This window comes from Stegostoma tigrinum, chromosome 35, assembly GCF_030684315.1.
Source record: "Stegostoma tigrinum isolate sSteTig4 chromosome 35, sSteTig4.hap1, whole genome shotgun sequence".
Taxonomy (NCBI): domain Eukaryota; kingdom Metazoa; phylum Chordata; class Chondrichthyes; order Orectolobiformes; family Stegostomatidae; genus Stegostoma; species Stegostoma tigrinum.
In genome coordinates this window covers 8,854,255-8,926,343 of record NC_081388.1, presented here as the reverse complement: position 1 = coordinate 8,926,343, position 72,089 = coordinate 8,854,255, and the positions used below count along the sequence as shown (strand labels likewise).

At 46.5% G+C, this 72,089-nt stretch overlaps 1 long non-coding RNA gene across 2 annotated transcripts; it reads right to left on the bottom strand.

Annotated features, from left to right (window-relative positions):
* Positions 1-12,534: 12,534 nt before the first annotated feature.
* LOC125447619 (uncharacterized) lies at positions 12,535-68,578 on the bottom strand. 2 transcript variants are annotated; one of them, XR_007246577.1, is made up of 3 exons: positions 68,465-68,578; positions 62,420-62,542; positions 12,535-13,092 (listed from the first exon to the last, which is right to left on the bottom strand). It is a non-coding gene; the product is annotated as an uncharacterized LOC125447619 (long non-coding RNA). The 2 variants fall into 2 exon arrangements; XR_009442981.1 differs by having other exon boundaries at positions 12,535-12,829.
* Between the last annotated feature and the right edge of the window lie 3,511 nt (positions 68,579-72,089).

The following is a 72,089-nucleotide window of genomic DNA, read 5'->3' as shown; positions in this document are numbered from 1 at the left end:
TCAAGCTTTATTAAGGGCCATGGGAACAGCCCTGCTTTTGTAAAGAAGATCAGACCTTGCCAAGGACACTGATGTTTGCCCCATGGTGCAGAAGAAACCGAGACTGCCAATATCTCCGTATGTCTATAACCCAATCCCGCTACCTTACTACAGAGTACTCACCATTTACAAGCCAATGTTGTACACCAGCTGCCTCCTCTATACTGACTCCCACTGCACTCTCTATCTCTTGCACCTACTCAGTCCAGGGGAGATATATTGGCCCTCCTTCAGGTGTGAGCATTCTGCCTGGTTTCCCGACCTGATACTTACCCGACAGATGGGTCACTGGTGAAGCAGGAATCTGGCTATTCTCATGACACGCTGCGTTGGGATCTTTCTGTTTTCAAACTGGTGGCCACGATTGGCTACAGGAGGTACGAGTTCAATCACAGACGCTGCGTCTTCCACCAGCGCACTGGGATGGAAAGCTGCTGACAAAATGGTAGAGAGCTCACACTGAACTGGGCACCAGCTGAATATCAGAGGGTTGTTGCTGTAACTCGCTTAGAACGACTCGGGATACCAAACCCCCTCATCTAGACCCCCCCGTTATCACTCTCACTGTCACCGTTATCATTACTGAACGTCCATCATCACCTCTCTGATACCCCATTCCTTTCTCTCACTTCTTCTCACTCCCTCCACTCCCAACTCCTCCATCATGCCACTCCCCCACTTCCTCTCTCCATCTCTCCCCTTTTCCCACTCTCCCGCCCTCCCCTTCTCCCTCATTCCCTCACTCACTCTCCCTCTCTCCCCTCACTCCTCTTTCTGATTTCCCGACCTGATACTTAGCCCACAGATGAGTGACTGGTGAAGCAGGAACCTGGTTATTCTCATGTCACGCTGCGTTGGGATCTTGCTGCTTTCAAACGGGTTGTCAGATGATTTCTGAAGAAGGGTCTGGGCCCGAAACGTCAGCCTTCCTGCTCCTCTGATAGTGCTTGGCCTGCTGTGTTCATCCAGCTCCACACTGTGTTATCTCAGATTCTCCAGCATCTGCAGTTCCTACTGTCTACGGAACAATATGTTCTTTGCGAATACCCTATGAAGAATCAGAGAAGCCAGTTCCATCTACTGTTGCCAGGTCTTTGGAGGTGGACACTCATCGCCTGAACATTTCATGCAATGACTTTCCATCTCTGTCCAAGTCTTAAAAGGTAACTGGGCTAACAAAAACACATCTGGGATCCAACTGAGGCATCGAGCCCAAAACATTCAAGTTAATTATACAGAACATTCATAGAACTCAATAAAACATCCCAGTTTCTTGTGGTGCTCCACTTAATTTGAGTCCCTCATCATTGAGATCATTCTTGCAAATCTCTTGAATTTTTGATGTTTATCCAAAAGTGTGCACACAATTCCCTAAAGGGGTCTAACCAGGAATATATAAGTTGTTTTAGCTGAATGTTCCTTTTGCACTTTGTGACTCTACATACAAGGTCAGGTCTGTCCACAAAATTGAAGGCTCTGATCCCTGTTAATCGTTTAATCCTCTGTTGGAAGTGTCAAGTTCCAATTTCCTCATTTGTTTAAATTATAATGTTTGCCACTTTGTAAATTAGAGTCAAAGAGTCATAGAGCTGTACAGCATGGAAACAGACTCTTCGGTCCAACTCACCCATGCTGACCAGATATTGTAAGTTAATCCGTCCCATTTGCCAGCATTTGGCCCATATCCCTCTAAACCCTTCCTATTCATGCACCCATCCAGATGCCTTTTAAATGTTGTAATTGTACCAGCCTCCACCGCTTCCTCTGGCAGCTCGTTCCATACACCTCTGCATGAAAAAGTTACCCCTTGGGTCCCTTTTAAATCTTTTCTCTCGCATCTTAAACTTATGCCCTCTAGTTTTGGACTCCCCTACCCTGGGAAAAAAGACCTTGACCAATCACCCTATCCATGCCCCTCATGATTTTATAAACATCTGCAAGGCCACCCCTCAGTCTCTGACACTCCAGGGAAAATAGCCTCAGCCTATTCAGTCTCTCCCTATAGCTCAAACCCTCCAACCCTGGCTACATCCTCGTAAATCTTTTCTTTCAAGTTTAACATCCTTCCCATAACAGGGAGACAAGAATTGAGCACAATATTCCGAAAGTGGCCTCACCAATGTCCTGTACAGCCACAACATGACCCTCCCAACTCCTATATTCAATGTACTGACCAAATGCCTTCCTAACTATCCTATCTAGCTGTGACTCCACTGTTATCTGCAAATCTACAGAAAAAGAGAGGGATTCAGTTGAACCTGAAATTGAGGCCTAGTGATTAGGCTTCGAGTTAGCCTACCAGGAAATTCCTGCTTTGATATTTCCACCATTAGTCATTTATTTTCGGGAGGAACTTGTGACTTATGGGCTGAAGTTTAACTGCGCAACCACTAGATTAAATTGTAGTCTCCTACTTGAACAATGCAATCTTTCTGGTAGTTAGTAATAGGAAAAGTGCTGGGGGAGAGAGAGAGAGGGAGACAGGGAATGAGGGAGAGAGAACAAGAGAGAAGGAGAGAGCAAGTGACAAAGAGAGAGAGAGAGAAAGAGAGATAGAGATAGAGAGAGAACGATAGAGAGATAGAGAGAACGAGAGAGAAAGAACAAGAGAGATGGGGGGAGAGAGAGAGAAAGAGCAAGAGAGATAGCGAGAACGAGAGAGATAGACAGAGAGAGAGACAGAGAGATAGAGAGAGAGACATAGACAGAGTAAGAAAGAGACAGCGAGAGATAGAGAGAACAAAAGCGATAGAGAGAGATAGAGAGAGAGCAAGAAAGAGAGATTAAGAGAGAGAGAGATAGAGAGAGCATGAGACAGAGAGAGCGAAAGAGTGAAAAGAGTTTGATCTGCAGAAAGAGAGATGATCCAACTCTGAACAAAGATGGACGGCCCCAGATAATCCCCTGGATTAGATCGTGAATATGGAATCATGGTTAGCTTTACAGTCTCTCCAGAGGGAAAACAAAAACAGTAAAACTTGTAAATGAGTATGTGGGACAAGGGAATCCAGTACGTTCACTTCCAAGCATCCCTCTTTTATTCCTTCCTAAGGTGACATGCCTATGGAGCACTGAAGGCATGCAGCAGTGTTAGCAGTGCTCTCTTCGAATGAAATGTGCAAACATTAAGGTGGCACAGTGGCTCAGCGGTTAGCACTGATCCCTTACCATGTGAGGGGCCTGAGTTTGAATCCACCCTGTCTTTGTGGAATTTACACATTCTCCCTGTGTCTGTGCGCGTTACCTCTGGGGGCTCAAGTTTCCTCCCACAGTCCAAAGATGTGCTGGGTAGGGTGGATTGGCCATGGGAAAGTGGCCAGCGTTACAGGATTGGAATTGGGTGGAATGTTCTTTGGAGGGTCAGTGGCCACCCAATGGGCCAAATGGCCTGCTCCCACAGTGTAGGGATTCTATGATGATTAAAGCCCAATCTGCTTATACAAGTGGACATTAACCATCCCATGCAACTAGTTTGGAAGGGGAATAGTGGAGCTCTTCGTGGTGCCTTGCAATATTTATCCCTCAATCAACATCGCAAAAATAGCTTCACTGCTCATTATCACATTGCTGGTATGACAAATAGACAAACATAATATTATGAAGTTGTTGTTTTCTGGAGCCATGTCATAGACTCATACATCATGGAAACAGACTGTTTGGTGCAATACGCCCATGTCGACCAGATATTCTAAATTAATCTATTCCCATTTGCCAGCATGTGGCCCATATCCCTTTAAACGGTTCCTATTCATCTACCCATCTAGATGCCTTTTAAACTTTGTAATTATATTTAAGTTAGTTCTTTATATTTAATTGGGTCATTGAAGGAGTCATACATTGCAGAAAGAGGCCATTCAGCCCTTTTACTCCACACTGACCCTCTGAATAACATTCCACCCAGGCACACTCCATCCCTGTAATGCTGCGTTTTCCATGGCTAATCCACCTAGCCTACCATTCTTGCGTTTTAAGCGATAGAGCGGAACTCATTCCTTCGACTTTCTACAGAACTGAAAATCCCACTTCACAGATTTACTTTACATTGTCCTGAAAGTCACTAAATCCCGACAGTGCTATGGGAGGAAACCAGACCAAACCCACGCAGGCCCGGGGAGAGCATGCAAACTAGACACACAGACGATGGCCCAAGGGTGGAGTTGAACCCAGGTCCCTAGGGCTGTGAGGCAGCATTGCTAACCACTGAGCTCACACAGCCTGTCATGGTGTCTAACTAAACATAGGCCTGGTTGTGGTGGCCGCTAAATATTAAATAGGGGCTCAAATTTCTTTCATTTGAAAGAAGGTGTACTATATTCATATTGAAGACAATAGAAACTGAGAAACATTGACATAGAAGATAGGAACAGTAGGACGCCATTCAACTTTGATACCATCTGTGTTTACTGCTGGTTTTCAAAGTCCTGGGAATGCCTTGCCAATGTGAGGTTGTAAAGTACGGCGTTTTTAATTGTTGAGTTACTTCCTAGATTAAGAAGAGTTAGGATCACAAGGATAGCCGATACATATTTCTATCTGGATATTCGGCCCGTGTGATTCACATTGTCATGGGGCGGGGCCTTGAGAGCGCAGGGGGAAGGTTTCTAAGAAAGCTCTCAACCAAAGATAGTCTGGGAGAATGTCCAAAAAGATGGGGCAGCTAAAGATTGAAAGCCCCTACTGTCAGACACTCAGGCACGCAAGGAGGAGCAGACAAGAGCCATGAGGATCTGAAACAAGATCAGAAGATTCAGCCAGCTTGTACTGGAGGGAAATTCGTTACCAAAACCCTCACTATTACCACCGGACCCGAAATGTTAGCTCTGATATTTTTCTTCACAGATGCTGCCAGACCTGCTGAGCTTTTCCAGAAACTTCTGTTCTTGTTCCTCACTATTAAAGACAGTTCTGGGGTTAACAGTTCCGGGCTTGGAAAGGAATAGAATAGACAGGAGATCTCGTAAGCTAAGAATCACTTTGGTCTTGATGCGAGGCAATTAATTGATGCACTGTAGCACAGTTGTTAGTACAACTGCCTCACAGCACCAGGGACCCGGGTTCAATTCCCCCCTCGAGTGACTGTCTGTGTGGAGTTTGCACATTTTCCCCGTGTCTGCGTGGGTTTCCTCTGGGTGCTCCGGTTTCCTCCCACAGTCCAAAGATGTGCAGGTCAGGGTGGGTTAGTCATGGGAAATGCAGGGTCACAGGGAAATGGTCAGTTAGCTTTTCAGAAGATTGGTGAAGATTTGATGGGCCAAATGGCCTCTTTGTGCATTGAAAAGATTCCATGACACAAGGGACAATGTGAAGTAAATCTGTGAAGTCGGATTTTCAGCTCTGTTGAAAGCAGAATGGGTAGTTTTTGTTCTGTTGCTTAAGGTACAAGTCTCCTGTTCAAGATTGCTTTCAGTATTCTGTTACAGTAAGTGACTTAGAACATAAAATTTTGCACTGATACCCTTCTTCATTATCAACTTGATATTAAAATTCCCTTCATTTCAACTTGTCAGTCTCCCCAAGGATCGTGATAGCTTTTTTCAGTTTGTTGTATGCAAATTGTCTGCCCCGATCCCAAGATGACGACAATCCTGCAATTTTGGAAGAGCTACACTGACTGTAAAGCAATTTGAGAAACCTGCTGGGTAACGAAATGTACTACATAAATGTCAGCTCTTAAATGTTGTTCATTTCAAACCCTGCCATTTGATAGGACAGATAAAATAGATAGAGAAACTGTTTCGCCTTATTGCGCACTTTTAAACCCAGGGACTCGAGCAAACATTGAAAATAGGAGCAGGAGTGGGCCATTCAGTCCCTCAAGCCCGTCCGATCATTCAAAGTGTTCATGGCTGATCCTTTATCTTCTCACTTTCTGCTGTTATCCCTTGATGTCTTTAACATCTAAAGAAAAATTCGGGCATGCTCACAATGACTCTTATCAATGTTTATAGATGCACCATAGAAAGCATCCTATCTGGAAACACCACAGCTTGGTCCAGCAACTGCTCTGCCCAGGACTGTAAGAAGCTGCAGAGTGTTGTGAACACATCCCAGTCCATCTCACAAACTAACCTTCCATCCATTGACTCTGTCTGGACTTCCTGCTGCCTTGGAAAGGCAGCCAATTCAATCAAAGACCCATCCCACCTCAGTTATAACCTCTTCCAACCTCTTCCATTGGGCAGAAGATACTAAAACTTAAACACAAACACTAACAGATTGAAGAACAGCTTGTTCCCCGCTATTATCCGATTCCTGAATGGACCTCCCAAATTTTAAATCTAATGTTGATCTCACTCAGTGTGCACCTACTCTGCAGCTGTAACACTGTATTCCTTGCTCTGTTCTATTACCCTAACGTGCTTTGTATGGTATAATCTGCCTGTACTGCACGCAAAACAAAACTTTTCACTGTCCCTAGGCACATGTGGCAACAATAATAAATCAAATCAAATCAAATCGACAAAAAGAAGTGCCTCATCTGTTGAAGAAAATTAGAGCCAGACCTTTCAGGAGTAAAGTAGGAAACATTCATGCAGAGGACAGCAAAAGTTGGGAATTCACTTCCACAAATGATCACTGGTGTAAGATTGATTGCTAATTTTAAATCCAAGTTGGAAGATTTTAGCAGGGCTAAAGGTTACATTGGGAGTTAGACACAAATTAGCAAGAATCGTGGAGCGAGGAGAGCGATGTTGGAGTGGCTATGGTGTTAATGAGTCAAAGAGTCATACAGTCATGGAGCATGGAAACAAACCTTCAGTCCAACCAGTCCATTCTGACCATGTTCCCAAACTAAACTAGCCCTACCTGCCCACATTTGGCTCATATCCCTCCAGAGATTTCCTCTTCATATCTTCATCTGAACATCTTTTCAATATTGTAACTGTACCTGCATTCATCATTTCCTCTGGAAGTTCATTCCACACAAAGCACTCGTTGAGTAAAAATATTGCCCCCCAAGCCTGTTGTTAAAAATTCTCCTCTCACCTTAAACGTTTGCCCCCTAGCATCGAAATCCTCCATCCTAGGGAATCTTTGTCATTCACCTTTTTCTAAGTCCCTCACGATTTTACAAACTGCAATAAGGTCACCCCTCAACCTCCCATCTTCCAGCCGCGCCCTCTCCTTACAACTCAAACCCTCCATTCCCATCAATGTCCTGGTAAATTCTTTCTGGCCCCTTTCCAATTTAATAATATCAGGGCAACTGGAACTGAACACAGTACTCCAGAAGAGGCCTCACCAACGTCCTGTAGAACTTCAACATTACATCAAGGAAAAGCTCTCCAAAGATCCCAGGCGAGGAAAATGGTTCAAATCTTACCTTAGGCAGCGAGTGCAATGTAATAAAATTGGAATACGCAGCTCATCTCGGGAATGTTTACTATGACAATGTTCCTCAATTCCTGTTCTGGTTCACTAATGCCCGAAATAGTTTGGCCTACAGACCGGCAAGGATGTGGTCAATTCTTGACTGCCCTTTGACATGGCTTTGCAGGTTGATGGAACACTGTCCTTGCCCAAGATGCCTGTATTTAACAGAACAGCTGAATAGCCTGACTTTTTTTCATTGGTCGAAGCACTGAGAGCAGCAGTTGGGATGTTATGTTGCAGCTGTATCGGACATTGGTGATAACACGATTTATTATTTATTCATTCATAGGATGAGGATGTTGCTGGTGAGGCAGCATTCATTGCCCATCTCTAATTGCCCAGAGGGCAGTTAGGAGTCAACCACATTGATGTGCGTCTGGAGTCACATGTAGGCCAGAACAGGTAAGGATGGCAGTTTCTTTCCCTAAAGGGCATTAGCCACCCAAATGGGTTTTTCAGTCATCATTAGATTCTTAATTCTAGATATTTAGGGAATTCAAATTCCACCATTCTGCCATGGCGGGATTCGAACCCGGGTCTCCAGAATATTATCTGGGTCTCTGGATTAACAGTCCAGCAATACGACATCACCTCCCCAATTTGGATTAGTGCATACAGTTATGGGCACAGTGCTGTAGGAAGGATATTATTAATCTGGAGAAGGCTCAGAAAGGATTTTGCAGGATGCTGCTGGGAACAGAGGGCTTGAATTATAAGGACAGACTGAATATTCTGGGACCTTTCTCACTGGAGCGTAGGAGACTGAGGGGTGACTTTTTGAGGTATACAGAATCGTGAGGGACATGGAGAAGGCGAATGGCAAAGGTCTTTTCCCCAGGGTAGTGGAATCAAAAACTCGAGGACATAGGCTTAAGGTGAGAGAGGAAAGATTTAAAAGGGACCTAAGGGGCAACTTTTTCACACAGAGGGCGGTGTGTGTATGGAACGAGCAGCCAGAGGAAGTGGTGGAGGCTGGTACAGTTACAACATCTCAAAGGCATCTGGATGGGTACATGAATAGGAAGGGTTTAGAGGGATATGGGCCAAATGCTGGCAAAGGGGACGAGTTAGTTTGGGAAACTCAGTTATCATTGACTAGTTGGGCTGAAGGGCTTGTTTCTGTGTGGTGTGACTTTGTGACCTCCTTCTGTTCCCAGATCCTTACGCTGCATGGTGTGAGGTTTTTGCTGGTTGAATAGGTCGCACTGTCAAGGTGCAGAATACATCCTCCTGTGGAAATGCATCCTGAGGTCTTATGACACGGTCAGATCGGAAAGGGGACTCTCTGCACAGAAAGATGATTCATATCCCACCAAAGACATGCGGAAGCTATCCACTGTTCTGCTTATAAAGGGGACTTCCCCTATGCAAATCCCCCAGGGGAAAATGTTACAAACAAATTTAGCAGGATGAATGTCAGTGCCAAAATGTAACAGACCGCACTCTGCCCCTGTGCTCCCCCCAGCTCAGTTCCACACTTTCTCTGCCCATATTTGTACCGAATTTGTTAAAAAGCTGACTGAAAACATCCTGGCTAGGAGGACCCCAGCAGACAATAAGTAACTGCAGGCTGTGCAGGTGTAAGCTGTTAACAATGTCAGCACATTCTCTGCAAAAGCCAGAACCTCAGCCATCGCTACCCTACACATTGGCAGCCATATTGTTGCGGTTCTCCTTGGTTTTGTCAGTGGGGGAAGGGTGGGGGGTTGCAGGGAGACACTCAGCGGTGGGATTGAAGCCACCTCGAGCCCATTGAGATTCGGCTGTCCTTTCAGAAAAGCCCAGCCACTGGCTCCCGCTGTCGGTGGGACACCCATCAGAGTCAGTTGGCGTACATCGAAGCAGTGCGATTCCAATCGCATGAGTTCGATTGCGGTGCCCCCTGGAGGTGACTGTGAAAATCCTGCCTTCCCAACTTGGCCTGAGGCGCGGTGCCCCTCAGGTTAACCTGACCACAGTCGTCCCTATCACTGTAAGAGAGTGGGACGGCAATGAGGCAGTAAGAACTGTCAATGCTGGAGTCTGAGATAACACGGTGTGGAGCTGGAGGAACATTGCAGGCCGGGCAGCATCAGAGGAGTAGGAAGGCTGACGTTTCAGTTCAGGACCCTTCTTCAGACTATAGTGACCTTACTTTTTCATGGTCACACAGGTGGGTCCTTACTTGGCCAGTTCATTGAGTACAGGGTTTGGGGTGTCATCTTGTGGCTATACAGGACATTGGTTAGACCATTTTTGGAACGCTGTGTGCAATTCTGGTCTCCCTGTTACAGGAAAGATGCTACAAAACTTGAAAGGGCACAGAAAAGATTTACAAGCATGTTGCCAGGGTTGGAGGGTTTGAGCTATAGGGAGAGGCTGAATAGGCTGGGGCTGTTTTCCTAGAAACTCAGAGGCTGAGGGGTGACCTTATAGAGGTTTATAAAATCATGAGGGGCACACATAAGGTAAATAGCCATTGTCTTTTTTTCCCCAGCATAGGGGAGTCCAAAGGTAGAGGGCATTGGTTTAAGGTGAGAAGGGAAAGATTTAAAAGGGACCTAAGGGCCAACATTTTCACACAGAGGGTGGTGTGTGTATGGAACGAGCTGCCAGAGGAAGTGGTGGAGGCTGGTACAATTACAACATTTAAAAGGCATCTGGATGGGCACATGAAAAGGAAGGGTTTAGAGGGATATGGGCCGAATGCTAGCAAATGGGATGAGATCAATTTGAGATATCTGGTCAGCATGGTCAAGTGGGCTGAAGGGTCTGTTTCCATGTTATACAGCTCTATGATTCTATCTTCAATCTTAGATGATGAAGCTTGGCTTTCGCTGTTAGCCCTAAACATGGGGGCACTCACGCTCCCATTCTCTCGTCCATTCACAATCTTACTCTTTGGTTCCTGCCAGGCACAGGTACAGGCCCTTGCAATTACACACTCAATGTATCAAGGTGAAAAGTCACAATGTAAGTAGCCCAGAAAGATTCAGACTAAAGATCTGGGTTCAAATCCATCTGCCACAGCTCGAGATGTTGGAAATTCAAGTCGAAATTCTAAATTCTCAATGACATTGAACATGAAAGTATCAGAGTTGTTGTGAAAACCCACCTGGTTCACATTTAGGGAAGAAAAATCTGCTCTCCTTACCCTGTCTGGGCTGCACGTGACTCCTGACTCACAGCAATGTGGTTGACTCTTAAGGGCCCTTGTCAAAGTCGTAGCACGCCACTCAGTTCCAGGGCAATTAGAGATGGGCAGCCAATGTTGGCTTAGCTAGAGGCATCCACATCCCATGAACAAATTCGTAAAAACATTTACAGAAAAGTACTGAACGGGTAAAATGTTTCAGTCATTGTGCTCCTTAATCCAGTCAAAAGATTTTTGTCCTAAAATCCAGACTGGCATTCCCAGTTGGCAGCCACTAAATCAGGGACATTTGTGTCATAGTCTCATAGAATCATAGAGATATACACCACAGAGGCAGAGCCTTTGGTCCAGCTAGCCCATGCTGACCAGATATCCTAAACTGACCTGGTCCCATTTGACAGCATTTGGCCCCTATCCCTCTAAACCCTTCCTATTCATATGCCCGTCCAGATGCCTTTTAAATGCTGCGACTGCACCAGCCTCTACCACTTCCTCTGGCAGCTCATTCCATAGACACACCACCCTCTGTGTGAAATCGTTGCCCCTTATGTCCCTTTTTAATCTTTTCCTCTCACCTTACACCTATCCCCTCTAGCTCCCCCAACCAGAGAAAAAGATTATTCACCCCTATCCATGCTCCTCATGATTTTATAAACCTCTATAAGGTCTCGCCTCATGCTCAGAGAAAATATCCCCAGCCTATTTAGCCTCTCCCTATAATTTAAATCCTCCAACCTTGGCAATATCATTTCTTTTGTGCACTCTCTCAGTTCAGTGTATAGCGAGGTCTTACAATATTTGTTGAAAGAGATTAACAGCGTTCTCTGAGGCGTTTTAGTCAATATGTAATCCCGAAACAGAAACAGATTAACCAGTTGATGTCAGAGTGCTCTCCATGGGATCATGCAGCGCGCAAATTGCCTACTAAATTATAGCACTGAACGCCCCCCTCAGAAGTACTTCAAAACTTAAAGGGGTCTGGGTCCACGTCCTTCCATGGCTATTGTACAAATGGGTCGTGGTCTAATGGTATTCTCTCTGAGCTATTCCTCCTAATGTTCTGGGGGCATGGGCTTGAACCCCCACTGTAATCTTGTCAGTAATGCTTACGTTAAATGTGTTTTTTTTAAAATAGATGCCCATTGTTTGGTTTTGAGGAATTCTTTCTCCAGCTTGGTTGAGAACACAATGTTGCATTCACAAACACACAGGCAACCAACTCCGAAAGCAATGTCCCATCAACCAGGCACCACCAGAAAGTGCTTCCATCATCATCCACATGCCTCAGGGGCTTCTCAGTAATTTACGTCCCAATGATTTCCTGGGCCCACGGAACATCAGATGGTACAGCGCAGTAACTGTCTCTTTGGCTGCGGAGCTGTAGTACATCAGCTCAAAGAGGACGAAGGGGCCGGTTTCTCATTGTCTCTTGACGGAAGAGGAAATGAATGAAAGCTTGAGGGACAGATGGCGCTGTCCGGAACGGCCTTTGGTCAATCTGTGCGCATGAGGTCAGAAGTCACACGGCACCAGGTTGTAGTCCAACAGGCTTATCTGAAATCACAAGATTTCACAGCCCTGCTCCTTCATCAGGTGAAGTGAGAGGGAAGCACACAGACACAGAATTTGTGGACAGGGAGAGATCAAGGGCAGAGAGATCAAAAGATCATACAAATGGGACGAGTGGAGTGCTGAATGATAAGTCTCTGCAGGTGATCAAAAGTGTCAGATGGTGTGAGTAAAGTGTCAACAGCTGAATAACCAGCGAAGGGATTACCTATAATCCAACTGAATGAGGCAGCGAGGTAATTACAAATAATTAAAATTAAGGTGGTGCAGGAGACAAACCAAATGGCTGGAATAACATGGTAGGTATAAGGGTCATATGTCGATGGTCTAGCTGAGGTAATAAGTAACCCAAAACAGTACAAACTAATTAATGTAGAGAGATCATAACAATTTATCTAGGTGCCAAATGAGGACGGCAAGGAAGGTTTTACAGATACAGAGCAGTATGGTGAGGTCACATGTAGCGCGACATGAACCCAAGATCATGGTTGAGGTTGTCCTTGTGGGTACGGAATTTGGCCATCACGTTCTGCATTGTTATGTATCTCAAAGGCCGTCTTAGAGGATGTTTACCCAAAGATCGGAGGCTGACCTGAAGTGTTCCCCGACTGGGAGGGAGCATTCCATCTGACAATTGTTGCGAGGTGCCCATTCATCTGTTGTCATAGCGTCTGCGTGGTCTCACCAATATACTGTGCTTCAGGGCATCCTTGCCTGCAGTGTATGAGATAGACAACATTGGCTAAGTCATATAGGTGTGTGTGCTATGTGCAGTTCCCACGCGTGATGGCAGTACCCATGTCAATGTCTGACACATCTTGCAGAAGTTGCCTTGGCAGGGTTGTGGTGTTGTGGTCGATGTTGTCCTGAAGGCTGACTAGTTTGCTGGGATGATGAAAGCCCTCTATTAAACACATGGGGTTGAATCCACTGTTCGGTAGCGTTCTCATATGTCACATAGAGGAAGGAAGTGGCTCCTGTAATAAAATTGAGTATACATTTGGGTGAGGTGGGCCCTGTGGTCTACAATAAGCGCAGTAAGAATGTGCAATAAATTCTGGCCAGCCAGTGATGTCCAAGCCCATGAGTGAAAAAAATAAACTTTCAAATCCTCCCTCATCTTCGACTCATGGTCATTGCCCATACCGCTTGAAGATGCCTGTTGGACTATAACCTGGTGTTGTGTGATTTCTGACCTTGTTCATCCCAGCCCAACTCTGGCGCCTCTGCATCATTCTCTTTGAGGAAGGTCAGAACCTGATGTTTCTGTTGTTGGATCAAAACACTCTAACCACACACACACACACACACACACACACACACACACACACACACACACACACACACACACACACACACACATACACTCAAACACACACACACACACACACACACACACACACACACACACACACACACACACACATGCAAAGGCACACACACACAGAATTGGAGCATTTCAACACTTCAGCTAAGCTGGCAGCATTCCCCTTCCTAGTGCCAGTCTCACCCACATGCTGTTGTTCCATCCAGCTCTGAGACAATGCAACTGGCAGTACATCAGGTTCGAGAAAATTAGTCTTGAGCTGCCAATGTAAACACTCAGCTAGAGCTGTATCTGTCACTTATTTTCTTTCATGTGGAACTGAACCAACACAGTGTTAGCCTCACACCCCAGCCCATCATCAACATGGTCAGGTTTATATGTCCATTATCTATCAGCAGCATAGTCACCTCTGCTCTGTCCAGGAGGCATTCACCTCCCTTCATCTGGTTTGTTCACTCTATCCAGTGTAGTGTTTATTTTTCCAGCCAGCAGGGTTTCTGGCCAGAGGATCCCCCTCGTTCTCACACACCACCCTACCAACCTCCGCATACAATGCATCATCCTCCGACACTTCCGCCATTTACAATCCGACCCCACCACCCAAGACATTTTTCCATCCCCTCCCCTGTCTGCTTTCCGGAGAGACCACTCTCTCCGTGACTCCCTTGTTCGCTCCACACTGCCCTCCAACCCCACCACACCCGGCACCTTCCCCTGCAACCGCAGGAAATGCTACACTTGTCCCCACACCTCCTCCCTCACCCCCATCCCAGGCCCCAAGATGACATTCCACATTAAGCAGAGGTTCACCTGCACATCTGCCAATGTGGTATACTGCATCCACTGTACCCGGTGCGGCTTCCTCTACATTGGGGAAACCAAGCGGAGGCTTGGGGACCGCTTTGCAGAACACCTCCGCTCAGTTCGCAACAAACAACTGCACCTCCCAGTCGCAAACCATTTCCACTCCCCCTCCCATTCTCTTGATGACATGTCCATCATGGGCCTCCTGCACTGCCACAATGATGCCACCCGAAGGTTGCAGGAACAGCAACTCATATTCCTCCTGGGAACCCTGCAGCCGTATGGTATCAATGTGGACTTCACCAGTTTCAAAATCTCCCCTTCCCCCACTGCATCCCTAAACCAGCCCAGTTCATCCCCTCTCCCTACTGCACCACACAACCAGCCCAGCTCCTCCCCCCCACCCACTGCATCCCAAAACCAGTCCAACCTGTCTCTGCCTCCCTAACCGGTTCTTGCTCTCACCCATCCCTTCCTCCCACCCCAAGCCGCACCCCCAGCTACCTACTAACCTCATCCCACCTCCTTGACCTGTCCGTCTTCCCTGGACTGACCTATCCCCTCCCTACCTCCCCACCTACACCCTCTCCACCTATCTTCTTTACTCTCCATCTTCGGTCCGCCTCCCCCTCTCTCCCTATTTATTCCAGTTCCCTCCCCCCATCCCCCTCTCTGATGAAGGGTCTAGGCCCGAAACGTCAGCTTTTGTGCTCCTGAGATGCTGCTTGGCCTGCTGTGTTCATCCAGCCTCACATTTTATTATTCTGGTCCCAGTGTTTTTGTGGCTGCAAAATCGCTTTGATCACGGGCTCAAGGAACTAAAAACTGCAAAGTCCCCGCTCAGTTCTGTGCCATTGTCCTTGCTAGGCCTCAGGCAGCTTCACACAACTTCTCGCACTTCCTCTGTCTGTACAATCCCCACCGGAATCAAATGCTTCTCATTGGGAGCATCAGCTCCAATTTGTACACTTTTTTGAGTGGTATGATTGACCTCAGTGTTAATGACAGCACTATGTTACATTTATGTAGCGCCTCTAACACAGGGAAAGATTGTTAAAAAGAGACAAGAAGCGGTTTAAATGCCTGCACTCAACAGGACTGGGGAAGCTAAGTAGATTTTGTCAGCCCATTGCACCTTTCTCAATGACAAATGGTCGATAGAAGCAGCCAATCCCTGCAGTATCTCCATGGCAATGCCCTGGCTAATCACAAACAACTTACCTGATTTGACTTTCACCAGTTAGCAACGATTGACAGTTAAATGTTCCTGCTGTATCTCCATGCCAACCATAATCAGGATAAAATGACATTGGAGAGGTCGCACCAAAGATACACCAGGATGTTGCAGGGAATGGAGGGGCTTGAGTTATAAGGAGAGGCTGGGACTTTTTTCACTGGAGTGTGGGAGGTTGTGGGATGACTTTATAAAATCATCAGGGGAGTAGATAAATAAGGTGGATACTCTGATTTCCTGAGCGTGGGGCTGTTCAAAATGAGAAGGCATGATTTCAGGGTGAGAAGGAAAAGATTTAAAAGGGATCTGAGCAGCAATGTCTTCACACAGCGGGTGTTTCGTGCGGGTAATGAACTGCCAGAGGATATAGACGTGGGCACAGCTACGACGTTTAAAAATCGTCTGAGTAAGTACATGGATAGGAAAGGTTTAGAGGGATACGGGCCAGGAGCAGGTAAATGGGGCCAGTTTAGTTTGGGAAACTTGTGTGGACAAGTTAGACTGAAAAGTCTGTTTCCGTGCTCCATGACTCAATAGTCGAATTAATCGTCACCATTTTTCAATCATTAACTTCTTGTCCTCAATTCTATAAATTGTTGTTTCTTTTGTTGGCTTGCTTGCGTGGCAATGCTGATGAGTGTAAATCAAATAACCTCAGCTTTATGTCTCCTTTTACTAGTAATTGGCTTAGGCCATAAGACACAGGAGCAGAAATTAGGCCATTCAGCCCCTAGAGTCTGCTCCACCATTCAATCATGGCCGAAACAATTACAGCAAAGTCTATCTAAAGGAGCTTCACAAAAGCATTCTCAAACAAAATTTGACACAAGGGGCACATCAAGAGACAAGATGACCAACCACAAAGTCAACAAAGAGTTGGGTTTTGAGGTCTGTCTTAAAGAATAAAAAAAAGCTTAGAGTCTTAGCTAATGGAAGTATAACCATGGCAGAGCAATTAAATTGTGATCAGAGATAATGGGAACTCCAGATGCTGGAGAATCCGAGATAACAAAGTGTGAAGCTGGATGAACACTGCAGGCCAAGCAGCATCTCAGGAGCACAAAAGCTGAGGTTTCGGGCCTAGACCCTTCATCAGAGAGGGGGATGGGGAGAGAAAGTTACCCTCCTCCCTCCGGACCAACCTCAGGGGATTTCTCTCCCACTGCAACTCTCTTGTCATACCAATACTGTCTTCTCCACCTATCTTCTCCTCTATCCATCTTTAGTCCTCCTCCCCTATTTATTCCAGAATCCTCTCCCCCATCCCCCCTTTTTTGATGAAGGGTCTAGGCCCGAAACGTCAGCTTTTGTGCTCCTGAGATGCTGCTGGGCCTGCTGTGTTCATCCAGCTCTACACTTTGTTATCTCAGAGCAATTAAATGCCTGACAGGGACAAAAATTGGAGGAGGATAGAGATGACCCAGTGTTGTGTGGATGAAGAAGATTGTAGCAATTGGGGGCAGGTGGGGGAGACGCCATCATGGGATTTGCAAACAAGGATAGGAATTGAGATCTTGTTCGACTGGGAGGCAATGTGAGTGAGTAAGAGCAGGGGATATACATAAATACAGATGGCTGCCAAATGAGTTAGAGACCACGAGTACTTTTAACTGAAGAGGAAGCGGATCAGTAGGACTTAGGATCATAGAATTCCTATGGCGTGGAAACAGGCCATTTGGCCCATCAAATCCACTCCAACCCTCCAAAGAGTATCCTAACCAGACCCACTCCCTTACTCTATACCTGTAACCCTGCATTTCCCACGGCTAACCCATCTAGCCTGCACATCCCTGGACACTATGGGGCAATTTAGCATGGTCAATCCACTTAACCTACACATCTTTGGACTGTGGGAGGAGACCGGAGCACCCAGATGAAAACCACGCAGACACGGGGAGAATGTACAAACTCCACACAGACAGTCACCTGAAGGTGGAATCAAACCTAGGTCCCTGGTGCTGTGAGGCAGCAGCGCTAACCGCCGAGCCATGGTGCAATGCACAATTCAAGTTAGATGCTGAGAGAGAGCTTTCCTCTTGGTGGAATCTCCATTTCCTGGGACACAGGTTCAGAATAAGGCATCCCCAATTTAAGACAGAGATGTGGAGGAATTTCCTTCTTTGGTGGCGGGGGGGGGGTCCTTAAACTTTGGATTTCTTTGCTCCAGCTGAGCATCAGATACATTCAAGCCTGAGCTTGATAGAATCTTGACCTGCAAGGAAGCGAAGAGATAAAGGGGAGAGTTATAAAGATAGGCTGGAATGTTTTTCACTGCAGCATAGGAGGTTGAGGGAAAACCTTTATAGAAGTTTATTAAATTCCAAGGGGTTTAGATAAAGTGAATAGCAAAGGTCTTTCCCTAGACTATAGGGCGTTCAAAACTAGGTGGCACATTTTTAAGGTGAAGAGGAGAAAGATTTTAAAAACGACCTGAGGGACAACATTTGTAACACAGTGGCTTGTTTATAGGATGAACAAAATGGTGGATGCGGGTAGAGCTACAACATTTTAAAAGACATTTGAATAAGCACATGAAAGTTTTGCGGGGATATGGGCCAGGAGCAGGCAGGTGGGACTAGTTTGGTTTGTGGTCAGCTAGGGCTGGTTGGACCAAAGGGTGTGTTTCCATACTGTATGGCTCTGACTCTAAGAAGGAGGAAAGTGAAATTAAGGGCCTTGATTAGATCAGTCACAATGTTTTCAATGGGGGAGCAGCATCAAAGGACCATCTCCCTTCCGTCCTTATAGTGGAAGGACTGGAGGCTCAAAGAAAGATTCCCAAAGGGAACAACAAATGTCTGAAGATATTTGATGACAGGCAGGGACCAGATGGGCTGAAGGGTCACTTTCTCTGCTGCCACACTGTGCTACCCCTTGGATCCACAAAACAAGGGGACTGGTGTCTATCATCAGATGGCTTTTGGATTTGATTGGATAGATTTGTATGCTCTTTAGTTCTCATTACTATTGCCTTACTATGTGTGTTCTGGTGCCAATACCTTACTACAAACTCTGAATGAGTTGTACTTTGAATGAGTACAAAAAAGGGGAAGTTATCCAAATCTTGATTTTAGTCTTTGTAGGAGGAAGTCATTTTGCTGACTTTCGCAGTAAAGGAAAATTGTGTTATCTTGGAGATGTACGACACCTCAGATGTGTCAGGAAACACAACTGCATTTGTCCTCTCTCAGCACTTTGAAAGAAGAGAATTATTCACTTTTACAATATATCCTTTGTCAGAAACTGCACAGAAACAGTCCATTGGACTGCTGGCTGCACAAGTCCCCTTGTGAACATGCACACAAGGAGTAGAAAGTTCGCTCTCTGCCCAAGTCATCAAACACTGGCTATATTGTTAGCCACAACAGGATCTTCACATTGGACTTCAGGCTGTCGGGCCATTCCTTATCAGTGCAAATACAAACTCCAGCATCTGAAAGGTTCATGCAACCGTACGGATTAGCCATCGAGTCATATGGTACAGAAGAGACCCTTCAGCCCATCGAGCTTACACCAATCTATCCACACTAGTCCCAAATTCCCGCACTTGGCCCATAGCCTTGTTCATTATGAAGTTTCAAGTTCTCATCCAAGAACTTATTAAAGGCTGTGTGACAGTGAAACTTATGAGCCTCAGGGAAACCACTTGAGTCTCTATGATTTTGGTGATTTCATGCATGGCCATGAGAAGATTTGAAACAATAAATCAGTGACAGATTTAGCTAGGTTGAAGAAAGCAAGACAGGAACTAAAGAATACCAAATGACTTTATAACTTGAAGAAGCACCAGCCCATACAGTGTGGACAGAGCATGCAATGAGCCAGCTTTCTCCGATGACAACTGCATTGCAGACAATACTAGGCAGCTGTTCTAAAGGTGCTACAACAAGATGCATTGTACCTCGGCCATGAGGGATAAACTGGGTGTTGTTGAACTGAGCCAGAAAACACATGAAACATCCAGGTGACCAGCAATGGATTGCAGCATTGAACATTTTGTTGCAAAAAATAGTGCAATTATGCAAGCTCTGTGAGAATGCTTTTTGAAAAAAAAATTAATTGACAGGCATCCCTGGCTAGCCCAGTGTTTATTGTGCATCCCTAATTGCCCAAGAGCAATAAAGAGACAACCACATTGCTGTGGGTCTGGAGTCACATGCAGAGCCAGGCCAGGTAAGCAAGGCAGCTTGAATTTCTGAAGAAGGGTCCCTGGATTCAAAACATTAATTTTGCTTTCTTGCCACAGATGCTGCCGAGATTGCAGATCCAGCAAATTCCTGTTATAGTTCATGATTTTCAGCCTCTTTCAGCTTTTGTTTAGGATGGCAACTTCTTTCCCTAAAGGATTAGTTTTTATGACAATGGACTTGTGGTCATGATTAGACCTTTAATTCCAGAATTTTTTTCATTGAATTCAAATTCCACCATCTGCTGTAGCGGGGTTCGAACCCAGGTCCCCACAACTTTACCTGGGTCCATGGATTAACAGTCCAATCATAATTGGGTCATTGCCTCCACCCGTTCTGCTAAACTGTGCCCTGATCCTCTACAACCGATCCCTGAACCAACAAAACCCCTCTTCAATCAGTTCGCTGGTTCATACACGGCCTATAGTAATCAGTGTTTCAGCTTCAAAACAGAACCAAAACAGAAAGTTTGGCAGATGCTGGAAATCAGAAACAAAAAGCAGAAATTACTGGAAAAGCTCAGCAGGTCTGGCAGTATCTGTGGAGAGAAATCAGAGCTAACATTTCAGGTCCAGTGACTCTTTGTCAGAACTGATGTTAGCTGGGAAACAGTTGGTTTACATACAGAAGGTGGAGTAGGGGGATGGCGTAAAGAGTAAACAAGAGCTGGGGATAGAGCGTCAAGGAGAAGAACAGTTAGACAGATAAAGTAGTCAATAACCATCGGGCTGGGAGAATGAATGGGGACTGTTAGTGACCAACAATGGGGTTTTGTGTAATAGTAGGCCATGTGATAACAAGGCCTGGTGTGTTTTTCATGAATTACGCAGTTCCTGGCCGGAATCTCACCATCCGGGGCTTTCGGCAGGCTATCACCATACCAACAAGACTGCCTGCATGAAAGAGAAAGAGATGGTAAAGGCTGCAAAGTTAAATAAAAGTGTAGTTTAACTAGTGGTTACAAGCAAGGAAGCCTTAGGTTCACACCAGATGACCAAGTCAGAACTCTAATCTGTTGAAAGTGAATTTGATTAGCTCGTTCGTAGCTGCCAACACTTACACAGTGAAGGTCAACACAGACTTAATAGGGCACACTTGACAACGATTAGATAAGATTACAAGAAGAGTTTCCTTTTCTGACAAACACTTATGAAGTGGGTCATCCAAACCTGAAGCTGATCACTATGAACCACAAGCTCTTAAGTCGAGGCATCATGAGTCATAGAGTTGAACAGCACGGAAACAGGCCCTTCAGGTTCATGCTGACCAGATGCCCTAAATTTAGCCAGTCCCATTTGCTGGCATTTGGCCCATATCCCTCTAAACCCTTCCTATTCATGACCCCATCCAGATCCCTTTGAGATGTTGTAACTGTACCAGCCTCCACCACTTCCTCCGGCTGCTCGTTCCATACACACACTGCCCTCTGTGTGAGAAAAGATCCCTTTTAAATCTCACCCCTCTCATCTTAAACCTTTGCCCTTCTAGTTTTGGATTCCCCTACCCTGGGAAAAAAGTTCTTGCCTACTCAGTCTATAAACGCCCCTTATGATTTTATAAATGTCTATGAGGTCACCCCTCAGCTCTGACACTCCAGAGAAAATAGCCCCAGGCTATTCAGCCTCTCCCTGTATCTCAAACTGTCCAACCCCAGCAACATCCTGCAAATCTTTTCTGCACCCTTTCAAGTTTCACAATGGCTTTCATGAGAAGCACCTGCAAATTACATACATTATTCCTCTACTTGAAGAAAATGGATACCCAGATGTGCTGATATTTATTGTTTTGGATGGTTTAATTTAAAACAAAGCCCTTTATTTCAACAAAGGGAAAAATGTGGTATTCAGTTGATCAAATATTTAGAGTCTGATCACATGCATATGTTAATTATTGTCGTTGGTCTTTGTTAAACTTGGAAGTGTTTACAAAAAAACCAGAACTTAAGTGGGAAGGTGGTGGTGTGAAGGTTACATCACTGTGTGAGTAATTCCAAACCCCATTTTAATGTTCTAGGAGCATGAGTTCACATCCTACAGTGGCAGGTTATGAAATGTGTTTTTTTTTTAAATCTGAATTTTTTTAAATAAAAAGAACTTGTCTAATGATGATAATAAAACCAGTATGAATTGTCATAAAAACCCAATTAAGGAATAAGATAATAAAATGTGAGGCTGGATGAACACAGCAGGCCAAGCAGCATCTCAGGAGCACAAAAGCTGACGTTTCGGGCCTAGACCCTTCATCAGAGAGGGGGATGGGGGGAGGGAACTGGAATAAATAGGGAGAGAGGGGGAGGCGGACCGAAGATGGAGAGTAAAGAAGATAGGTGGAGAGGGTGTAGGTGGGGAGGTAGGGAGGGGATAGGTCAGTACAGGGAAGACGGACAGGTCAAGGAGGTGGGATGAGGTTAGTAGGTAGCTGGGGGTGCGGCTTGGGGTGGGAGGAAGGGATGGGTGAGAGGAAGAACCGGTTAGGGAGGCAGAGACAGGTTGGACTGGTTTTGGGATGCAGTGGGTGGGGGGGAAGAGCTGGGCTGGTTGTGTGGTGCAGTGGGGGGAGGGGATGAACTGGGCTGGTTTAGGGATGCAGTAGGGGAAGGGGAGATTTTGAAACTGGTGAAGTCCACATTGATACCATTAGGCTGCAGGGTTCCCAGGAGGAATATGAGTTGCTGTTCCTGCAACCTACGGGTGGCATCATTGTGGCAGTGCAGGAGGCCCATGATGGACATGTCATCAAGAGAATGGGAGGGGGAGTGGAAATGGTTTGCGACTGGGAGGTGCAGTTGTTTGTTGCGAACTGAGCGGAGGTGTTCTGCAAAGCGGTCCCCAAGCCTCCGCTTGGTTTCCCCAATGTAGAGGAAGCCGCAGCGGGTACAGTGGATGCAGTATACCACATTGGCAGATGTGCAGGTGAACCTCTGCTTAATGTGGAATGTCATCTTGGGGCCTGGGATGGGGGTGAGGGAGGAGGTGTGGGGGCAAGTGTAGCATTTCCTGCGGTTGCAGGGGAAGGTGCCGGGTGTGGTGGGGTTGGAGGGCAGTGTGGAGCGAACAAGGGAGTCACGGAGAGAGTGGTCTCTCCGGAAAGCAGACAGGGGAGGGGATGGAAAAATGTCTTGGGTGGTGGGGTCGGATTGTAAATGGCGGAAGTGTCGGAGGATAATGCGTCGTATCCGGAGGTTGGTAGGGTGGTGTGTGAGAACGAGGGGGATCCTCTTGGGGCGGTTGTGGCGGGGGCGGGGTGTGAGGGATGTGTCGCGGGAAATGCGGGAGACGCGGTCAAGGGCGTTCTCAATCACCGTGGGGGGAAAGTTGCGGTCCTTAAAGAACTTGGACATCTGGGATGTGCGGGAGTGGAATGTCTTATCGTGGGAGCAGATGCGGCGGAGGCGGAGGAATTGGGAATAGGGGATGGAATTTTTGCAGGAGGGTGGGTGGGAGGAGGTGTATTCTAGGTAGCTGTGGGAGTCGGTGGGCTTGAAATGGACATCAGTTACAAGCTGGTTGCCTGAGATGGAGACTGAGAGGTCCAGGAAGGTGAGGGATGTGCTGGAGATGGCCCAGGTGAACTGAAGGTTGGGGTGGAAGGTGTTGGTGAAGTGGATGAACTGTTCGAGCTCCTCTGGGGAGCAAGAGGCGGCGCCGATACAGTCATCAATGTACCGGAGGAAGAGGTGGGGTTTGGGGCCTGTGTAGGTGCGGAAGAGGGACTGTTGAAAAATTCCATCCCCTATTCCCAATTCCTCCGCCTCCGCCGCATCTGCTCCCACGATAAGACATTCCACTCCCGCACATCCCAGATGTCCAAGTTCTTTAAGGACCGCAACTTTCCCCCCACGGTGATTGAGAACGCCCTTGACCGCGTCTCCCGCATTTCCCGCGACACATCCCTCACACCCCGCCCCCGCCACAACCGCCCCAAGAGGATCCCCCTCGTTCTCACACACCACCCTACCAACCTCCGGATACAACGCATTATCCTCCGACACTTCCGCCATTTACAATCCGACCCCACCACCCAAGACATTTTTCCATCCCCTCCCCTGTCTGCTTTCCGGAGAGACCACTCTCTCCGTGACTCCCTTGTTCGCTCCACACTGCCCTCCAACCCCACCACACACGGCACCTTCCCCTGCAACCGCAGGAAATGCTACACTTGCCCCCACACCTCCTCCCTCACCCCCATCCCAGGCCCCAAGATGACATTCCACATTAAGCAGAGGTTCACCTGCACATCTGCCAATGTGGTATACTGCATCCACTGTACCCGGTGCGGCTTTCTCTACATTGGGGAAACCAAGCGGAGGCTTGGGGACCACTTTGCAGAACACCTCCGCTCAGTTCGCAACAAACAACTGCACCTCCCAGTCGCAAACCATTTCCACTCCCCCTCCCATTCTCTTGATGACATGTCCATCATGGGCCTCCTGCACTGCCACAATGATGCCACCCGAAGGTTGCAGGAACAGCAACTCATATTCCGCCTGGGAACCCTGCAGCCTAATGGTATCAATGTGGACTTCACCAGTTTCAAAATCTCCCCTTCCCCTACTGCATCCCTAAACCAGCCCAGTTCATCCCCTCCCCCCACTGCACCACAGAACCAGCCCAGTTCTTCCCCCCCACCCACTGCATCCCAAAACCAGTCCAACCTGTCTCTGCCTCCCTAACCGGTTCTTCCTCTCACCCATCCCTTCCTCCCACCCCAAGCCGCACCCCCAGCTACCTACTAACCTCATCCCACCTCCTTGACCTGTCCGTCTTCCCTGGACTGACCTATCCCCTCCCTACCTTCCCACCTACACCCTCTCCACCTATCTTCTTTACTCTCCATCTTCGGTCCGCCTCCCCCTCTCTCCCTATTTATTCCAGTTCCCTCCCCCCATCCCCCTCTCTGATGAAGGGTCTAGGCCCGAAACGTCAGCTTTTGTGCTCCTGAGATGCTGCTTGGCCTGCTGTGTTCATCCAGCCTCACATTTTATTATCTTGGAATCTCCAGCATCTGCAGTTCCCATTATCTCTAAGGAATAAGATACGCTATTCTTCCCTGGATAAAATTAAAGGGATTGGCATACTCTTTAGTGCCATGTGTATTCAAGTACAGAAGTACAGGATTACAGTGAAAAGAGTACAATGTTGCCCCTCATTGCATCGCCCAAGTACGTAGGTACAAACTTTAGATATAAAAGCGGAATAAAAATAAAGGTTGCATTATCATACAGTGATTCACAGCATATGTTAGAGCGAAGACATAGTTAAAAGGATGGATATTACAGTCAGATATACAGATTACAGAGAAGTATTACATTACAGCAGCTGAGCGCAGGGGCTTCCACCGCCCATGCCAGACCCTAGTCAAACAATTGTCCACACTTTGCTCTGGGCTGTCGGCCCACTCAGCTCTGGCTCTCAGTCTCTCCACACCGCTCCATGCCTCCTGCCCATTCCATTCCAGCTCTTAGCCGCTCCACACCGCTCCGTGCCTCTGGCTAATTCCATTCCAGCTCTTAGCCCCTCCACACTGCTCCATGCCTCTGGCCTAATCCATTCCAGCTCTTAGCCCCTCCACATTGCTCCATGCCTCTGGCCTATTCCATTCCAGCTCTTAGCCCCTCCACACTGCTCCATGCCTCTGGCCTATTCCATTCCAGCTCTTAGCCCCTCCACATTGCTCCATGCCTCTGGCCCATTCCATTCCAGCTCTTAGCCCCTCCACACCGCTCCGTGCCTCCGGCTCATACCATTCCAGCTCTTAGCCCCTCCACACCGCTCCGTGCCTCCGGCGCATTCCATTCCAGCTCTTAGCCCCTCCACACTGCTCCATGCCTCCGGCCCATTCCATTCCAGCTCTTAGCCGTTCCACATTGCTCCATGCCTCTGGCCTATTCCATTCCAGCTCTTAGCCCCTCCACATTGCTCCATGCCTCTGGCCTATTCCATTCCAGCTCTTAGCCGCTCCACACCGCTCCATGCCTTCAGCTACTTCCATTCCAGCTCTTAGCCACGCCACATTGCTCCATGAGTCAGGCATATTCTGTTCCGACTCTTTGCCCCTCCATAGTGCTCCAAGCCTCTGACCCACTTCACGGGTAATTACAGCAATCATAACCAGATTTTTCCATCAGTTGAGGAATTGGGGGTTTTTGGAAAGGGCAGGAAAGTGGACGCGAGGAATGTTAAAACACCATGATCCAATTGAAGGGCGGAGCAGCCTCGAGGGGCCAAATGGCCTGCTGCTGTTCCTATTTCTTAAGGTCTTATGTGGTTGACTCTTAGCTGGTGAGATGGGCATTTCGGGATGGGCAATAAATGCCCAACCTACCGGCTGTGTAAATATTCTGTGAAAGAATAATTAAAAGACAGAAGAATGATCAATAACAATAAATCCTAACAAAGAAAACCTTTGTTCAGTCATCATCATACTTGGGGAGATAATGGGAACTGCAGATGCTGGAGAATCCAAGATAACAAAGTGTGAAGCTGGACGAACACAACAGGCCAAGCAGCATCTCAGGAGCACAAAAGCTGACGTTTTGGGCCTAGACCCTTCATCAGAGAGGGGGATGGGGAGAGGGTTCTGGAATAAATAGGGAGAGAGGGGGAGGCGGACCGAAGATGGAGAGAAAAGAAGATAGGTGGAGAGGAGAGTATAGGTGGGGAGGTAGGGAGGGGATAGGTCAGTCCAGGGAAGACGGACAGGTCAAGGAGGTGGGATGAGGTTAGTAGGTGGGAAATGGAGGTGCGGCTTGAGGTGGGAGGAGGGGATGGGTGAGAGGAAGAACAGGTTAGGGAGGCGGGGCCGAGCTGGGCTGGTTTTGTGATGCAGTGGGTGGAGGGGAAGAGCTGGGCTGGTTTTGGGATGCGGTGGGGGAAGGGGAGATTTTGAAGCTTGTGAAGTCCACATTGATACCATTGGGCTGCAGGGTTCCCAAGCGGAATATGAGTTGCTGTTCCTGCAACCTTCGGGTGACATCATTGTGGCACTGCAGGAGGCCCATGATGGTTAGTGAAGTCCACATTGATACCATTGGGCTGCAGGGTTCCCAAGCGGATCCCACTGCATCCCAAAACCAGCCCAGCTCGCCCCCGCCTCCCTAACCTGTTCTTCCTCTCACCTATGCCGTCCTCCCACCTCAAGCCGCACCTCCATTTCCCACCTAATAACCTCATCCCACCTCCTTGACCTGTCCGTCTTCCCTGGACTGACCTATCCCCTCCCTACCTCCCCACCTATACTCTCCTCTCCACCTATCTTCTTTACTCTCCATCTTCGGTCCGCCTCCCCCTCTCTCCCTATTTATTCCAGTTCCCTCTCCCCATCCCCCTCTCTGATGAAGGGTCTAGGCCCGAAACGTCAGCTTTTGTGCTCCTGAGATGCTGCTTGGCCTGCTGTGTTCATCCAGCTTCACACTTTGTTATCATATTTGGGGAGTGCGGGTGGGTCACTGCTGAAAATCCCTGAGGGCATAAACAAAGAAACAGTCACGACTGAAAACAATGCTAGCTGGAGATCATGGAGGCAGCTTTCATGGTTATCTTCAGTTCCGATTCCAGCATCTGCAGGAAATTGCTCCTAAAATGCTATGAACTTGGTTTGTAGTTGCTTTCTTTGTGGCAGCTAGCTGCTGCATCCTCATCTCAACACAGTGATGCCACTTGGTAAGTGGAAAGCCTTTTCTGAAGAAAGGTCTAGGTCTGAAACATCAGCCTTCCTGCTCTTCTGATGCTGCCCTGGCCTGCTCTCTTCATCCAGCTCAACTCCTTGTAATCTCAGATTCTCCAGCATCTGCAGTTCTTACTATCCTTGTAACAATTTTAACCTCACTGCGAATCCCCCATTTCTGAAGGAGGGTCTAGGCCCAAAACGTTAGCCTTCCTGCTCCTCTGCTCCTGCCTGGCCTTCTGTGGACATCCAGCTCTACACTTTGTTATCTCAGATTCTCCAGCATCTTCAGCTCTTACTATGTCTGTAACAATTTTAACCTCACTGCGAATCCCCCATTTCTGAAGAAGGGCCTCGGCGTTCCTGCTCCTATGATGCTGCCTGGCCTGCTCTCTTCATCCAGCTCTACACCTTGTTATCTCAGATTCTCCAGCATCCGCCGTCCCTACTACCACTTGGAAAGTGTTTTGTCTGGTTCTCAAGACTTCACGCAGCTGGGAAAAATGTGAGATCAATGAAAATTTATCCTCCTTCCTTTGCAATGCAGTGAGAATATTTTTGCAAGACAGAAAAGAACCTGGATGCATTTTCAGATCCGAAGGCAGTGAAATAAGATGCACCGCTCTCTTCATGGTACCACTTTAAATGAAAATTCGCCCATGGACTGTAGAAGCAAAGATTTCTCTTGTGACTTGGCAATTTCTAACTGCTTGCAACGATCAGAGATTGTCTGGAGCTCGGGTTCAAACTGGTTGGAATGTGACTGACAGTGGAACAATGGTCTGTTGTCCTGCTGACTGAGTTTCTCTCTTTTGGAATGTCTCACTGTAATTCGATATGAAAGCCACAATTAATCCTGCTCAAGGATGGGCATGAGTCCCAGGTACAAGAACGCCCACAATTTAACAATAACTGGCACCCGCGTCTGGCAGACTCAAGAAGGCCATGAGGCACTGGCATGGAAAATGTGACACTTAATTTACAGCGATCGAGGTCAAACTTCAGGGGAAATTGAGACCACAAAGTAGAGGCAGACAAATCCACATTGAATTGAGTGTTTGATGGGGACAGTGTAGAGGGAGCTTTACTCTGTTTTGAACCCTGTGCTGTCCCTGTCCTGGGACTGTGTAATGGGGACTGTGTAGAGGGAGCTTTACTCTGTATCTAACCCTGCGCTGTCCAGTCCTGGGAGAGTCTGAATATGATACCGAGTACCTCAATTGGGAACGCTTCCCAATCACAAACAGTTTTCCACCTTGTTATGCCTAAAATTCAGTAACGTAGAGAGAGGGAAAAAATCCCTGCTGGATGAGAACCAGGGGCACTCAATCTTTTGAGATTCTTTAATCTGTGTTTATTGCTAAATAACATCTTAGAACAGCTTGGTTGAAATGAACAATCCATATTCCATCTGTGGACCATTACAGTCACATCCTGACGAAAGATATCGTTTCAGACATTCACAATGAAAGCATTCTTATGGACTGAGCTAAAGACAAATTTGGATGATCACGGGACTAGCGAGAGCGCTTGTTCTGTCTGGATGCTAAACAGTGAGTTGCCTGTGTGTTGACTGCGCTTTCACCATTGGGAAGAAGTTGGAGCCTGAGCATGGATTAATCCAGAAATGAAGCACGTCTAACCCTGTGCTGTCCCCGCTGTGGGAGCATTTGATGGGGACAGTGTACAGGGAGCTTTACTCTGTGTCTAACCATGTCTGTCCCTGTCCTGGAAGTGTTTGATGGAGACAGTGTAGAGGAAGCTTTACTCTGTATCTAACCCTGTGCTGTCCCTGTCCTGGAAATGTTTGATGGGGTCAGTGTAGAGGAAGCCGTTATATTCCCTTCAGCATTTACCTCCTGTACGGCAGCTCAACGCCATTTCTGTTCCCTGCTTTGAGTGTCCCTGGACCTTTCCCCAAAACGTTATTGCCTCCATCATGGGAGAAAGTTCCCTTCCTCCCCCAGCTTGTAATATATGTTTGAGGTGATAGCAGAGAGACATTATAGCGTAGACGCCATGGAGTCACTCAGCATGGAAACAGACTGTTGCCCAACTTGCCCATGCCGACCAAGTCTCCAAAATTAATCGAGCCCCACTTGCTTGAATTTGTCCCATCTCCCTCTCACTTTTTTCCAATTCACGTACCTGTCCAAATGTCCTTTAAACATTGTAAGTGTACCTGCATTCTGCCAATTCCTCTGGAAATTCATTCCACATGTGAATGACCCTCGGCGTGAAAAAGATGCCCCTCTGGCCCCTTTTAAATATTCCTCCTCTCACCTCAAACGTATGCCCCCTAGTTTCGAACTCCCCCATCCTAGGGAAAAGGTCTTTGCTATTCACCTTATCTATTCCCCTCATGATTTTATAAACGTTTATAAGGTGACCTCTCAATCTCCTATGCTCCCATGGAAAAGTTTCAGCCTTTACATTCTATTTTTATATCTCAAATCCTTCATTCCTGGCAGCATCCTGGTAAATCTTTTCTGAGCCCTCTCCAGTTTAATAATACCCTTCTTATAACAGGACGACCAGAACTGGACACAGTATTCCATAAGAGGCCTCACCAATATCCTGTACAACCTCAACATGACGTTCCAACTGCTGTACTCAAAGGTCTGAGCAATGAAGGCTAAACACTTTCATAACTACCCTGCTTACCTTGGGTTGGTGAAGTCATTTCCTGCATTGGTGATGTCATTTCCTGTTCTTTTTCTCAGGGGATGGTAGATTGGCTCCAAATCAATGTGTTTGTTGATGGAGTTCCGGTTGGAATGCCATGCTTCTAGGAATTCTCGTGCGTGTCTCTGTTTGGTTTGTCCTAGGATGGATGTGTTGTCCCAATCAAAGTGGTGTCCTTCCTCATCTGTATGTAAGGATACGAGTGATAGTGGGTCATGTCGTTTTGACATCACCAATGCAGGAAATGACATCACCAACCCAAGGAAACCTAAACAGATAAATAGAAAGCGGGACATAACACCAGCGCTTCGTCGGAGGCTTACTGATGATGTTACCTAGAATGGTGACGAAACATCTGAAAACTAACCTTCCAGCTCAGCGAGCAAACTCACATCCAGAAACTCAACCTGAGCTGCAAATCTTCTCAAAACTCGCTAATGTAGTTGAATGCTAGCTGCCCTCTGGAATGGGAAATAAACATTGGACTGGTCAATGATGCCCATGCATAATTTTTTTTAAAAATTGTTCTTCATTGGATTCTATTCCTTCACTGCATTTACGAAGTTCATGGCCCTGTTTGCTTCAGGCCAATCTCAACTGAGAACCATCCAACATAGCAGTTAAGAAGTATTTTGATGAACATTTGAAGGACCACAACATGCAAGTGCTGGAAAATGGGACTAGACTAGACCTATTCTTAGTATGTAGGGCAGCCATGATGGGCTGAAGGGCCCCTGTCTCTGCTATAAATCTTGAAGACTCAACCACGTAAGAGAAGGAGGTCATTCAACCCATTGTGCCCATGCTAGCTCTTTGAAAGAGTGATCTGATTGGTCCTGTTGTTCCTGTGACTCAGGTGTGCTAACTGATGCCTGGCAAAACAGAAATTGGGCAGTACCTACAAATGGTACTAATAGCTAAGTTAACGACCAGTTCACGGTAATTCATTGGGCTGTTAAACATTGCTCATTTACGCTTGGCAGAGGTGATATGCATTCACATGCAGTGACCTATACTCTGCAAACGACAGCAATAGTGAATTTCTTTGATCTGGGTTGGAAACCATTCCAGAGCCTTTAGCTTCCCATTGCTTTCTCCTTGATAATGCCTTGACCAATCAGAGTCCATCTGCTCTCTTTTCTCCGATAGTAGAAATTGTTGTGATTCCTTTGAAATTTGGCATTCTTGCATGAATCCAGGTGAGTGCAGGGCAAAAAATTTCAGCCGTCATGTCTCTTTTCAGTTTTTTAGCACAATCAAGGCTGCCTAATTATTTTCACTCTCCCTGCCTTTTCCCCAGATCCCCACAATGTTTATCTGCAACTCCACAAATTTATCACAACCCTCTGAATGCCCTTTCAGGTAATATAACAACTTATTCAAAACAACAACTATAAAAACCTTTTAGAGTCATAGAGCCATTTAGGACCGAACAGATTCTTTGGTTCAACACATTCACAGCAACCAAATATCCTGAATAAATTTAGCCCCAGTTTCCAGCATTTAGCCCATTTCCCTCAAACCCTTCCTGTTCATGTAGCCATCCGTTAAATGCTGTAACTGTACCAGCCTCCACCACTGCCTCGGGCAGCTCATTCCATACACACACCACCCTCTGCGTAGAAATGTTGCCCCTTAGGCCCCCTTTAAATCTTGCCACTCTCACCTTAAACCTATGCCCTCTAGTTCTGGCCTCCCCTACCCCAGGGAAAGGACCTTGACTGTTCACCCTATCCAGGCCCCTCATGATTTTATAAACCGTTACATGGTCACCCCTCAGCCGATGATGTTCCAGGGGAAATAGCCCCAGCCTCTGCCAATGGCTCAAACCAACCAGCCACGGCAACATGCTTGTAAATCTTTTTTGAACCCTTTCAAGTTTCACACCATCCTTCCTGTAGCAGGGAGATCAGAACTGAAAGCAGCATTTCAAATGAGGCCTCACCTGTACAGCTGCACCATGACCTCACAACTCCTGTACTCAATGCACTGACCAATAAAGGTAAGTGTACCAAACACCTTCATCACTATCCTATCTATCTGTGACTCCATTTTCAAGGAATTATGAAACTGCACTCCAAGATGCCTTTGTTTGGCAACATTCCCCAGGGCCTTGCCATTAAATGTGTAAGTCCTGCCCTGATAATAGAATGTGAGGCTGGATGAACACAGCAGGCCAAGCAGCATCTCAGGAGCACAAAAGCTGACGCTTCGGGCCTAGACCCTTCATCAGAGAGGGGGATGGGGAGAGGGAACTGGAATAAATAGGGAGAGAGGGGGAGGCGGACCGAAGATGGAGAGTAAAGAAGATAGGTGGAGAGAGTATAGGTGGGGAGGTAGGGAGGGGATAGGCCAGTCCAGGGAAGGCGGACAGGTCAAGGAGGTGGGATGAGGTTAGTAGGTAGATGGGGGTGCGGCTTGGGGTGGGAGGAAGGGATGGGTGAGAGGAAGAACCGGTGAGGGAGGCAGAGACAGGTTGGACTGGTTTTGGGATGCAGTGGGTGGGGGGGAAGAGCTGGGCTGGTTGTGTGGTGCAGTGGGGGGAGGGGGCGAACTGGGCTGGTTTAGGGATGCAGTAGGGGAAGGGGAGATTTTGAAACTGGTGAAGTCCACATTGATACCATATGGCTGCAGGGTTCCCAGGCGGAATATGAGTTGCCGTTCCTGCAACCTTCGGGTGGCATCATTGTGGCAGTGCAGGAGGCCCATGATGGACATGTCATCTAGAGAATGGGAGGGGGAGTGGAAATGGTTTGCGACTGGGAGGTGCAGTTGTTTGTTGCGAACTGAGCGGAGGTGTCCTGCAAAGCGGTCCCCAAGCCTCCGCTTGGTTTCCCCAATGTAGAGAAAGCCGCACCGGGTACAGTGGATGCAGTATACCACATTGGCAGATGTGCAGGTGAACCTCTGCTTAATGTGGAATGTCATCTTGGGGCCTGGGATAGGGGTGAGGGAGGAGGTGTGGGGACAAGTGTAGCATTTCCTGCGGTTGCAGGGGAAGGTGCCGGGTGTGGTGGGGTTGGAGGGCAGTGTGGAGCGAACAAGGGAGTCACGGAGAGAGTGGTCTCTCCGGAAAGCAGACAAGGGTGGGGATGGAAAAATGTCTTGGGTGGTGGGGTTGGATTGTAAATGGCGGAAGTGTCGGAGGATGATGCGTTGTATGCGGAGGTTGGTAGGGTGGTGTGTGAGAACGAGGGGGATTCTCTTAAGGCGGTTGTGGCGAGGGCGGGGTGTGAGGGATGTGTTGCGGGAAATACGGGAGACGCGGTCAAGGGCGTTCTCGATGACTGTTGGGGGAAAGTTGCGGTCCTTAAAGAACTTGGACATCTGGGATGTGCGGGGCCTTAAAGAACTTGGACATCCCTTCCTCCCACCCGAAGCCGCACCCCCATCTACCTACTAACCTCATCCCACCTCCTTGACCTGTCCGTCTTCCCTGGACTGACCGATCCCCTCCCTACCTCCCCACCTATACTCTCTCCACCTAAGTTCTTTTCTCTCCATCTTCGGTCCACCTCCCCCTCTCTCCCTATTTATTCCAGAACCCTCACCCCATCCCCCTCTCTGATGAAGGGTCTAGGCCTGAAACGTCAGCTTTTGTGCTCCTGAGATGCTGCTAGGCCTGCTGTGTTCATCCTGCCTCACATTTTATTGTCTTGGAATTCTCCAGCATCTGCAGTTCCCATTACCTCTAAGTCCTGCCCTGATTTGCGTTTCCAAAATGCAGTACCTCACCTTTATCTGAATCAAACTCCATCTGCCACTCCTCAGCCCATTGGTCCATCTGATCAAGATACCGTTGAATTCTGAGGTAACCTTCTTTGATAAATAAAAAGTAAAAACTGAAAGAACTGCAGAAAGGAACAAAAAACAAAGTTACTGGAAAACGTTCAGTGGGTCTGGCAGCATCTGTGAAGGAAAAAAATAGAGTTAATGTTTCGGGTCCGGTGACCCTTCCTCAGACCCTTCCTCAGAACCTCCTCAGAAGTTCTGAGGGAGGGTCACCAGACCTGAAACATTGACTCTGTTTTCTCCTTCACAGGTGCTGAGCTTTTCCAGCAACTTTTGTTTTGGTAATCTTCGCTGTCCACTGCAGCACCGACTTTGGTGTCATCTGCAAGCTTACCAATCATACCTTCTATATCCACATCCAAATCATTCACATAAATGACAAAAAGCAGTGGACCCAGTACCAATCCTTGTGGCTCAATGCTGGTCACAGGTCTCCAGTCTGAAAAACAACACTCCACCACCACCATCTGTCTCCTATTTTTGAGCCAGTTCTGTGACCAAATGGCTGCATTCCATGTCATCGAACCTTGCTAACCAATCTACCATGAGGAACCTTGTTGAACACCTTACTGAATTTCATATAGATCATGTCCACCGCTCTGCCCTCATTAATGCTCTTCGTTACTTCTTCAAAAAACTCAATCAAGTTAGTGGGACACAATTTCCCACGCACTAAGCCATGTTGATTATCCCGAATCAGTCCTTGCCTTTCCAAATACCTTTTTTTCTGGTTATTTTCTCATTCATCTTAAATGTTTGTCTTCTGGTTACTTCCCACAACTTCTACTCAACAACAATTTCACTACAAAATCCTTTCAGGACCTGGAACGCTCCAGTTAAATCTTCCCTTAACCTCCTCTGCGCTCAGAAGAACTTCCCCAAATTTCCATCGGCACTTCAAATCCATCACCATGAGAAACATTTGAACAGATCTCTTCCACCCTCCCTCAGGGACCTTGACATCCTTGTTAATGTCTATAGTCCTCAATTAGATGTGATACTCCAGGTGAGAGCTAGCAAGTGAATTATAAAGGCTTAACAATTTTTGTCTTGTCTTTGTACTCAATGTCCCCATTCTGAAACTAAGGATTCTAAATATTTGAAAGCACGATGTTAAAAAACATCTTCAAATATAAACAACTCATCATCATGAGTTTCCAAAGAAGATTTAAGAGCTGAACTTCTTGTAAATTAAAATAGCAGATACTTTGTCGCAATCATTATTACTCAGCTGTGACCACATATGCCCCACAGCCATAATAGCTATCGCATGTCAGAACACACTACAATTGTAAACAATGGTTTACGTGCGATCTGGTTGATGTTTGTGTAGCAACCGATACCATAACTCTCAGACTCAAAAAAAACTCAAAGAACTTAGGGTACTTTGTAGTGTTAACGTGTCAGCGTTCCTGGGCTCAACTTCCGGACAAGACCGCCACTTCTAGATGAGGCACAGTGGCTCAGTGGTTAGCACTGATGCCTCACAGCACCAGGGACCTGGGTTCAATTCCACCCTTCGGCCCCTGTCTGAGTGGGGTTTGTACCTTCTCCCTGTGTCTGTGTGGGCTTCCTCCAAGTGTTCCTGTTTCCTCCCTGAGTGCTGTAAATTTGTGCAAATATGATGGACAGTCGCTTTGATCATGTGGCATCATTGTTATGTCACGTGATCTGAGATAGATAGGTTCTTGATTGCCAAGGGGGTCAAGGGTTACAGGGAGAAAGTGAGAGAATAGGGTTGACAATTTTATCTGCCATGATTGAGTGGCAGTGCAGACTTGATGGGCTGAATGGCCTAATTTCTGCTCCTATGTCTTATTGTCTTCAGTACATAATTTGTACAAAGCAAGTTTCCACTGATAATAGTGAATCAATGACCAGATGATTCGTGGTTTTTTTATTCCTTTGGTGATATCAGTTGTAGGTTAAATATTGGCCACAATAATAATTTGAATGATGCATTGAGGGCTTTCAGTATAACATTTGCATCAGAAATCTAACAACTGAAAATGTTCACGAGATAAAAAATGTCTACTGCTTCCTCAAAGGATTTTATTCATCAAATTTTCCTCCTCACTTTAACCACCATCTTAACCATCCACTTCCTTCACTGACGCTCAGTTATCTACAAGATACACTGCAGAAAATCACCAAAGATCCTTAGACAACACCTTCCAAATCAGCAAACTCTACCATCCTAAAGGACAAGGGCAGCAGATACATGGGAACCCCACCCCCTGCAAGTTCCCCTCCGGGCCACTCATCGTCCTGACTTGGAAATATATTGGCCGTTCCTCCAGCTTCGCTGGTCAAAATCCTGGAAATCGATTCCTGACAATGTTCCTTCGACACTGCACGGCCGTACAGATGCTTGGGGGGGGGGGGGGGTTCCAGAATTTGCTGCTGTGTGCAGTTCCCTTAAACAAAAACTCTTAAAAAATTGTTGTCACACAGTACAGATTGTCTCTGGACAGTGTGGGGTATGTGTAATCATTAAAAATAGAGACCTACTGTCAAAGTTATTTTTTGAATAGAATACTCATCAGGATTGCATCGTAACAGTGCCATGTTTCAAAGACAACAGCAATTTAAAATTGCATGATAAGAAGGATCCTGATTGTTCACCAAATCGAGTCGAATGACTGAGGTTCTCCTGTAGAGAATGCACAAATAAACTGTTGTTCCAGCACAAAGGCTTACAGATCTGTGGAGGGAGAAATTGTTCAGAGACTGAGCATTCTCCAGCGAGTAACTCACCACCTGACTCCCCAAAGCCTGTCAACCATCTACAAGGCACATGTCAGGAGTGTGATGGAATGCTCCCCACTTGCCTGGATGGGTGCAGCCCCAACAACACTCAAGAAGCTCGACACCATCCAGGACATAGCAGCCGCTCGATTGCTACCACATCTACAAATATCCACTCACTCCACGATGGATATTCAGTAGCAGCAATGTGCACCATCTACAGTGATATCTCACCAAAGACCCTCAGACCACACCTTCCAACCCCACAGCCACTTCCATCAAGAAGGACAAGGGCAGCAGATACATGGGAACGCCACTCCCTGCAAGTTCCCCTCCAAGCCACTCACCACCCTGACTTGGAAATATATCACCGTTCCTTCAGTGTCGCTGGGTCAAAATCCTGATTTCACTCCCTAAGGGCATTGTGGGTCAAGTGGCTCAAGAAGGCAGCTCATCACCACCTTCTCAGGGGGCAACTAGGGATGGGCAATAAATGCTGGGCCCAGCCAGCGATGCCCACATCCCACAAAAGAAAATGTAGAAAGAATATAAATGAACCTTTCAGCTCAATGGCCTTTCATCAGAGCGTGCTGAAGATGCAACATTGTTTTCATGATAATGCAGAAATTGGGCCTGAGTGGAGGAAATGAAAAGGAAGGCTGAAAATATTAGAAGATAGAAATGTTGATAATGCCAGGCATGATGTGTGTGTGTTAAAAGGGAGAGTACATAACCAAAGGGCGGAACTAGAGGAGGTGTAGGATACTCAAAACGAGATTGTCTTAGTGGTTAAGTTCTGAAATTCTGAACTCACTGTTAAGTCTTAAGAAATGTGGCATAACTACACTCAGTAATGTGTGGTGTTACTTTCCTGTATGACAGCAGACTGTCTGGGAAGTTGACTGAACAGAAAGTCACGAGAAAACACAGAAAGAGGGTAGCAGGACACCAAGTGGGCCATTTGGCCCATTGAACCTGCTCTCCCACTTAATAAGATGTTGGCTGATCTTTTTATGGACTCAGATCCACTTACCCACCCACTCACCAGGACCCTTAATTCCTTTACTGTTCACAAATCTATCTATCTCCACCTTAAAAGCATTCAATGAGACAGCCTCAACTGCTGCACTGGGCAGCGAATTCCACAGGATCACAACATTTTGTAAGCAGATACCTGGTTGGTGTAGGATGGGGAAAGATTAACCCAACCTGGACTTGCACTGTATGGAGGAGATTTTGAGGGCTACAGAGACAAGTCTGGAGAATGGGAGGTCTTTCATGGGGCCAGTATGGACATGGCGGCTTGAATGGCCAGAGGCTGCTGTAAAATTCTACGATCCTGCTACTGTACATCACCCGCAGTACAATGTGGCAATGTGTTGATAGAACAAAGAAAACCTCACAAGTCCTTCGGCCCTCCAAGCCTGCGCCAATCCAGATCCTCTATCTAAATCTGTCAACTATTTTCCAAGGATCTGTATCCCTCTGCTCCCTGCTCATTCATGTATCTGTCTAGATACATCTTAAATGATGCTATCATGCCCACTCCCTACCACTCCGCTGGCAATGCGTTCCAGGCACCCACCACCCTCTGCGTAAAGAACTTTCCACGCATATCTCCCTTAAACTTTCTTCCTCTCACTTTGAACTCATGACCCCTAGTAATTGAGTCCCCCACTCTGGGGAAAAAGCTTCTTGCTATCAACCCTGTCTATACCCCTCATGATTTTGTAGACCTCAATCAGGTTTGCCTCAACCTCTGTCTTTCTAATGAAAATAATCCTAATCTATTCAACCTCTCTTCATAGCTAGCACCCTCCATACCAGGTAACATCCTGGTGAACCTCCTCTGCACCCTCTCCAAAGCATCCACATCCTTTTGCTAATGTGGCGACCAGAACTGTACACAGTATTCCAAATGTGGCCGAACCAAAGTCCTATACAACTGTAATATGACCTGCCAACTCTTGTACTCAATACCCCGTCCAAAGATTGAAAACATGCCATATGCCTTCGTGACCACTCTATCGACCTGCGTTGCCATCTTCAGGGTACAATGAACCTGAACACCCAGATCTCTCTGTGCATCAATTTTCCCCAGGGATTTTCCATTTACTGTGTAGTTCTCTCTTGAATTGGTTTTTTCAAAATGCATCACTCGCATTTGCCTGGATTGAACTCCATCTGCCATTTCTCCGCCCACCCCTCCAATCTATCCATATTCTGCTGCATTTGAGACAAAGAAGTAAGGCAGAGCATTAGACAGCAATAAACAATGGTACTGCAGGAAGCCTCAAGGAACTTTATATAGATGTGCAGCACAACCCATAGCCCCACCCAGTGCCTGGTTTGCTGGGGTGGTTTCTTTCATTGAGACCAGATGAGGGAAAGCACGCACCCGGTCTTTCCCCCTGAAACTGTTCTAATAAATATTGTGGCTGCCCGAGTTGGGCAAACAATGTAAGTCATTATGAACAGGAACTTGCCTCAGAAATAACCACAGAGTGACTTAGAATGATGCAGGAACTACAGTGCAGGCTTTGCGGGTTTATTTTAGGAATTCACAGGTCACTTTGTTGCTGGTGCTAAAGGCACGGTGTGACGTACCCGATCAGACCAGAAGATCGAGATTGCAGTCTGGCTTTTGCTGCCTTAGCTGGTTCCTCCTTACCTGGGGAAGTGGTCTCTGCATTAATCTAGCCACGTGGAGTGGAAAGCATCCTGAGGGAGGCTTGAATCAGGTACACTGTTTGCATGCTGGATTGTTGACTGGTTTGGATAGATGCCAAAAGGCAAGTCAGCACAGACCAGATGGGTCAAAAGGTTTCTTCTGTGACTCAACGATTCTCATAGGATGAACTGTGCTTTATGGGGCTAGTGGCAGTCTCATAAGAACATGGCCTATGCCATCACGGTCAACTGTGTGTGTGTGTGTGTGTGTGTGTGTGTGTGTGTGTGTGTGTGTGTGTGTGTGTGTGTGTGTGTGTGTGTGTGTGACTCTGTGTGTGTGTGTGTTTGTGTGCATGTGTGTGTGTGTGACTGTGTGTGTTTGTGTGCGCGTGTGTGTGTGTGAGTGTGACTGTGTGTGTGTTTGTGTGTGTGTGTGTGTGTGTGTGTGTGTGTGTGTGTGTGTGTGTGTCTGTGTGTGTCTGTGTCTGTGTGTATGAAACCTTGCCAGTTGTAGCTCACACTGGTCTAGCAGACTCTGTCGAATTACCTGCCAAGGGAGGCAGTGCTCAAGAAGTGGTACAGCCCTATAACCTCTACCTTCCTTGCCTTGAGCAGCTACCCAATCTGCTTCAGCCCATTGCTTCCAATATGAGTTCTGATCCCCACCCTGCCGTTTCACTTGTCAGTGTTTCTGAATTCTAGTACACTGTATGGAAGATCTTTCAGTAAATGGTCAGCATCCATCCAAACCGTGGAGCCTTGCAGATAACAAAGGCGACTAGTACGGGCAGTAACATGCACATGTTAGAGGATGGGATTATCTGCACATGGGTGACTTTATGGGGATGGCAGAAGCAATTCATTGGAAACTCAGATAGTGAACTTTTCCTGAGTTTGATTTGATTTATTATTGTCACATGTCCCTCGGCACAGTGAAAACTGTTTTCTGCGCAGCAGGGCAGATCCTATCATACAAAATGCGTGAGGGTACTAGAACAGAGCGAGGAATATAATGCTACAGCTGCAGAGAAAATGCACAGAGAGTGAGATCAACATTAGGTTTAAGATTTGAGAAGTCCATTCAGAAATCTGATAACAGCAGGGAAGGATCTGTTCTTAAATCTGTTTGTACATGTGTACAAACCTTTCTACCATCTGCCTGATGGAACAGGGTGGAAGAGAGTACAACCAGGGATGGAGGGACCTTCAATGAGGTTGTTTGCTGTCCCCAGGCAGGAGGCACGTATAGACGGAAGGCTGGTTCGTGTGATGGACTGGGCTGTATTCACAACTCTCCACAGCTTCTAGCAGCCTTGGGCAGAGCAGTTGCCATCCTAAGATAGGATGCTTTCAATGGTACATGTATAAAAATTGATAGGAGTCCTTGTGGGCATGTTGCATTTCCTTAGCCCCCTGAGGAAGTAGAGGTGTTGTTGTGCTCTCGAGACTGTAGTGGCAATGTGGGCGGACCAGGACAGATTTTTGGTGACCATCACTCCTAGGAACTTGACGCTCTCAACCACCTCCACATCATTGATACAGATGGAGGGCATGTCCTCCGCTTCCAGATGTCAATGGCCAGCTTTTTCATTTTGTTGACACTGATGGAGAGAATGTTGCCTTCACACCATGCCGCTAAGCACTCTATCTCTTTCCCGTACTCTATCCCATTGTGTTCAATTCTTCCTTAGATCCCAGAAGGACGAGACCTGACAGTGACAACCACCGGCTCAATTTATACAAACACGGGGAGAGAATTGAGGGTGCCCCCTGGTTTGCAAAGAAATGGAACAACGCAAGAGACTCCCCTCCAGTTGAAATCCAAGTTGTTCAGGAAGCAGATTTTAGTTTCTCCAGGCCCATTTAAGGGAAGAAATGAAAAGGTGCTCAAATTGCGAGAGGTTGGATACATTTGTTCCTGTTTGGAAGAAAGCTGTTCCTTCACATCCATCATGTGTCTGGCCAAGAGTGTAATTACAATCTGGAAGCAATGCAAAGTCTTTAGCTGAGGGAAAGGTAAATACTCGTAATTCCTGAACCCAATTCAAATGGCCCAGGCTACACAGGAAATTAAATTATTTCATTACAATAACCACTGCAGATACATTGTCTGAAACTTCAGAACCCTATCGCACGTTTTCTGACAGAAGTTGCTAAGTATCTAGCTGCACGAAGGTCAACATTGCTGGAACTCATTAAATTTCTACTCCATTCCAAAAACAACTGTCTTCAAGTGTGGTTAAAACCCACTACCATCAATCACTCTCGTAAGCACAATCCTGTGATGATTCAGGTTAAAAATAAGGTGCCAGGATGTGGGGTGGGGGTGTGGGAAGAAGCCGGGAGATTGGCGCAAGTTCGTTTAGTGAGCTTGCACAAGCATAGGCTGAGCAATGCTTTCCACAGTATAATGCTTCAGTGATTCTATGTGCTACCCAAAACCATCCTCTGTGCCCTCTGTGGTCTTTCAGCTGTTGCTCAGATGTTTTGTGCTGCGATAGAAACGTCCTGGGCATCTACCATGAACCCACTGAAAGGATGGGGTTGCCGGAGGGGTAAGTGAATAGCTGCGAGGAGACCAAGCAGCTTGACTTTGAGAACTCCAACCTTCGATCAAAACACCGAGCACGTTATGAGGTAAAATCAAAAGTCTAGAGATGCTGGAAATCTGGAGAAACTCAGCAGATCAGGAATGAGTTCTGAAGAAGTCACAGTGGGCACAAGATCATTAATTCTGTCTCATTCTGTCTTCAGAGAGGCTGCCTGACCTGTTGAGTTTTTACAGCATCCTCACTATAGACCCAGATAGGGCCACTCTGCCCATTGCCATTTTCTTGTTCTCTTCAAACAGCACTTCAGTTAGTTTCTTTCTGTCATCTTTCTCCCATAGCCCTGTACATTTCTTTTTTTTCTCTCTCTGCAGATAAATATCCAGTGTTCTTTGATCATACTCTTGGGCGATGTGCTCTGGAGTCAAACATCTCTGGTTGGAGAATAAGAACTGCAGATGCTGAGAATCAGGAACAAAAACGGAAGTCGTTGGAAAAGCTCAGCATCTGAGGAGAAGAATAAAATCAGAGTTAAGGTTTCGGGTCTGGCGACCCTCCTACCGAACCGTTCTGGGCAAGGGTCAACGCTCCCAAAACATGAACTCTGATTTTTTTCTTCTCAGGTGCTGCCAGACCTGCTGAGCTTTTCCAGCAACTTCTGTTTTTGTTCTTTGTCTCTGGCTGAAGGTTTGGTTAGCTCAGTTGGTTGGACAGCCGGTTTACAATGCAGAATGATGCCAATGGCCTGAGTACAGCTCCATTGGGTGGCTCAGTGGTTTGCCCTGCTGCCTCACAGTGCCCGGGTTCGATTCCACCCTCGGGGTGGCTGTCTGCATGGAGTTGGCACATTCTCCCAGTGTCTGCGTGGGTACCCTCCGGGTGCTCCAGTTTCCTTCCACAGTCCAAGAGATGTGCAGGATAGGGTGAGTTGGCCATGGGAAATTGCCCCATAGTCACCAGGGATGTACAGGCTTGGTGAACACACCAAGTTTAAAAACCCCATGCAAGTTTACAGGGATTGGTTGGGAGCATACTTTTGATGGGCCAAGTGACCTCTTTCTGCACTGTAGGGATTCTATCACCATGGTGATATGATATGAAGGCTGAGCGTATGGTTAAGATCTGGGATGTGCTAACTGAGGCTGCGATGGAGGCTCACATAAAAGAAATTTCCGGAAGGGAGTTTGACGGTTATCCGAAAAGATCGACGTGTTGGGCTCAGGGGAGAAAGACGAGGCTCAGCTGGGGATCGATGGGCCGAACAGCCTCATGTGGTGTAGGAACTCCCTGCCTGTGAGCATGACAGAAAGTGCTCCATCAGTGGCAGCACACGTACCAGGAACTGTGGCTGACTGGGCTCACCAGGGGGGAACTTGGCCCCGAGTAAATGCTGAGGCAGTTGTCAGGTGCAGTGATGGGAAATGTTGACTTGGCTGCAAAAACACAAAGTGTGCTAAATGAAACCTCTCCTCACTTCCGCCACAACTCTCACCAAAACCTCAGACGTGCAAAATGCTACAAGCAAGCTTGCTGGTGGTTCTGAGTCGCTTTATCAAGTTAAAGTTGGCCGCGATGTTTTCCTACAGATTGTAAAATGCTAGCTATTCATCAACCCTGCAGGATCCCAAATCTTTCTCTTCTCATTTGCAATGAGAGCTTTGCTTTAAATCCATGAAGGGGGTCAGGTCAGAGGAGAAACAGTTTTCAGATCTGTGAGGTAGGGGGTGGGAGGAGACACCAGTTTAAGAAGATTGGCAACAGAACCAACCACAACAACGTGAAGGCAAGCCATTCGGCCCATCAAGTCCACACTGGCCCCTCGAACAGCATCCCATTCAGGTCCCACCTCCCCCACCCTATCCTTGTAACCCCGCATTTCCAACGGCTAACCCACCTAGTCTGCATACTCCTGAACACTATGGGCAATGTAGCATGGCCAAGCAACATCTTTGGACTGTGGGAGGACACCGGAGCACCCGGAGGAAACCCACGCAGACACGGGGAGAACGTTCAAACTCCACACAGTCACTCAAAGGTGGAATCGAACCCGGGTCCCTGGTGCTGTGAGGTGACAGTGCTAACTATTGAGTCACCGTGCCTTTTTTGCTAACCCCTTCAACCTCTGCACACCCCACCCTCTATTCTCTGTGGACCCTGTCCAGATACTCCATGATTTTGAAGATTTCCATCAAATCTGCATTCAGCCTTGTTTCCTCCAACAAAAGCAGTCCAAATTTCTCCACCCAGCTACATAACTGGTATTCCCCTGGACAAAGGAACTGAGGGCTTTGTTGTGAACTTTGCAGCTGACACAAGGATGGATGGTAGGGACAGGCTGAAGAAGCATGGAGGCTGCAGAAGGACTTGGACAGGTTAGGAGAGTGGTCAAAGAGGTGGCAAATGGAATACAATACGGGAAAGTGCGAGGTTATGCACTTTGAGAAGAGGAATAAGGATGTAGACTGCTTTCTAAATGGAGAAAGGCTTTGAAAACCTTAAGGAAACAGGAACTTGGGACTCATAATTTTTGATTATTTTTAAGGTCAACACGTAGGCTCACCTTGCGGTTCGGAAGGCAAATACAATGTCAGCATTCATTTTCAGAGAGCAAGAATACAAGAGCGGAGGTACATTACTAAGCCTGTATAAGGCTCTAGTCAGACCACATTTGGAATATTGTGAGCATTTTTAGGCCCTGTATCTAAGGAAGGTTGTGCTGGCCTTGTGGGGAGCGCAAAGAATGATCCTGGGATGAAGAGCTTGTTGTATAAGGAGACAATGTGTCTGTAATCGATGGAGTTTCAAAGGATGTGGGGTATCTCATTGAAACTTACAGGATAAAGAGAGGCCCGAATAGAGACGATGTGGAGAAAATGTTTCCACTAGTAGGGGAGACTAGGATCTGAGGACACGGTGAAGGGACAATCCTTTGGAACTGAGATGAGGAGGAATTTCTTCAGCCGGAGGGTGGCGTACCAATCAAACTCATTGCTGCAGAGGGCTGTGGAGACCAAGTCATTGAGTGTCTTTAAGACCAAGATAGATATGTTCCCAATTAGTAAGGGGAGCAAGGGTTATGGGAGAAGGCAGGAGCATGGGGTTGAGAAATGTGCCAACCATGTTCAAACAGCAGAACAGACTCCATGAGCTGAATGTCTGAATTGTTTTCCGATATTTTATGGTTTTAAGGTCTATCGAATTGAGTGAGTCTCAACATATTTTCCCCGAAGTTATTTCAACGAAGCCTTCCAGACCCAAGACCCCATCAGCGAGACAGGTAACAGCAAACTGATGATGGGAATGCCTGAAACCCACAGTGTCCATAATCAACTCTGAGACATCTCCATCCCTTAACTGAAAAACACTAACAAACAGAATGGGAGATAACAAGGTGTAGAGCTGGATGACACAGCAGGCCAAGCAGCATCAGAGGAGCAGGAAAGCTGACATTTCAGGCCTAGTCTCCTGACGAAGGCCCTGGGCATGAAACATCAGCCTTCCTGCTTCTCTGATGCTGCTTGGCCTGCTGTGTTCATCTAGCTCTACACCTTGTTATCTCTGATTCTCCAGCATCTGCAGTTTCTACTGTCTCTGAAACAAACAGAACGGAACTGATTTATCATTCACTGAACTCAGTCTAGCTTCAATACTTCGCTCAACATACAGATTCCAGAAGACCTTTCACTTCTTATTTCATGTATTTTAAAAATTTTTTTAAATGTAATACACACCCACAAACACAAAAGCTCGCTCAAACACACATACACTCATATACTGTGTCTCTCTTTCTTTTCTATCACACAGACACACATGAACTCACATACATGTACTTATACTTACATACCACATACACAGTCTCTCTCTCTCACACACACATACTCATAAGCATACACTCACAATTGCACATATGCGCACAGACTGTCTATCTCTCACACACACACCATACTCACACACAGACAGACTGACAGACAGACAGACACACACACACAGACATACACTCACACACACACACACACACACACACACACACACACACACACACACACACACACACACACACACACACACACACACACACACGATACTGTAGATGGTACGGATAATGGACAGACTTTGGCGAGTCAGGAGGTGAGTTATCCACTGCGGGAAACCTAGCCTCTGCCCTGCTTTAGTAGCCTCTGTGTTTATGTGGTGAGCCCAGCTTCTGGTCAATGGTGACCCACTAAGATGTTGATAATGGGAAAATCATCAATAATAAGGGTATTGAATATCGATGGGTGATGGTCAGATTCTGTCTAGCTGGAGATTGTCATAGCCTGGCATTTGTGAGGCGTGAATGTTACTTTCTGCTTGTCAGCCCCAAGCCTGGATGTTGTCCAGATCTTGTTGCAATTGAACACGGACTGCTTCAGTACCTGAGGAGCCGCGAATGGTGCTGAACATTGTGCAATCATAAGCGAACACCCCCACTTCTGACCTTATGATGGAGGGAAGGTCATTGATGAAACAGCTGAAGATGGTTGGGCCGAGGGCACTGTCCTGAGGAACTCCTGCAGAGATGTCCTGGAGCTGAGATAATTGACCTCCCACAACCATGACCATCTCCCTATGTGTCAGGTATGACTCCAACCACAGGAGAGTTTTCCCCCTGATACCCATTGATTCCAGTTTTACTGGGGCTGACTTGTCACAGGCCTCCAGTCCGAGAAACAGCCTTCAACCATCACCCTCTGCTTCCAACCATTGAGCTAGTTTTGAATCCAGTTAGCTGGCTCTCCCTGGATCCTCTGTGACCTAACCTTCATGACCAGCCTGCTGTGCAGGACCTTGACAAAGATCTTACTAAAGTTCATATCAACAACATCCACAGCCCTATCCTCATCTATCCTCCCGGTTACCTCTTTGAAAAACTCTAAAAGATTTGTCAGGCATGATTTCACTTGCACGAATCCATGCCGACTATCCCTAATCAGACCTTAACTATCCAATTGTTGGTAGATCTTGTCTAATATCCTCTCCAAAGTCCTCAGTATCCTCTCCAGTAACATGCCTGCCACTGATGTTAGGCTCATTGGCCTGTAGTTCCCTGCCTTGTCTTTGCTAGCTTTCTCAAGCAATGGAACAACAGTAGCTGCCTTCTAGCCTCCAGTTACTGGAGATTGGGTGCTGGCATGGACTGGGTTGAGAAGGTTGTTATTATGAACACTTTATGCACTTAGTTTTCTAATACATTCCCATGATCTGTTATTGCGGGTGTTTTTATTTCTTTACTTTTTGATTATTTTTTCCGAAGAATTTGTTCTTAAGATCTGCACTGAGGTACCTAAGTGCCTAAGATGGCACAGTAATGTGGCAATTTGTAAACCTTTCACTGCACTGATCTGAGCACATTAACAATAAAGGTAATTCAATTCAATTCAAATTAGCTTGGGATTAGGGTCAGCATGGACTGGTTGGACCGAAGGCTGGGTTTCTGTGTGGTATGGCTCTATGGTTCTACGTCACTTGGGTCCCCTCTCACCTTCCTCTTTCACAGTTTATCGACATTCAGATAATAATATGCCTTGATATACACACATTTAAGAACTTCCTGATGTGTGAAGTCAGGATTTCTCATTTTATTGAACAGTCTCAATATATTCCGTAGAGGCAGGAGAAAAAATTTGCATCAAAGCCAATCAGAGTCATTCAGGTCTGTGACAGAAATCACCGTCACTATGGCACTATGGAATAGACCTGGAGGCGGATGTATAGAATATTTTTCAGACAAGGAGGCTCCCAAAACTGACCTCTATTGTCCAGGCCACTCTCAAGGTTAATGAGTCATCATAGCTACAACTGGGATTCTCTATAACAAGGGGAAGCATCCGGCTCCAGAACTCAACACAATTCTATTGAAAACTGGACACCGCACAGGAAATCGTCTCATCAACTGTGCCACTCCATTACAATGAAAAGCTTTCCTTGTTTCCAGCTGAATTCTGCAGTTTTCATTGTTTCATTGGTGAAAGCACAATGTTTGGAGAGTTGGATGATACTGCAGAATGAAGCAGCGTCTTTTCATCATTGCTGAATGCCTTGACAGGCCGGGACAGTGTGTCCCTTTGAGCTGTAACATGGTGTAAAGGTCAGAAAGCTCACATCCTGGATAAACTGAGCCAACTGCAGCGGGCAGCAACAGACCCACGCTACCCCTGAGCAAAAAGGCATTGATAAAGCAGGAGACCTTTCTGCTTTCAATCTCACCTTTACCTTTATTTCATTTTCACTTTCTATCTCTCTCGACTTATCTGTTTCTCTGTCTCCGTCTTCTTTTGCTCTTTCTCTCTCTCCCCCTTTATTTTAATGTCATTCCCTCTTGTTTCATTGTTATGGTCAGGAAGATAATTTAGCAATTTTTATTGGGAACAGTACAATTGCTAAATGTATGAATCCTGAGACCCGGGTAATGTTCTGGGGACCTGGGTTCGAATCCCGCTACAACAGATTGAATTAAATAAAAGTCAGGGATCTAATGATGGCTCCGTGAATCTGTTGTGAATTGTCTGAAAATCCATCTGGTTCACTAATGCCCTTTAGGGAAGAAAGCTGCAATCCTTACCTGGTCTGGCCTACATGTGACTCCAGACCCACAGCAATGTGGTTGACTCTTGACAGTCCCCTGGGCAATTAGGGATGGGCAATAAATGCTGGCCTGACCAGTGACACCCACATCCCATGAATGAATAAAAAAAGTTATTAGCGTCAAACGATAATGGGAACTGCAGATGTTGTAGAGTCCAAGATAACCAAGTGTGGAGCTGGATGAACACAGCAGGCCAAGCAACATCTCAGGAGCACAAAAGCTGATGTTTCTGGCCTAGACCCTTCATCAGAAGATGGGTTTCTGTGTTGTATGGCTCTACGGTTCTATGGCACTCTGATTAAGGGTCTAGGCCCGAAACGTCAGCTTTTGTGCTCCTGAGATGCTGCTTGGCCTGCTGTGTTCATCCAGCTCCACACTTTGTTATATTAGCGTCAAATGACAGTCTTAAAGTCATGATGTTGTTGCTAAGATTTGCCACTTGTGCCTCAGCTGGTTTCTTATCTCAGAGATGGAGACTCTTGGTTTGAGTCCCACTGTACAGCTCCTGCACCAATAATTATGAAAGGCTGATGTATCAGTGCGAAAGGGTGCTGCTTGGTTGGTCCTGCTGTCTTTGAATGAGAAATCAAACTAAAACCCACTCCTCCCCCAGCATTTGGTTGAGAATATTGCTGGATTGTTTCAGAGAACAGTGAGGGTTTACCAAAGATATCTGGGATCGGTGGGTGGTGGGGGAGGGGAGTATAACTATCCCTCAAATAAAGAATACAAACATGGCTTATGATCAGAGAGAGAGAGGGTGGTGGCAGAGGGTTTTTGTTTGGACTGGAGGCCTGTGGCCAGCGGTGTGCCTCAAGGATCGGCGCTGGGTCTAATGTTGTTTGTCATTTATATAAATGATTTAAATGAGAATACTGGAGGCAAGCTCAGTAAGTTTGCAGATCTTACCAAAATTTGTGGTATAGTAGACGGGGAAGATGGTTATCGAAGTGCGCAACAAGATCTTGATCAGATGGCAAAGTGTGAAGCTGGATGAACGCAGCAGGCCAAGCAGCATCTCAGGAGCACAAAAGCAGACGTTTCAGGCCTAGACCCTTCATCAGAGAGGGGGATGGGGAGAAGGTTCTGGAATAAATAGGGAGAGAGGGGGAGGCGGACCGAAGATGGATAGAGGAGAAGATAGGTGGAGAGGAGAGTATAGGTGGGGAGGTGGGGAGGGGATAGGTCAGTCCGGGGAGGACGGACAGGTCAAGGAGGTGGGATGAGGTGATAGGAAGGAAATGGCGGCTTGAGGTGGGAGGAAGGGATGGGTGAGAGGAAGAACAGGTTAGGGAGGCAGAGACAGGCTGGGCTGGTTATGTGATGCAGTGGGGGGAGGGGACAAACTGGGCTGGCTTTGGGATGCAGTGGGGGAAGGGGAGATTTTGAAGCTGGTGAAGTCCACATTGATACCATTGGGCTGCAGGGTTCCCAAGCGGAATATGAGTTGCTGTTCATGCAACCTACGGGTGGCATCATTATGGCACTGCAGGAGGCCCAGGATGGACATGTCGTCTGAGGAATGGGAGGGGGAGTTGAAACGGTTTGCGACTGGGAGGTGCAGTTGTTTAGTGCGAACCGAACGTAGGTGCTCTGTGGTAGAGGAGGCCACAACAGGAACAGCGGATATAGTATACCACGTTAGCAGATGTGCCGGTGAACATCTGCTTGATGTGGAAAGTCTTCTTGGGGCCTGGGATGGGGGTGAGGGGGGATGTGTGGGGGCGGGTGTAGCACTTCCTGCAGTTGCAGGGTAAAGTGCCAGGGGTGGTGAAGCTGGAGCGGAGTGCGGAGAGGACAAGGGAGTCACAGAGAGAGTGGTCCCTCCGGAAGGCAGATAAAGTTGGGGAGGGAAAAATGTCTTTGTGGTGGGGTCGGATTGCAGATGGCGGAAGTTCGGAAGATGATGCGTTGGATCCAGAGGTTGCTGGGGTGGTACGTGAGGACAAGGGGAATTCTGTTTTGGTTGTTATTGTGGGGAGGGGGTGTGAGGAATGAATTGCGGGAAATGCAGGAGACATGGTCGAGGGCATTCTCAACCACTAAGCGGGTGAAGTTGCGGTCCTTTAAAAACGAGGACCTCTGAGATGTATGGGAGTGGAATGCTTCATCCTGGGAGCAGATGGGTGGAGGCAAAGGGATTGGGCATAGTGGATGGCATTTTTGCTGGAAGGTGGGTGGGAGGAGGTGTATTCCAGGTAACTGTGGGAGTCGGTGGGCTTGAAATGATATCCGTTTCCAGATGGTTGCTGGGGATGGAAAGAGAGAGGTTCAGGAAGGAGAGGTAGTGTTAGTGACAGTCCAGATGAACTTGAGGTTGGGGTGGAAGGTGTTGGTGAAGTGGATGAACTGTTCGAGCTCCTCTGGGGAGCAAGAGGCAGTGCTGATACAGTCATCGATGTAACGGAGGAAGAGGTGGGAGATAGGGCCAGTGTAGGTACGGAAGAGGGATTGTTCCACGTAACCTACAAAGAGGAGGACATAGCTTGGGCCCATGCAGGTACCCATGGCCACCCTCTTAGTCTGTAGGAAGTGGGAGGAATCAAAAGAGAAGTTGTTGAGGGTGGGGAAGAGTTCGGCTAAGCGGATGAGGCTGTCGGTGGAGGGGGAATGGTCGGGCCTGCAGGACAGGAAGAAGCCTTTAGGCCATCTGCATGGGGAATGCAGGTGTATAGGGACTGGAAGCCCATGGCAAAAATTAGGTGTTGGGGACCGGGGAATTGGAAGTTCTGGAGGAGGTGAAGTGCGTGGTTGGTGTCAGGATGTAGGTGGGGAGTTCCTGGACCAAGAGGGAGAAAATGGAGTCCAGATAGGTGGAGATGAGTTTGGTGGGGCAGGAGCAGGCGGAGACAATGGCTCAACCAGGGCAGGTGTGTTTGTGGGATTTTGGGAAGGAGATAGAAGCGGGCAGTGCGGGGTTGGGGAACAATGAGGTTGGAGGCTGTGGGTGGGAGATCACTTTAGGTGATGAGGTTGTGGATGCTTTTGGGAGATGATGGTTTGGTGCTCAGGGGTGGGGCCCTGATCGGGGGACGGCAGGAGGTGGTGCCGGAGAGTTGGCGGCTGCCCTCGGCGATGTAGAGGTCAGTGCACTATGCTACAAATGGGTCTCCTTGTCCGCAGGATTTATGGTGAGGCTGGGATTGGAGCGGAGGGCTGCACGTTCTGTAGTGGAGAGGTTGGAGTGGGTGAGAGGGGTAGAGAAGTTGAGGCGATTGTTGTCTCGACGGCAGTTGGAGATGAAGAGGTCACGGGAGGGTAGGAGGCCTTGGGGTGGTGTCCAGGAGGAGGACTTGTGTTGGAGGTGGGAGAACAGGTCAGTGGAGGGAGTGTTAGGCTCATGGTTAAAGAAGTAAGCGTGGAGGAAGAGGTGGCGGAAAAACTGCTCAATGTCCAAGCATGACATATATTCGTTGATGTATGGGTGGAGGGGTACAAAGGTGAGCTCTTTACTGAGGACCGACCGTTCGTCCTCAGTAAGGGGGAGGTCTGAGGGGATGGTGAAGACTTGGCAGGGGTGGGTGCTGCTGTCTCCTCTGGAGCTGCAGGCTGGGGAGGCATTTTGTTTCAAATCTGGTAGTTTAATCAATCAAATTGCTTCCAAAACACAATGCCTGGCACTTGGCTTTCAAATTAGAAAAATGTGGGAATAGCTATACAAGGCAACGGGTATGAAAATAAACTGGGCAAGACCCAAACCTACTAGGAATTTTATTTTGATAACCACCTAACTCATCGCAACTCTAGCACACTCTCAGTTCACAAGCTGCTCAAGTCTCATCCTGGTCTTTGTTATTTCTAGCCTTGACTCCCCCAATCACTCCTGCCCTATTCAGGCCACTTTGAAGTTCAGGTCATCCAAGTTCTTCTGTTGATCCATGTCTTAAGATGCATTGAATCACCATCACCCATTACTCCTGAGTTCTCTGATCGATGTTGACATTCAGTTTGGTGATTTTGAAATGGTCATCCTTCTTTTTGAATATGTTCACAGTTTTATGCCTCCCTCATCCTGCAATCTCTCTCAGTCCTATAACCCTCTGAGATATCTGTGTTTTCCCAATGCTGACCTCTTGCCCAAACTGTGAATCCGGCTGATGAAAGTTTGATGGTAACTTCACTTCAGTGCCAAACTCTGAAATTCCTGACTAAATCTTGTTGACTATGGCTTTAAGAAGTGTTGTTTGGTTTTGGTGTTTTATGAAGAAAGGTTGAGACAGTGGTGGTGATGAGCAGCCTGCTCCAAAGGCCAAAAGATAAACGGCTTGTGAGGCCGTGGGGACTTTATTAAAAGGTGGATCAATAAACGCAGCCTGAATAGGTGGGGTCAAGCTCCCACAGCACCAGGATTTTTAGATTTAGTTGTTCAGTAGCAGTGGTTGCTGAGATCTTGAAACTGGGTTTGGAAGCTACAGTACATCTCTCCCTGTTACTCTCCCTCTCAGAGTTTTCTCTTGATGGTTTTTCTTCCGGCTGTTAGAATTTCATGAGGCTGTCTATTTTACTGAATTTGCCTTTGACAAGGATGTGGTTAGGGGATGTTACTATATTGGAACAACAGTTGTTTAGGAGTTAAATGATCTGTTATTCAGTTAAGTATTACAAAAGAATTAAGTTATTCCAATTACTGTTGTTGTCTTTTAAATATAGTGTATGAATAAAGTGTGTTTTGTTCTGTAGTATAGCAGTGTAACCGATCAAATTACTCCCAAAATGGCACTTTCCTTTAAGCTAAGAAAAAAAGTTAGGGTTGAGGCTAAATTCTCCATTTATTTCGAAGGGGTGTCACACAACAACTCGCTCAACATCATTAATGACAAAACATTTGGTGAAAAATTCCTTACCCGACTCAGTGTCAAATATCACTTGATAATGCTGATGCAGAACTGCACCATTTTGGAACGGTGGCTATATTAATGCATATTGTCAGTGGACAATTTCAGATCTAAGAGGGGCAGCGAGCAGGGTAGCACTGGCAGTGAAGAGGCTAACTGTGGACTCAATACATATCTTGCATTGAATGGTCTCTGCCTGGACCCTATCCAACAGATGGACACTGTCAGATATACAAGGAGGAAGACAATGACAAGAAGCAGAGTAAACACTGCCCAGTGTGTGGGCAGCTCAATGCAATGTGACATCTGTTTTCTCAATAATGTATTCAACAGCCTTCAGAATGATTCCCTTCCCAGTCCCTGCTCCCAGAGCAGAATGAAACAGAGCACAAAGGTTGCAAAAGATGGAAAAAACATCACAACAAGAATCAGACAAAGTGTAGATTAGAAAGACTGCAGTCTGTTAATGATTCAGATACACTCCGCTCAGTAAAGAGAAACATTACAGAAATTCAAATAGCTTGAATGCAACTAAGCTGCGACGAGGTTCCCCGCAGCAATCTCTTGGATGTCACTCACACTTACTGGAAAACATTCTAATAAATGCCAAACTTTCAGTGTAGCTCTCTCGTCACTGTAACACTCTCCGAGAGACCCCACCAATACCGTGTTCTGGAACACATTCATAAACACCCCACATAATCGCTGTAACACTCTGCGCAATCTTCGCTACAACATTCTGATGTCCTCCACACCAATCACTGTAAATTTCTCAGATATATTCAATACCCCTCACTGTAAAAGTCTCTGATATAGCCCACACCCCTCACTGTAACACTCTCTGTTATACCCCACGCCCCTCACTGTAACACTCTCTGATATACCCCACACCCCTCACTGTAACACTCTCTGTTATACCCCACACCCCTCACTGTAACACTCTCTGATATACCCCACACCCCTCACTGTAACAATCTCTGTTATACCCCATACCCCTCACTGTAACACTCTCTGATATACCCCACACCCCTCACTGTAACACTCTCTTTTCTACCCCAAACCCCTCACTGTAACACTCTCCGACATACCCCACACCCCTCACTGTAACACTCTCTGATATACCCCACACCCCTCACTGTAACACTCTCTTTTCTACCCCAAACCCCTCACCCTAACACTCTCCGACATACCCCACACGCCTCACTGTAACACTCTCTGATATACCCCTCACCCCTCACTGTAACATTCTCTGTTTCTCCCCCACACCCCTCACTGTAACACTCTCTGATATACCCCACATCCCTCACTATAACACTCTCTGATATACCCCACACCCCTCACTGTAACACTCTCTGTTATACCCCACACCCCTCACTGTAACACTTTCTGTTATACCCCACACCCGGCTCTTTTTCATGATGCCCAAGCGCTCACTTAATTATCTCCCTTGTGTTTGACATGGCTGGCCTTCCTTATCGCTGCCCTCGGAGACTCAGCCTTGGTACGAGGAGATAGTTTCAAACTCGCACCCTTTTCAGAGCCCACTGACACCAGCCTTCTGTGCATTCCTCCTGCAAAATATCTGACGTAAGATAGATGGAATCGACCATCCCAAATTTCCTTGTTTGGCTCACACAATCAATCCTCACTGTCTTGCAGTTTGTTCTGGGAATCTTTGCAAAACAGAAAACTTCCTACATGTTTATCGCCAAAACATCCACGGATACAAGTTGCCTTGTTGAGATACCCGTGCAGTAAATAAAATGGTTCACAGTGCCAAACCACAGCATTTGGGCTTTCATATGCAAGAGCAACGTGTTGACGTCGAACTTGTATAACACACTCATTCATCCTCAGCTGGATTCTTGCGTACGGTTGTTCATGCCACACTATAGGAAGGATGAGACCTCATTGAAGTGAGCGCAGATCTGATTTCTAAGAATGGTTCAAGGGAAGAGAAACTTCAGTGATGAGGATACATCGAAGAAGTCGGGAGAATGTCTCTGGGGAGAAGGAAACTGAGAGGAGATCTGATAGAGGCTTCTGAAATCACAAGTGGGTTGTGCAGAGGAGGTATGGCAAAGGTGTTGCAGTGCGAGAGAGATCCCCTGAGGTGGCAAAGGTTCTTCTGCTCTGGAAAGGAGTTAGAGGGATGTGGGAAAAGTGTTTTTGACAGAGTGAATAGTCAAGGTATGGAATATACTGCTTGGAAATGTGGTGGGGACAGGTGCAATTGAGACATTCAAGAGGGACATTGGGTGGTTATTTGGACAGAAATGTTGTGCATATGAGGGGAAGGCAGCAGATTGGCACTCGGTAGTAGAACCAGTGCTGCTATGAATGACTGAATGGCCTCATTCAATGCTGTCACAATTCTGTGACCCTGTGCTTCTATGCCCATGTTCTGTGCCAATGCCACTGTCCTGCATTTCGTCCACCAGCAGCACCCTTCCGATGAGGGCATCAAGATTCTCTGGAGTGGCAGAGAAGGTTAAATGGAGTGATATTTTCAGAGAGTACTATCAAGGACAAACTTCATTTACACCAGATTAGATTGATTGAGACTCTCATCTTCTGAATGAGTCTAAGTTCAGATGATTGTATGTTAGTCACCCAGAATCGAAACACGAGAAGTGCAACCATCTCTGCTTAAACATGACATGTCAAGTCTATTTATCCCATTCTAATGTGTGGCTGGTATATTTACGGCAGGATCTCAACTCTCAGAATGTTTCGGCAGCCAGTTTGCGTGGGGTAACCTTTTGTCAGAAATACACCAGTCGATTTATTTCCAGCAAGTTGATCTCATCACTTAACTTTAGGAACTTATTTGACTGATAGTAAACTAGAGGGCCTTTCTTCAAAATAGCATCATCAATTTTTCTTTTATAAGTTACCATGATGGCAAACCAGCATCTGTGTTTGATTTTCAGGTGGCGGTCCTTGGGGACAAGCTGTAATGTGAGAATATTGTTCGCGGAGCCAAACCCGAGACTCAGCTTGCTTGTATTCAATGCCACCGATCCTATTGGAATGACCAGAAATTACAACTGAACCAGCAGATGTACTCTATTAGTTATGACCCAGGTGGGAGCACAGTTTCTTTCAAATCACACAATGCTCAGTTTAAATACCACTCCCAGGGGCTGGATTGCAAATTTCTGACCTTCAAATATAGTGCTGAGGGCACACTGTCTTATCAAGGGCACTGGTCTGTCCCCTGCCCACCTTTACTGCATTGTTTCCATGCTACAATGTTTAACCAGTATTTATTTGACTCTGGAGATCTTTCAGCTGTAGGCGGTGTGAAAAAAATGTTACGAAGCAAGTCTGTTTTTTTTGTCGGATACACGTGAGTGCTCCAGAAAGAAACTGCTTTGGCCACTTAAAGCCGTTTATATAGATTTAGCTGGGTTCTGACAAAGTGCTGCAACATTAACTCCGTCTTTCTCTCTACAGAACCGTTAAGTCAAAGAGCTGGTGGGTGCTGGAGATCTCAAACAGAAACAGAAGTTACTGGAGAAACAAAGTCCGGCCGCATCTGTGGAAGGAGAAAGTAGAGTTTAACGTTTCAGGTTCAGTCACCCTTCTTCAACTCCAAACATTAACTCTGTTTCCTCTCTTCACAGAAGCTGACAGACCTGTTGAGTTTCCCCAGCACTTTCTGCTTTTGTTTCTAGCTGGAACTTGCAGTTTTTATTAGTGGTTTTTGACATCTGAAATTCTACGCTTTATTTAAGAATATACTTTGCATGTGTTTGAATGGGGTTTGTGAAGACTGGAAGGATGTCTCATGGGAGCAATTAAAGACATGACACTGTACACCGAACCCTTAAGGAATATCATTGACCACTGCCTGTCGCTCACACTGTTTTGGGTAATTCTAACATGCTGCAGTGCAATTTCACACAGGAGACAAACACCCACTCCCTCCACCACTGACGCTCAGTCGCAGCAGTGTGTACCATCTACAAGATGCACTGCAGAAATTCACCAAAGATCTTCTGACAGCACCTTCCAAACCCACAACCACTTCCATCTGGGAGGGAAAAGGGCATCAGACACATGGGAACACCACCTCCTGCAAGTTCCCCTCCAAACCGCTCACCGTCCTGACTTGGAAATATATCGGCGGTCCTTCACTATCACTGGACCAAAAATCCTGGAATGCCCTCCTAAGGGTATTGTGGGTTAACCCACAGCCCAAGGACTGCAGTGGTTCAAGAAAGCAGCTCACCACCACCGTCTCAAGGGTTAACTCGGGATGGGCAAGAAACGCTGGCCCAGACGTTGATGCCTATAAAACGCTGTCAAAAATTCCACTGCACGTGCGAGCCTAACATTTTTCAAAAGGTAATATTTTCATAAGGTCATAGTTGAATTTTTTTTTGTTATTCATAGTGCTGTTGGCATCACTGGCTAGGCTACCATTCATTATCCATCCCTAATTGCCTAGAGGACAGTTAACAGTCAACCCCATCACGGTGGATAGCACTCCAGGTCAGGACAACAGGTTTGCTTTCCTCAGGGACAAGTGAGTTACTTTCAATGATAAACAATGGTTAACTCTCATCATCAGGCTCACTTTTCACTCCTAAGTTTTTTTTAGCAAAGTTTAAGTACGATCCTACTGTGTTAGGAACGAAATCCTGGCATATTAGCCTGCCATTCTAACATTGACTTCATTACACAAACCATCCCATCTCCCGACTCCCATCCTTTATAAATGATTAGTTGTTCAAAGTGTTAAATAAGTTCTCAGTGTGCTTAGAAATGGGTGTGGAACAGGACATGGTGAACCTGACCTGTCTCCAGGAAACAGACCCTTTGGTCCAAATAGTCCATGCTGACCATAATCCCAAACTAAACTGGTCCCACCTGCCTGTACTTGGCTCATATCCCACCAAACATTTCTTATTCATGGACTTATCAAAACATCTTTTAAATGTTGTACCTGTTCCCACATCCATCGCTTCCTCTGGCAGTTCATTCCACACACGAACCTCTCCCTGTGTAAAAACGTTGCCCCTCGTGTCCTTTTTAAACCTTTCTCCTCTCACCTTAAAATATGCCCGCTAGTTTTGAGCTCCCCCCTCCGAGCCTAGGGAAAAAGACCATTGTCATTCACCCTATCCATGTCCCTCATGATTTTATAAATCTCTATATGGTCACTCCTCTACTTCCGACACTCCAGCGGAAAAATGGCCCAGACTCACCAGTCTACTTTTATATCTCAAAGCCTCCATGCCGAGCAATGTCCTGGTAAATCTTTTCTGAACCCTCTCCAGTTTAACAATACCTTCCTATAACAGGGTGACCAGAACTGGACACAGTACTCCAGAAGAGGCCTCACTAACATCCTGTACAACCTCAACATGACGTCTTCAACTCCTATACTCAAAGGTCTGAATGCCTTTCTAACCACTATATAGGTTATACATGGAATAGGGACCCCTGTACGACACCATGGAGTCATGTGGTCTGATGTCTCTTCCAGTTGTATCATCAGCCATCCTTAGGGGGATAGACAGGGTAGATGCCTAGAGAGTGCCTCCCATGTAGGAGAATCTGTGACCAATAAACATCACCTCAGAGTAAATACTTTAACATTTAAGAGATTGGGAGGAGTTCCTTCTCTTAGTATATAGTTAATCTGTAGAATTCTTTACCACAGAAGCTTATCATTCAAGGCTGAGATAGACAGATTTTTAGATAGGAAGTGAATCAAGGATTATGGTGTAAGGGCAGGAAAGTGGTGCTCAAGATTATTAGATCAGCCTCAATTAATGGTAAAGCAGGTGTGATAGCTAAATGGCCTGCTATTGCGCCTATATTTTATGGAGTGTGGAGGCCCATTGTCTTTGATGACAATGTAGAGTGAACAAGCCTATAACATGTCCTAATACATTGATACGTTGTGCCACAGGGCAGCCCTTTCTTACTTTGAGAGAGAACCAGCCACTGCTCTGTGAGTGGGTTCATTGATTGCTTTATCTGCGTTCTTCCCCTGTTCACCAACCCTTCCTGTCAGATTGTTCAAGTTGATGAAATGTGAGGCTGGATGAACACAGCAGGCCCAGCAGCATCTCAGGAGCACAAAAGCTGACGTTTCGGACCTCTGATGAATGGTCTAGGCCCGAAATGTCAGCTTTTGTGCTCCTGAGATGCTGCTTGGCCTGCTGTGTTCATCCAGCCTCACATTTTATTATCTCGGATTCTCCAGCATCTGCAGTTCCCATTATCACAGATTGTTCAAGTTGCCCTGCTGCCCAATCTCCCAGCGCTAGTGTGAATTCCCAGTTCAATGCGAATTCTGTGGAATCTGCTGAGATATCCCTGGCCATGAGTACTCCTCACCCCTCTGCAGTGAGCTCAGAGAATTGTTCTGCTTCAGGGACTCGGAACAGAAAGGGAAAGTTAAAAGGCCCCATGAGGCTAACTTGAACAATGAGTCACTCTGTGATCTTCAAAGGAATGCAATTTGTTCTTGCAATTTTCCGCAGGAACAAAGTACTAACTAAATGTTGGTATCGTTGAGTCTTGCAGGAATTGGAGAAAGTAGAATGGCCAAAAATAACACCAGATGAAACTGGTGGTGCCATTCAGATGCTTAGAGAGCATGAGCACCATGATTTCATGTCCTTCCATGCTTCACCCAGTTCTACCTCTGCAACCCTCACTCAACCTTGTGAGATCTCTGCTTCTACAATTGCCTTTATTTTTCTGAGATATGTGTGTCACTGTCTGGACCAACATCTACTGCCCATCCCTAATTGCCCAGAGGTCAACAACATTGCAGTGGGTCTGGAGTCACAAGTAGGCCAGACCGGGTAAGGTTGGCAGTTTCCTTCTCTAAAGGACATTAGTGAATCAGATGGGTTTTTCTGACAATTGGCTATCGATTCATGGTTGTCATCAGACTCTTATTTCCAGACTATCATTGAATGTAAATTTTGCCATCTTCCATGGTGAGATTTGAACCCAGGTCTCCAGAATATTTCTTGTGCCTCTGGATTTAAAAATATCTATCAATAATAGTACTAGGCAACCGCCTAACCATGATCTTCCATATCTTTGTCTCACCATTGACTGCCATGCCATGTCTTTCCACCTGAAGCCTCAAAGGATCTATCCTAAACCTTTCCACATTGGGGCAACAGGATGGCTCAGTGGCTAATACTGTTGCTCCGCACCTTCAGGGGCCTGAGTTCAATTCCAGCCTCCGGTGTATGGAGTTTGCATGTTTTCCCTGTGTCTGCATGGGCTTCCTCCGCGTGCTCCAGTTTCCTCCCACAGCCCAAAGATGTGCAGGTTAGGGTGGATTGACTGTGCTAAATTGCCCCATAGTGCATAGGGTTATAGGAGGATCTGGGTGAGATGTTCTTCAGAGGTTCAGTGAGATAAATGGCCTGCTTCCAGACTCTAGGGGATGTTATGATTCAAGTCGCTTCTTAAAAACTTGATATCTTCAATGAAGCTTTCTTTTGTCTGGTCGAAGTGTCTGTACCTTTTCTTTTTATCAGTGGTGTGGCCAACACTTGTTTCCCACCCCCAAATGGCCCTGGGAATGTGGTGCCGTGTTGCCAATTTGAATTACACTGAGTGACTTGCTGGGTTCATTTCAGAAACAGGCCAAGACTGAACCCCTCTACCACCTCTGGCTGGGTGCTACATGTCTAACAATGATAGTTAAATGTTTGAAGGAAGGTACTAAGTAAGTAAAGTGGAGAGAATGTCAATGGATGCAGCTTGAATTGGAACATGTGAGAAACCTTTTCTCCCTCCGTCATTGTACAGTGGAAATGAAAAGACTGGGACCAAGTTATGAATTGGTTAGGGTTAATGATTTATGTAAGCAGAATTTTGGAGCCAGGAAGCTATCAGCATGAATGAGAAAGGTTTGCACTGGAGCCACATATAGACCAGATATCCAACGAGGAAAATCGAAAAATTGAAGACTTCATAGCAACCTGCTGATTTTATTGAGCGCTGATAATGGCTACAGTGCTTGAGTTTAGATTAATTTGCAGAGTCCATAGAGTACAGAAACAGGCCATTCAGCCCAACAAGTTCACAATGTTCTTCCGAAGAGCATTCCACCTAGACCCATTCCCCTGCCTCTGCATTTCCCATGTCCAATCCCCTAACCTAAACACTACGGGCAATTTAGCATGGCCGACCCACCTAGTCTGCACCTCTTTGGACTGTGGGAGGAAACCTACACAGACAGGGGGAGAACGTGCAAACTCCACACGGACAAAGTTTGGAATCGAACCTAGGCCCTTGGTGCTGTGAGGCAGCAGTTCTAACCACGGAGCCACCCTGCCACCCACTATACTCATCCTGTTTATTATTCTCGGTAGAATAGTGCCATATCTGAAGATGGCCATTTCTATCCACAGTTACAGTTGTGGACCACATCCTGCGAACAGACCTGTCCTTAATGTGCAAACCTCACACCAGTAACAATGATTGCTGCAAACTCTTCCCAATGTTGAATGGAGCGGGCCTGGAGAAAGCTGGGGAGAAAAAAAACACAGCATCTGTGGAGAGAGAGATTTCTGAGAATTTCCCTGCTCAGAGAGTGGTGAATCTGAGGAATTCTTTTACCTCAGAGGGCTGGCTGCGTTGTTCAGTGTACTCAAGGCTGAGACAGATGTTTAATCAGGAAGGGGAAAGCAAAGGTTGTAGAATAGAATATTTTTAGATCAGCTGTGAGGTCACTGAATGGCAGATTTAATGCGCTGAATGGTCTCATTCTTCTCCTAAGTATGATGGCCACAAAGTTAACATTTTGAGTGCTTTATGGTTTCTTCAGAGCACCATTTTTAACAGTACCTTCTTATATCATAGATCATAGAATCCCTACAGTGTGGAAACAGGCCCTTTGGTCCAACAAGTCCACACCGACCCATCCCCCTGTAACCCAGCCAAGCTCCACATCCCTGGGCACCTAGGAGTAACTTATCACGGCCAACCCACCCTAACCTACACATCTTGTGACTGTGGGAGGAAACCGGAGCACCTGGAGGAAACCCACACAGACACAGGGAGAATGTGCCAACCCCACACAGAGTCGCCTGAGGTGGGAATCGAACCTGGGTCCCTGGCACTGTGAGGCATCAGTGCCAACCACTGAGCCACCGTGCCACCCAACAGACCTCTACTACCACCCAAACTTACCCCAAATTTCCATACAGTAGCTTCTTTGGCCCCCATCCAAGACCCATTCTTGGGTTGCTATGAAGCGTCATCATTGGTCATCATACAGCCTTTCTCTCCAGCCTCGGCAACTTGGCTAGCCTTCTGGGAACAAAAAGAAACAATTGCAGTAACTGTCAGTAAAACAGCTGGTTCTCCAGCCCCAGTATTACTGTCACTAATGCACGAAACCATCCAAAGTAATTGAAGAGATATTTAAACACCGCAATGACATTTCCCTGGTTATTCTTCCCATGAATGCCCCTGAAACTATGTTCCCAATTCCTGGAGACTCTAATCTATTCCTGGTGGGCTGGCAACCCTGAACAGCTCTGTCTCTCTCCGTGAGCTTAACTCTCTGCTGGGTGTGAGGGATAAATTCTAGGTGCCATTCTGCCTTAAGCTCGGAAAATAAATTGAAGTAAACATGTTGTGCAACTGTGCACTGCAGATGCTGGAAATCTGAAACAAAAGCGGAGAATGCTGGAGAAACTCAGCAGGTCTGACAGCATGTGTAGAGAGAGAAATAGAATTAATGTTTCAAGATTAGTATAACTCTTTTGGGCTGAAAGGACTTTGTAGAGTGGATTTTTCTTTATGCTGTTGGCAGAAGGAGAGAGGGAGCGAGTGAAACACATGGTGAGGATGCTCAGAGCAAAAGACACTAATGGCAGTAAAGGAATGATAGAGGTATTAAATAAGTGTTAATGATAGGTGTGCAGAAGCAGAAGATGGGGCCTAATGTTCCGCTGGCACCTAAACTAATACAGCAAAGACACTGAAAGAACTGTGGATGCTGTAAGTCAAACAAAAACAGACACTGCTGGAGAAACTTAGCAGGCCTGGCAGCACTTGAGGAGAGAAAGGAGAGTTAACATTTCAGGTCAAGACACCCTTCTCCACAAACAAGATACAGTTGTGGGAGTTGGGCAGAGGCTACAAACCAAATGGTAGACAGTAGTTACGCTCTGCAGTTGGTCCAACTCAATGTTGAACCCTAGAGTTGTAAAATGCCTAGCAGAAAGTAAGGGTGAGTTACTCATCCAGCTTGTATCCAGCTTCAGTGGTCCACTGTAACGGGGCAGAAATGTCAGAAGAGCCAATGTGGTTTGTTGAAATGGCAAGCAACAATTCGTATGGGGCATTTCTATGAAGAAGGGCTGAGGTATTCCACAGAATGGCCATTCAGTCTGTGTATGGCCTTGCCAATGTGAAGGAGACCACAAAGCAAGCAGTAATTGCAGTTTTTCTGAAGAAGAGTCCAGACCCCGAAACGTCAGCCTTCCTACTCCCCTGATGCTGCTTGGCCTGCTGTGTTCATCCAGCTCTACACCTTGTTATTTCAGTAACTGCAGTTGACCAAATTACAGGAAGGATAAGTATATCACTGCTTCACGTGGAAAATGAGTTTGGGACATTGGACAGTGAGGACGTTTCACCATCTGCAGTGGCATAGCCAGGTACCCTGAGTGGATGTAGGAAGGTTGGCAGAGTACAGAAAGAAAGATTTACAAGGATGTTGCCAGGGTTGGAGGGCTTGAGCCATAGGGAGAGACTGAACAGATTGGGGCTATGCTCCCTGCAGTGTTGGTGGCTGAGGGGTGACCTTATAGAAGTTTATAAAATCTGAAGGGGCATGGATAGGTTAAATAAACAAGGTCATTTCCTCAGCCTAGGAGAGTCCAAAACTGGATCGCATAGGTTAAGATGAGAGGTGAAAGATTTGAAAGGGACCTAAGAGGCAACGTTTTCATGCAAAGGGTGGTGACTGTATGGAACGAGCTGCCAGAGGAGGTGGTGGAGGCTGGTACAGTTACAATATTTAAAAGGTATCTGGATGGGTATATGAATAGGAAGGGTTTAGAGAGATACGGGCCAAATGCTGACAAATGGGACTGGATTAATGTCGGATATCTGGTCAGCATGGATGAGTTGCACCAAAGGGTCTGTTTCCGTGCTGTACATCTATGACTCTAAGTGTTCGCAATGATCGAGGAACAGACTAGGGTACTGTGGGGTGAAAAGTCCCTGCAGAAGGCTGACATTAGATGAGAGAGGGATATGTGTCTGTTGGTGGCATCTTACTGGAAATGATGAGGAATAGTGCAACATTGTGCAACAGTTTTGTATACTTCAATTCCTAGTGGTAAACAGGGCTCAGAGGAGACAGAAACTAAAAGATGGCACTGGAGTGACTCTGAAGGGTCACAGTGTGACAGGATAGTGCACAGAGGCACACACACACACACACACACACACACACACACACACACACACGGATGCACTCATACACACACACGGACACACACACACACACACACACACTCGTACACACACATACACATACACACACACACACTCATACATACACATACACACGCATGCACACTGGTACACACACATTCATAATACTTGTACACGCATACACAGACACAGACACAGACACACACACACACACACACACACACAGACACACTCATACACACACACACAGACACACACACACTCATACACACACATACACAGACACACACACATACAGATGCACACATTCATACATACTCATACACACATACACGGACACACACACAGATACACACAGACACACACTCATACATGCTCATACATACACGTGCACACACACATGCATACACACACACGCATGCACGGACACACACGTGCACAGACACACACACTGACAGACAAACACACACACACACACACACACACACAAACTTGCACACTGACACATATACGCTGTGCAATCTATGAGTCAGATTGCTACTTTATTGTGGATTTGCAAATGATTAAGTCCCCCTGGGGAATTCCTCCTGCTCTACACACTGACGCAGACATCAGCTTTCAGTTACTTTATTATTTGAAGTTTCTGGAAGTGCCTGAGATGAAATTCTTCTGTTGTGTGCTGGAGCTTCAGAAACGGTCTCTACATAAGCAGACAGCACTGCTTAGTGCTGAAACATTGACTAGCTCCTGTGAGCTGCATCAGCCCAGGCTCTCACTTTATTGACTTGTGCAGTTTTTTTTGTATTTGTAGTAACAATAGTGGGTCCTGATTGAAACCAGTTCATCCATTAGAATGTTACGGCTGCCCCTGTTTTGAACCCATGCTCAGATTTGAACTTGTATTCTATTGCATTTCTTTCCTGCGTTCTCTTGGTTATTGGTCGTAAGTGTAAGGCAAGAGCCAGTCCCTGATGAAGGAGGTTAAAAACCACACAACACCAGCTTATAGTCCAACAGGTTAATTTGAAAACACAAGTTTTTTGCACTCAGGTGTAGTGTGAGAGGATATAACACCTGTGCTCCTGAGATGCTGCTTGGCTTGCTGTGTTCATCCAGCCTCACATTTTATTATCTTGGATTCTCCAGCATCTGCAGTTCCCATTATCTCGGACTACAACCTAGTAGTGTTTGATTTTTTTTTAACCCTGTCCACTCCAGCCCAACACTAGCACCTCCATATCATGGCTATTGGAGGAGACGGGGAGCTGGGGCCAGTGACTCCTGGGTGCAGAGTGACTGTCTGTGAAAGAACTGGGCAGCTGGGAGGATTGAAGTTGACTGCCCGCTTCGAGCTTCAGCAGTTTGGAGGGGCAGCCTCGGCACAAAGCTCTCTGTAGTCAGATGAAAGCCTCAACGAATGTCGGTGACCCATTAAATCAGAACCACATCCTGATGTGGGCTCACGGGCTTGCAGTGCAGTGAAGCAGCATTGCTCATTTAGACTGAAATAGCTTTCCGTATTGTGGGTGGAAGGATGTTGGCTTTGGGGAATTGGATAAGTTTCTATTTAGAGCATCAGTGTCAGAAATATAGAGTTACACTGAATAAACAGACTTTCATGCTAACTAGCCTATTCCAGTGTTTATAGGCCAAACAGACCTCCTCCTGCTCAACTCACACCATCTCAGTGTATACATGACCCCTCCTGCCCTTCCTTTCACCATTTTGTAACATCCTCTGATTCGAATTTACACTTCCTGTTGCAATAATTAAGTCTACTGTTTTCTGCAGTTACACATCTACACACTTCTCTCTCTCTCTCTCTGAGTTAAGAAACCCCTCCTAAGATAACAAAGTGTGGAGCTGGATGAACACAGCAGCCCAAGCAGCACATTAGGAGCACAAAAGCTGATGTTTCGGGCCAAACTCTTCTTCAGAATTGGGGGGAGGGGAAGGGGGTTCTGAAATAAATAGGGAGAGAGGGGGAGGCGGATAGAAGATGGATAGAGGAGAAGATAGCTGGAGAGGAGACAGACAGGTCAAAGAGGTGGGGATGGAGCCAGTAAAGGTGAGTGTAGGTGGGGGGATAGGGAGGAGATAGGTCAGTCCAATGAGGACGGACAGGTCAAGGGGACGGGATGAAGTTTGTAGGTAGGAGATGGGGGTGGGGCTTGAGGTGGGAGGAAGGACAGGTTAGGGAGGTGGGGACGAGCTGGGCTGGTTTTGGGATGCGGTAGAGGGAGGGGAGATTTTGAAGCTTGTGGACTCCACATTGATACCATTGGGCTGCAGGGCTCCCAAGAGGAATATGAGGTGCTGTTCCTGCAACCTTTGAGTGGCATCATTATGGCACTGCAGGATGAACATGTCATCTGCAGAATGGGAGGGGGTGTTGAAATGGTTCGCGACTGGGAGGTGCAGTTGTTTAGTGCAAGCCGAGCTCTACACTTTGTTATCTCAGATTCTCCAGCATCTGCAGTTCCTCCTATCTCTGAAACAATTTTAACCCCTCCTGATTTGTGTTAGGGAATGTCTTGCATTGCTGACACCTGGGTTTGGTCCCTCTGACAATCATGGATTTGCAGGAGCCCATTCAGCCCATCATGTTTGCACAGGCACTTTCAAATGAGCCATGCTATTCTCCTGCCCTCTCCTTGTAACTCCATGTGCTCACCCCTCCCAAAAACAGTTAAGCTCTCACCTGACTGCTTCAGTCCACCATGTGCTCAGGCAGCCCTAATCCAGATCTTGACTCCGTGTCATTTTCATTTCTTTACCAATCACGTTAAATTTGTGCCTGCCCATTATCTCACCCTGTCACAAGTCAGGAAAGATTCTTCTTAGGTACTAGGTCCAACTCCCTCGTGAATCTCCATCAGATCTCCCCCCAACCAATGAGGAAGACAGACCTACCTTCTCCAATCCATCACCACTGAAGTTCCTCACCCTTAGAACCACCTTCCAATGTATTCATATCCTATCTAAAGCCCATTGCCCCAAATTCCTTCCATAATGGGCCTAACCTACAGCATGTGGACTCCACTGGCTCAAGAAGGCAGCTCACCAACACCCTCTCAAGGGGCAACTAGGGGCAGGGCAATGAACCTTGGCCCGGACAATGACTCCTGCGTCCTGTGAACGAATGAGAGGCATAGATAGAGTTGATAGCCAGAGACTATTTCCCAGGGCAGAAATGGCTAGCACGAGGGGTCATAGTTTTAAGCTGGTTGGTGGAAAGTATAGAGGGGATGTCAGAGGCAGGTTCTTTACGCAGAGAGTTGTGAGAGCATGGAATGCGTTGCCAGCAGCAGTTGTGGAAGCAAGGTCATTGGGGTCATTTAAGAGACTGCTGGACATGTATATGGTCACAGAAATTTGAGGGTGCATACATGAGGATCAATGGTCGGCACAACATTGTGGGCTGAAGGGCCTGTTCTGTGCTGTACTGTTCTATGTTCTATGTTCTATGTTCTAAAACAGTGTCCCGATTTGGTTAAGTACCCAGCCCTGTGAGGCATAGAGTCATATTTAGTTTTACAATGCTCCAGTGAAAGGCTTAAAATATTCAGGAAGGTGCGATATAAATGCAGGTTGTTGCTGTGAAATACAGCACTGCTCAGAGGGCTGCTCTCCCTCAGTGCTGCACTTTGAGTGTCAGCTGAGGAAGGAGTGCGCCTCAGGCCTCAGACCCGTAGCTCTGGCCTGACATTGAAGCTGAACATGTGGGGGCTGATTAACAGCTCAGTTTTATCAAAAGCTTCGTTGAAAAGATTTGACACCCACCTGTGATATGTTCTTCATAGTCAGCACAATCTTGGTCGGTGTGCCCCCTTAATTGATAACTCCGCATGGAAAATTCCGCTCTGTGATCTTAACGATCCACTCCCTCCATGTCCCAGAAAAAAGAACCCAAACCTTTTTCATTTATGCTGATAGCTTCCTGGCTCCGAAATTCTGCTTACATAAATTATTAACCCTAACCAATTCATAATTTGGTTCCAGCCTTCTCATTTCCACTGTACAATGACGGAGGGAGAAAAGGTTTCTCACATGTTCCAATTTAAGCTGCATCCATTGACATTCTCTCCACTTTATTTACTTAGTGACTTTCTTAGAACATTTAACTATCATTGTTAGACATGTAGCACCGGGCCAGAGGTGGCAGAGGGGTTCAGGAGGGATGGTGCGAGGTGCAATGGGAGTTTAGCATTTGAGGATATCATGGTGTCGTTGCGCAGAAAGGAGGTGAACATATCTAAGTAACACAACCTGCTTGAATGCAGGAGGCAATAGTGTAAAGTTTCTACCACTAGAGTTTGTAATCCCGTGGCTAATACTCCGGGGAATAAAACAGGGAGGTCTTGATGCTGGAGATCTGAAACAGCAACAGAAATTGCTGGAGAAGTTCCACTGGTCTGGAGGTATCTTTGGAGGGAGAAAGCAGAGTTAATGTTTCGAGTCCAGTGTCTCTTCATCAGAACATTCTGAAGAGGATTCATGCTGGACCTGAAGCATTAACTCTGCTTTCTTTCTTCACAGATGCTGCCAGACCTGCCGAGTTTCTCCAGCTACTTCTGCCATTGATAATACAACAAGGACGTGGGTTCAAAACTCAGCATGATGGGAGGTGGCTTGAATCGAGTTAAAAGATAGTCTAATGGAGTCTGTCAATTGTTGCAAGCACCCGTCTGCTTCACTAATGTCCTTGCGAGAAGGGAATTGCCACCCTTACCTGGCCTGGTCTGCATGTGGCTCCAGACCCACAGCAACATGACTTTGACAAATCTATTGGAATTTTTGAGGAGGTAGTTAATATTTTTGATAAGATGGAGCTAGCGAATGCTGTTTGCTTGAACTTTCAGAAGGTTTTCTCTGAGATCTAGTGTAACTGATTATAAATGACACCACGGTGGCTCAATGGTTAGCACTGCTGTCTCACAGCTCCAGGGACCCAGGTTCAATTCCACCCTTGGGTAACTGTGTGTGTGGAGTTTGCACATTCTCCCCGTGTCTGTGTGGGTTTCCTTTGGGTGCTCCGGTTTCCTCCCACAGACCAACGGTGTGCAGGCTAGGTGGGTTGGCCATGTTAAATTGCCCATAGTGTTCAGGGGTGTGTAGATTAGGTGGGTCATAGAGGGATGGTCTGGGGGAATGCTCTGAGGTTTGGTGTGGACTTGTTGGGCCAAAGGGCCTGTTTCCACACTGTAGGGGTTTTATGATTAAATAACCCCATTTATATATCATAAATATATTACATATTATTTATAGGGTGTATGTATTGATGAGTATAAAGGACTGGTTGGAAATCAGGAAACAGATAGCAGGAATAATCTGGTCTTTTTCCAAGTGGCAGGCAGTGAAGAGTGAGGTCCCACAGGGATCAGATCTTAGACTGGAGTTATTCACAACATATATAAGGATTTAGACCAAGGTACTGAATGTAATATCTCCACACTTGCAGATGACACAATTTTGATTTGATTTATTTATTGTCACATGTAGTTATTGCAAATGCGGTGAGAAGTGTTTAGTGCCACCACTCTCTGGTGCCATCTTAAAACACAGAAAATAAACCAAAACATAGTGTACAAAGCCAGAAAATAAAACAATAAATTTCATCTTATAGTCTTATTACATGGGTGCTGCAGTCTTGAAAGATTCAAATAACATTTCTTTCAGTAGCTAGAAGCTACATATATTACATACGACACATTACTTAAGACTTACAGCCTTATCTCAATAGTACTGTGTGGTCTTTGGCACAGCTCCCACTTCTGGATCAGCCACAGGCACGTCCATCCCATGAGAGGTGACTTGATAGAAGTGTACAAGATGATGAGAGACATCGATAAAGTGGATAGCCAGAGACTTTTTCCCAAGGCAGAAATGACTATTATGAGAGGGCATAATTTTAAGGTGATTGGAGGAAGGTATAGGGGAGATGTCATAAGTAGGTTCTTCACACAGACCGTGGGTGGGTGTGTGGAATGTGCTGCTGGCAGCAGTAATGGAGTCAGATACATTAGGGACATTTAAGCGACTCTTGGACAGGCACATGGAGTATAGTAAAATGTAGGATATGCAGGATAGTTTGGTCTTAGTAGGATAATAGGTTGGCACGACATCGTGGACCGAAGGGCCTGTACCGTGCTGTACTGTTCTATGTTCTATGTATTGGTTGTTGTAAAAACCCATCTGGTTCACTAATGTCCTTTAGGGAAGGAAGTCTTCCATCCTTACCTGGTCTGGCCTACTCGTGACTCCAGACCCACCGCAATGTCATTGACTCTTAACTGCCCCCTCTGGGTAATAAATGCTGCCCAGCCCCATTCTGTGAACAAATGAAGCTAAAAAGATATCTCTGCCGTTTTCTCTACTCTCCAAAGACATTCCTTCCAACCTGCACAGAATCCAAGAGTTAGGGGAGAGCAAGTGGGAGGAATTTGAGGTGATTTAAAAGAGACGACATGGAATTGTAAAGGGATTAGACAGGGTTGGAAAACCATCCACCCTGGGACATTTATTTTGATCCAATTCGTTCTGCCTGGTCCTGCTGAGCATTTCCAGAGGGTTTTGTTTTTATTTCAGAATTTCAGCAGCTGCAGTGTCTTGCCTTTGTATGAATTACGCAGGGATAAATTAATTTATTGATCTGCCACTGTGATGTGGGCATTTATCCCCGAAAGGGTATTCCCACCTGACGAGGCAATGCATGTTTTAACTCCTGTAACGAAAGAACTGAACGTCAGTAACATGCTATTGAAAGATTCAACAGATATTTCTTACAGCTCCTCGCATCTACATATAACACATGGGTACTAAGATATTGAAAAGTTCAATGGATATTGATTGGAGTTCCTTGTATCTACATATATTATGGTTTTAGGCACTTTGATAATTCTCCTACTAATGGAACCAATTTCTCTCTATCTGCTCAGATAAATTCTTTAGGATTTTGAACACTCAATGGTTAACACTGCTGCCTCAGCACCAGGGACCCGGGTTCGATTTCACCCTCAGACGACTGTCTGTGTGGAGTTTGCACATTCTCCCTGTGTCTGCATGGGTTTCCTCCGGGTGTTCCGGTTTCCTCCCACAGTCCAAAGATGTGTGCATTAGGGTGGATTATTGCCCACAGTGTGTAGGGTGGGAAAAGCAGGGCTGGGGTAGGGAGTGGCTCTGGGTAGGATGCTCTTAGTAGGGTCGCTGTGGGATCGATGGGCTGAATGGCCTGCTTCCACCCTGTAGGGATTGTGTGATTCTCTGACACCCTTGCAAAATGTGACATGTTAGGAGTCAGGATCCAGTGAAGTCAGAGGTGAAACATGTGTTCAGTTTGATGGTTAACTGGGGTGCGGTGAGAGCAAGATTTCGACCCTCTAACCTTGACTAGGTAACTGCTAGCTAA